Source organism: Durio zibethinus, chromosome 18 (genome assembly GCF_047325235.1).
Source record: "Durio zibethinus cultivar Kanyao isolate XHJ-2024 chromosome 18, ASM4732523v1, whole genome shotgun sequence".
Taxonomy (NCBI): domain Eukaryota; kingdom Viridiplantae; phylum Streptophyta; class Magnoliopsida; order Malvales; family Malvaceae; genus Durio; species Durio zibethinus.
The window spans coordinates 589,934-647,230 of NC_143179.1; the positions used below are offsets into that span (position 1 = coordinate 589,934).

A 57,297-nucleotide genomic window follows, 5' to 3' on the forward strand; every position below is an offset into this window, starting at 1 on the left:
GATCGAGTCGAGTTCAAGCATTTTTATATTCAGTTCGAGTAGCTCACGAATTTAATCGAGTTTTTATATTTTAATATATTTTAATTGATAAAATATCTCAAATTTGAGTGTGAGCTCAAGTATAAATAATCAAATTTTTATCGAATATAAAAATCAACATTATTTTTATATGTTAATCGAGTGTAATCGAGAAAGCTCGAATAACTTGATTTTTATTTCGAGTCGAGTTTGAGTTAAAAAAATAAAACTCGATCGAGTTCGAATCTAATTTCAAATTTCGAATTTAGAGTTGAGCTCAAGTTTGAGCTTAATATTATATCGGTTTCAAATCGATCGATTATATTATTAATTATGATGTTGTAATAAAAAAATTATAATTAAAATGCTTTCTAAAATTTTTCAGTAATTTATGAAATATTATCTTAAATTTACTTAAAAGTTATTTTCAAATGTAGTTCCTTGTTTTTAAAGAAAGTTTGCGCATGTTTTGTCACACAATTTTTAAAAATAATTTCCGTTGTTTTAAAACAAGAAACTAGTTAATGAGGTAATTTAATTTTTAATTTTTTAATTTTATTATTTATCTAATTAAAAAACATATTATATGCATAAATTTTTTCCATCGTACAACTTTCATATGCCACTTTCAACAACAAACCAACTAATTAAAAAATCAGTTGACGAAAATTCATTACGTTGGTTAAACGCACTAGAGTTGAGTTTGTACAAGTGGAGTAGCTTACAAATTCCCTCCCAACAAAACAAAAACAAAGCTTTCAATTACTTTCCACAAACTACAATTTGGCTTTGAAGAATCCTTATGTGGCAGTTACGTAATTTAAGGGTTTCTTGAAGGGCATTTGGGTTCAGGTCTCACCCACTATCTCCTCCAAACAAAGAAAAAGGATACTCCTCCAACTCCGAACGCTTTTTCAAAAAAGAAAAAAAAAGAAAGAAACCAACCTCATTCTTTCCTTCTTCCCTGTACCCTCGATCTGTATATTTATATGTACGTCTTTGTTTGCTCATATACTTTCTTTATTTGGTAACAACAAAAAATAAAAATAAAAAAGAAGATTCTGGAAAATATGGATACGCCGACGTCGGCGGGGGATTCATCGACGGCGCGGATCGTGGCGCGTTCCTCTATGATAGACTCGATAAAAGCTTGCGGGTTGTCGAGTTTAACCGGTTTTAGGATCGATAAGGAAGAGCTTAGACGGAGGCTTTTGATGCCTCAGTATCTACGCCTTGCGATGCAAGATTCCATTAGGAAAAAAGACGTCGACGGTGGTGACCAGCATTTCCTTCTGCATGGCTCCGTCGATATTCTCTGCCCTGAAAACCCTACAGTAGTTTTTATTAACTCCCGAAGCGGCGGCCGCCATGGCCCCGTCCTTAAAGAACGTCTCCAGCAATTAATCAGCGAAGAACAGGTAACACTTTTTTTTTTTTTTGGTTTCGGATGACTTAGTTTTATTTATATAAATATTTTGAAGAATTTTTAATTTTGGAAATGTAGGTATTTGACCTCCAAGATGTGAAACCTCATGAATTTGTACGGTATGGACTGACTTGCCTTGATAAGTGGGCTAACAACGGAGACCTTTGTGCCAAGGAGACACGGCACAACATTAGAGTTGTGGTATGTTTCTACCATCTTTTTTACAACTAGTATACTTGTCTTCCCCAATGCCTTTTTCTTTCAATAGAAAATGTTTTTAGTTTAGCTAGAGTTCGGTTATTATGTTTGTTACTTCGCTTTTTACTTCCGAAAGAGTAAAAAAAAAAGTAATTTTTTTTAGATTTACAAGCAAATAAATTTTTCCAAGAATAAAGTACATGATTTTACTTTTTATACAGAACCCCTAGTTTTAAAATTGGCGTTGCATTTTACTCACTGGTTTGATATTGATGAACAATCATTTAATTTTTACCAATTTTCTACAGAGTTAAAAAACAAATAGCAATTAACTAACAAACCCAACATTCCAAGCTGATGTTGCAAGACTCTGGATGAATGGGCAGGTTGCTGGAGGTGATGGTACAGTTGGTTGGGTACTTGGATGTCTTGGAGAGCTTCATCAAAAGGGTCGGGAGCCAGTTCCTCCTGTAGCTATCATTCCACTTGGTACAGGCAATGACTTGTCTAGAAGTTTTGGTTGGGTAAGATACTCCTTTATAAATTTTAAAATTTGATTTTGTCTACTGGTTTCTTCTCTTGCTTTGTTGCCTCATGCTCTGAATGTTTACTGCAGGGAGGTTCAATTCCTTTTGCCTGGAAATCAGCTATTAAAAGAACTCTGCACAGAGCTACTACTGGTCCAATTTGCCGTCTAGATAGGTAAGTAGACATTTATTACATAACAATTAGTACTATGTTTTGCTTCTGTGGCATACTGATGGTTTTTTGGTGGTTGTCTTTCGTTCTATGAGTTTGATAATCTGCTAGTGAGGACTCACTGTATGTTTCAGTTTCTTACAATTGAAAAATGAGTTTGCATAATTTGTCATTGTTATATAAACCCTACTTTGTGATTATATCAATAATTGTTTCTTTGATTATGCAGTTGGCATGTTGTGTTGCAAATGCCTGGCGTGGAAGTTGTTGATCCTCCCCATTCTTTGAAGGCTACAGAAGAGTGTGCTCTTGATCAGGCAGTGAATCTCTCTGCTTTAAATCCTCTGTTTTACTCAATCTACTCTTGTGTGGCTATTTTTTGATGTGTGAACATTGATGCTTTATTGAGTCCTTTGAGGTTGATAATGTTTTATCTTTTCTAGTTTATGCACTTTGGTCATTAGTTTATTTAATTTGGTATTATTGGAATTCTCCAATATAATCTTAGAATAACATTTAGCAACATAATTATGTGAAAATTCTTGTGACTATCTTTACTTGATAGGGACAAGTTTTTGACAAGAAAGAGTACTTTTGAGGCCATAGATCGAAATATGCTTTAATGATTTGATCCAATATAGCATATTATCAAATGAAATGTGGCATTGTATACCTAATTCTTTCAAAGTATTCAGCATGCTCTACCATCTGATTACTTAGACATCACACAATAGGGGTTTTTTTTTTTTTTTTAAATCCAATTTTCTTCTTATTGTGTTTTAGTGATCTTATGATGTGGAATTCCATATTCAAACTGGAAAACCTTGTATGTGGCTGCAGACTTTGGAGATTGAGGGGGACGTTCCAGACAAAGTGAACTGCTATGAAGGTGTATTCTATAATTACTTTAGCATAGGTATAGTATACCAGCATAACTTCTAGATCTTGGTTCTTTTTATTTCATGCATTTGGAAATTCACGTGGTGAACAGCTCTATTTTCATCTTAGAAGCTTGATAATCATATATTTGGTATGTTAGCTGTTATTAAGGCTAGCTGCTATTTTATTTCAAGAGAAACAGAATACAATAATAGCATTCTAACCAAATCCTCAATAGAGTCCATGGATGATCAAAATTTGTAACCCTTTTCTTTATTATAATAAGTTTAAATTTTAAATCACCCAAATCTTATTTTCTTTACTCTTGCAATTGAACAAGAATTCTAGAAAAGGTGGGGTGCCACACTTGTATGACTCATAGGGCTCAAGACAACTAATTGAAGCCTAGCATTGAAAATTGGGAGTCATGAAATGTTCAGAAATCATTTATGAAGTTGTCTTGCTACAAATGACGATACTTTACTTATTCTTGCTTATGGTTTTTTTTTTTTTTTGTTATTATTATTATTATGACCATTTTCAGTTCTTAAGAATCTTTATATTTTCATTTTACATTCAGGAATGGATGCACAAGTGGCTTATGGATTCCATCATTTACGTAATGAGAAACCTTACCTTGCACAAGGTCCTATTACAAATAAGGTATTTGGATTTCATTTTTACATTTGGCTGCAAGTTTAATAATGTTATGTTGTGAATCTCTAGGTTTTGTACTGTCAATGTTAAATGCAAATATTTTAGTTTGAAGTGCTCAATGGTAATATTGCCATCTACCAAACATATATGGATCATCTACGGATTACACAAATGTCCAGATGATATTAGTGATTATGCATGGCATAGTCAGAAGGGGGATAGGAAGTGATTGTCTTGCCTATATAAATAAAAGTTTTTATTAAATATATTCTTTTTATGACTAGATATTTTGCGCTTCAATCTTGATACCTTTATTTTAAAGATGTGCTGCTTCATAATTCTTTGACAAGGAATGGGGAGGATGCATGAAGGGCTAGAAGTAAAATGAATCTACATCATGAAACTAGTGGGAAAGGCTTTTTTTTCCCCTTCAATCTATATTTTTTGTGACTAAATATTTTGCACTGCAGCATTGATACCCATATTTTAAAGATTTGCTGCTCCATAATTTTTTGACACGGAATGGTGCGGATGAATGAAGGGCCAGAAGTAAAAAGAATCTACAACATAAAACTAGTAGGAAAGTCTTGTATGTTTTTTTTTTTATATAGGAGCATTTCATGTTGTCCCAGTCTTAACCTTGTGCTTTGCTAGCAAATAGAAGAGTTATGAAGTTCTTGTACAGATGTATCCAATATTAATGAATGTGCTTGGCTGTTTAAATTTATTTTTTCTCTTCCAGTTTATCTGATAAACAACTTGAGTGTAATTTTGATTTATGCAGGACCTTCTCTTTATTCTCTGATTATTTCCATTAGGATTTGCATAAATATAACACTAATCTCGCTAAAGTTAAATTGCCATGTGCTGCTTAACATTCAAAATTCAAATTATTAGTTTCTCTGCCCCAGTTAGTGATTTGCTTGCTCCATCTTTTGTGGCAGATTATCTACTCTGGTTACAGTTGCAGTCAGGGTTGGTTTCTCACACCTTGCATAAATGATCCAAGTTTAAGGTTAGATATTATGATAGTTATTTGGCTTGTATCTCATCCTGTAATGGACATATTCCATTTTCTAAGTAACAACAATATGTATATTTGTATGTATGTTGTGTGTGTGTGTGTGTGTGTGTGTGTGTATAACCAGAATTTAGTAAAGGTCTGATTGTTCCTTAGGCAATGTAGCCAAGGTCTTGGTGCTGAGGCACAAGACATAAAGTGCCTTAAATGTAACAATAACTTAGCTAAGGTTTGATTTTACCTTAGAAGGTTTAGCCAAGGCATTGTCCTGGGTGCTGAGAGCAAAGTTGAAAAGTGCTTCTCCCAAACATAAGCCTTTGATGCCTAGGTGCACTATTTTGAAAGGTGATGGGTGCCTAAAAGACATGCCTCCATTAAGTGTTCCTTGAAAATTTTTTTTTATTTTTTAAAACTATACTTTGAGTTGACAATATATGTATGTTTACACAAAAATGAAAGGGGTTTCATTTATATTTGTATTGTATCAGCACCTTGCTTTTCTCAAGCAGATGTCTTTTTTGCACTTGTGCCAGTACCTTGGCAATGTCTTCTGCCTTTAACGACATTGTTTTTGTGTCTTAATGTTTCTTAGATTAATAGAACATCATCGCTATTATAATGCATGTGGTTTTCTAATGCTTGTTCAGTTACTCCAACAAGTTTTGTTGATATATCTTTTATTTAGCTGAGAAGAAATAATCCATGAATCCTATGGAGAAAGTATCTCTTTCTTGTTAATGGTGTTTTGCAGTGAAAAACCATGAACCATTCCTTTTGAAGTACATATATTTTAAAAATGTTTCTAAATGCAGGGGGCTCAAGAACATTTTAAGGATCCATATTAAAAGGGTCAATTGCTCGGAATGGGAGCAGATTCCAGTCCCTAAAAGGTACATTTAAAGTATTTAATTTTTCCTAGTGATGTGTAAGCATCTTAATTGTTCTAGGCATCATTTTTGACAGTCATTGTTATTATTTATCAACTGTTAGTCTTCATAGTTCTTATGTAACCTTATAATGGACATTGGATATCTTTACATCCATAAATAATTTTTTTATCGAACCTTCTGTGTAACAAGCTACATTGGAAATTGTTGCTGGGTAGAACTTTTCTGCCCCCAGTATGGCTTATGATTTAATCACCCTCTAATATTATGCTATTTTTATTAGTGTGAGGGCAATTGTGGCTTTAAATCTTCATAATTATGGAAGTGGGCGAAATCCATGGGGTAATCTCAAACCAGAGTATTTGGAAAAGGTGTGGTACATTCCTTCAGGTTACTTAATAGTACTCTTTGTATGGTGTTCGCAGTACAATTAATCTCTCTCTCTCTCTTTTTGGATAAACTTTGAATTTCTTGCTTATGTTTGATGGTTGGATTTGGATTTAAAAAGCTGAACAATAAAATGTGTTCTGGCTCCATAATGGAAATAAAAATGTGTTCTGCTTTATTTAGCAATTCAAAACAGTGTCAGCTTGGTTTTTTTCCAAGGTTGGAGCTTCTGAACCTACTTTAAAGTTCAATTATTTTTTTGCCAATGATCTTTTGCAAGATTTTAGTGAATCAGATGGATGCTATGTAGTTTTACACTTTTAAGACATGCATAGTTGAAGTTGCACGTGTCAGCCATTATGTCTTAACATGATCCAGGTACCAGTAATGAATTCTATCCACGGTCAATCTTTGAGAGTGGGGCAATTTTGAGTTCATTTAATCCATAAATCTTGGAAATTTTATCCTGATCCTGATCCTGATGATTTTAGCAGCTTTGTTTTACTCAAGATGCATGATTTAGATGGTCACCAGATATTATTTTGACTCTTTAAGTTTCTTTTGTTGATAAATATTGTATCTTGTAATGGCCATTCTAGTATTTATATGAACAGAAATAAATAGAGGTGAATAGCACAACAGAAGTTTGTCCTTAATAGGTGTTATTATTTGACTCTTTAAGTTTCTTTCATTGCATCAATGTTTATTTAAGGTAAAATCTAAATCACTAGGAATTGCACGGTGAACAGCCAAATAATGAGAGGAAAAAAATGAAAGAAGAGAGTATTTTGTAATGCGTCTTTCATAAATTCCATTCCAACTACTAAATTGAAGTAACATAAGTCAATAATAAGAATTCCAAGGGGAAGTGAAACGCAGCCAGCATTTCACTTTTGATTAGATGCATTAACATGAATTTAAGCTGATTTCAGTTGTAGTTTTGTTTGATTTCCAAATAAAGGTGATACTTGGGTGGAAGAAACCTATATTATTTCAATAAAATGTAATTTATAAGAAAATCAAGAAAGTTGAACTGTTGTCAGTTTAATTGACAGATGATGAATAGATATTTCTCTGATGTAAATCATAGTTCCACAATACATTTGGAAAGATGCTATTACTAAGTTTTTCAACCAATACTGTGAATCTTTCCTTGATTTTTGTGATCTTAATTGTTTCAACTTCACGGTCTATGCTTATGGTGTAAGATCAATGTCTGAGTTAAGCTTATAGAGAGGTTTGATTGAATTCCAAATTTAAAATGATTGCCTTCAATTTTCATTGTTTGTTTTTCAGAGAGGCTTTGTTGAGGCCCATGCTGATGATGGTCTTCTAGAAATTTTTGGCTTAAAGCAAGGATGGCATGCATCATTTGTAATGGTTGATCTCATATCTGCAAAACACATTGCACAGGTACTGTAACCTGCGTATTTTTCATCATAACAAGTCGAAGGGGTATAAACATAAGATTGTAGAAGTACAAGTTTAGACTGGACTGAATTTTTGTTCTTGGTTGGTGGCCTAAAATAAAAAGGAAATATGTCGTGGGCATTTCAAAAGTTGTTTCCATTGGTAAGAAACCCTACTAATTACTAAAAGTTGCTTGGCAAGATGCTTTATAATTACTAGAAGTTACTCTTAGACACTTGTACCATTCACAGAATGTTACATTCCTCTACTGTACCTTGTTTCTTGTAAGGTTTGATGTTAAGAATGGCCTCTGAACTATACGGATAATGTTAAGAATGGCCTCTGAACTATAGTAAAATGTTCAATGTGATATCAGAACTTTTAAAATCTCTAATGTGGTGCCTAAATTATGAATATGTTAATGGATGTGGTATTTGGAGGGTTGTTTATTCGTCATGTGTTATTATTTGAAACTAACCACATTAAGAGTGAGTACCACATTAATTAATAGATTTATAGTAAAGTATTATACTAGAGATTTTGAAAGTTTAGGTAGGAACTTAAATATATCATTAGAGTTTAGGGTCTATATTTGTAACGTTAACCTTTCTTGTAAAGATAGTTCCTAGTGTTTTGAAGTGTCCTGGGGGAAGAAGAAGCAAGTATTTTGGGCTTGGTGTTGTGAAAATTTTGATGAGTATTTATGGATGTTTTTCCAGGCTGCTTCGATTAGAATGGAGCTAAGGGGTGGAGAGTGGAAAGATGCATATATGCAGATGGATGGGGAACCATGGAAACAGCCCATGAGCGAGTATTCAACTTTTGTGGAAATTAAGCGGGTGCCTTTTCAGTCACTAGTGATCAGTGGAGAGTGACATTGGCGAATCCTCAAGCATGGTTGTCACCCAAGGGTTTGTAAATTATATTTGTTTCCCCCCAGTGACAAAAATACATAGGAATAGGGTATCTGTTGTATCAAATACATTTGCAGTCAATTACATATATATATATATATATATATATATATATGTGCCATTCCATATAATATATATCTTTTCAAGTGGTGCATCCTTGACATTTTTTATATGTGCCATTTTGGCATTGCAGCAACACCACAATGCTTCATCAAACTCGGTGTCTCTGCATTAGGAAGTAACTGCTCTGACTCAGTTGCTTCTCTTTTTCGTCACTACCCTTTACTGATTACTAACTCAGCCTCCACAGGCTCTCTCAATACATACTGCTTAACAAGTGTTTTCGTTTATTTTTTTTTGGCTTGAATTTAAGGAGATATGTGATAACGGAAGGTTTAGATAGAGTGATGGAATAAAGAAGCTCTTGCATTTAGTGGTATAGAGGGACTTATTAGCAGTTCATAAAGAGGTAAATTCCTAGAAAGAAAATTACAAATGTTAAAAGCAAAGAAGTAGCTTTTGTTGCCATTTCCATGTGGAACAAGCAACATTCTTTCGTGTCTTCCTATGTTTCAAAGCAACTCTCGTAATGATTTTCAGCGACCAGTTTTATCAAAAGATGGGGTGCCGTCGATACTTTTAAGTTCTCTTGCTAGATTTTATTTTATTTTATTTTTCATGTACATTGCTACTCTGATTGGACAGCGTTCTCCGCACTAAACATTCCTCGATTCCTCGGAAATTGACAAATAAGTGGTTTGTTTCCCTTGTCAAGGGTTGCTTAATTGACTGCTAGATTGCCTCTGTCTCTCTCTCTCTATCTCTCTCTCTCTCTAACATGATGATGAGAAGTAGAGACGTGATAAAATTATCTCATTTGCAAGAAAAATATCTCTTTAACATGATGATAAGTAAAGACGTGGTAAAATTATCTCACTTATATGAAAAATTTAAGGATTGTGGGTATTTTTTAAAGGAGATAGAAGTTACATTTTGAATTTGAATGTTATTTTTAAAAATATTATATGAATTAATTGAATTGAATTTTGATTTTTTTTTTTTTTTGGCTAGCATACAAAATATATGGCATTGGAAATCTTCTTTATAGCTTCGTGTTTGCAGAAACCACAGCCTTGTTGGGTAGTGTTCTCGGCTTGGGTCTTTTTAAGGGAAAGATTGGGCCAAAATTATGAAGTTTGCTACTTTTCCAGGGCAAAGCACATGGAGAATTTCATGAGGATCACATCATAGTGTTTTTTTATTATTGTTATTTTCATGAAAGAATGGGGTCAGGTGGGAAAAGAGCGTTAGTTGGATGAAAGTTTTTGCGAAGACAAAATTCTATAAAATTGGACCATTTTGCTGAAAAAACTTGGCGATGATTACCATGTTGCTAGTAAAGTTTGAAAAGCGAGGGGCCTGGGGTATACGAAGCTCTTTGACCAGAAAATGAAATTGACATGGTTGGATACTTATTATTGAAAACACTGTTCATCGTCGACGGGTTATATTAGACGTGTATGCCATACGCTCCTTAAAGTTAATTGAAAACGATAATTTATAGACGTTATATTTTTTCTTTTTTGAGAATTTGCTATTTTTATTAACTTTTACTTTCTTAAAAAAGTTGTTATGAAAACAGAAACAAATGGTAAAAAGTTAACCAAAAAAAAAACAAAAAACAAAAAGCTCCATCCGAAGAATTGTAATTTTTTATCAATGGTTCGTTACTAAAATTTTAAAATTTAAATTTTAATAATTAAAATATAAATTTTAAAAACCTCAAATATTAAAAAAAAAATCTCAAAATGTAAAGATGAGAGGATTACCTTCTATTGTACAACACTTTAAGTATATAAAAAAGTAAAAAGCATAAGCAATTGAATTCAACAAAGATCAAATATACAATATCCATTCTAATAGAAGTTAAAAAAAGAAAAACTATATTTCTAAAAAAAAAAAAACTTTTCAAGTTTTAAAATTTTAAAAATTACATTACTTTACCAATAAATATCATCTGTTGGTATTTTTTTCTGGATATTAGTTAATGACTATCATGTAATTAGCACAGATAAAGAAGAAAGAAACACATCAACAACTTTTTTTTTCCCTTTTCTCAGAATTGCAGCGATGATAAGCTCTTTTAGCTAACAATTTTCCAGTGAAATTTGCTGCTATCAATGTCTTCACTTCCTTCACGGCAAATAGCTAGTGCAATAATCTAGCTTTAAAAGTGGACACCTCTAGTCAGTGGGTGTCTAATTAATGTCTATGGGTAAAGATCCTCTCCATTGAAAAAATATGTACACTACTTCATCCTAAATGATTAATGCACACAAAAGTAAAACTATGAAATTTTAGTGGTTTTAAATTGAGTAAAAAAAAAAAGATAAATATTAAATAAAAAATTTTATTATAATCTTATAATCATCCAATCACAACTCAAAATTATGTAAAATTTTATTATTTATAAGTGTGAATTTCACATAATATTTTAATAAATCTTACATAATTTAAAATTAAAATTAATTAATTGTATTACAATAATAATAGCAGCGGAAAGAATTTTTTCCCAAATTCATATGAATTGGTTAAAGTTAATTAAGATACTTTTTAAAATTTTTTTAATGAATATTTATATTTGAATTTAATAAAAATAATGCATATTAATTACAAAATGCAAAATTTTTTTGCAAAAAGATAAAAAAATCTCTTAAATAAAAATGTAATAATCATTTAAATTTTTGATATTTTATTATAATTAATCAAATCTTGAATTTTTTATTTCAAATCGGTCAAACCTTTAAAAAAATATTTTTACCTCAATTGAATTTTCCACATATGAAAATAGATTTTAAAGATTAATCAGTTTTCATCTAATAAAAACTCAATTGATAAAAAAATAAATATTTAAAAATTTAATTAATTGTAATAAAATTATAAAAATTTTACTCTAAACCTTTTTTTACACTTTGACCAAATTCTTTCTAAGAAGTATCACCTTATTAATCGGTATGCACGGGCAATACATAAACAAGGGTTAAAAATTTTCGATTAAACATTCATAAATCATAAGAAAGGGATAGAGAGATAAAGCATTTGTCATGGCTCCATCCGCCACCGAACAACTTTAATGAGGTCTTTAGCTTGTTGGGTGCTTTCTTTCCTTTATATGAAAGTGGGCATTTTCAAATTTCAGTTTTTATTATATGTGGGCCTTCATCACCAGCCAACCACATCCTAAGTGAACCTGCTCACCTGGAATTTAAGTGTTCACTTACAATGACACCAATTCTTTAAGTACTTCTTGTGCAAACAATAATTGTACTCCTTTAAAGTGCTACTTTTCTCATAGTATACTACTTCAAGGGTTCTCAAGTGGCTCCCCAACTTTATATTCTATTTATATATGCCTTTAATTATCCATTCCCTTAATCAAGATTTTTCTCAATTTTCACTTTTTTTACACGTATGGTTGCATTTTAGAGATAGATTAATGGATTGCAGATGTTGAAGTTTTAATATCAAACTTGTTAAATATTATCTTTTAAAAATAACTATATGAACCAATAGAAGTAATATTCAAGTTCTTATTTTTGGATGCTTTATTATTTCTTAGTATCCATTTGTTTGCTTAGTATTTCTATATAATAGTACATGAATGTATCCCATGCATTTCATGTCCCTTGGGGTATCTCATTCTTCATTCTTTAATTCATGCACTTTGGGATTATGTTACATATCTATTTGAAAAATGGGTTAGAGCCGGATACCATAAACTCATTATATATATAAAATATTTCCATCCATCTAGGGAACATGTACCTCCCTACCCCTTTTCCTCTAAAATTTTTGTTGCTGTGACAATAGATTCCAACATTATCCCACTCAAATTTTATATAGATGCATCTTTTGTTTATATTGAAGCAAATAACGACTGCCCTAATGATTAATCTCTTACTAATTCCATTTAAAATTAAAAGGAGCATATCATCTAATAATAGTATTACAATTAATCAATCAAATTTTAGAATTATGAAAGGTTTATCAAAATATTATATGAAGTTCATTCTTATAAGTGATAAATCCTCACTTAATTATTTATTGTAATTGGATAATTATAGGATCGTAATAAAAAAATTGTAGTTGGAATGCTCTCAAAATTAAAGCTTATCCACTGTCTTCTACTATGTATTAATAAATGTTGTTTTTTGAATAATTTACTCCTATCATGGATTAATACTAAGATCCTATAAGAAAAGTTGCTTGAGAAATAAGATCAGCAGCCCCAAAGCAATCATGGTTTGTGGGAACCCTTCTAAGTAATCAATCACATAATTAGCAACAAAAAAATTTAATCAAAGGTAAGGTGGTGGCAATCCCACTTCAATAAAGTAATTACTTGATCAATACCAAGGTTCCATCTTAAAATAAAAGTGTATTTGCCATCTTTAATTTAAATTTATAACAATATCACTGGTTCCATTTCTCCATTACATCATCATCCCAATTAATACTTGATTTAAAACTAATGGTTCTTCTAATAAATTAGTGAGCTTATCTTCATGCTAACGTGAACGAATCAAAGTAGGTTCCATCTGATTAAAATCAAATGCTTTCTTATAGTTATGCTTAGGGATAGCAATTTTTAGTTTATAGGTAATATGTATTTCAGATTGGAGTTGCCTTAATATGCATTTGACTCCCAAACACCTGCAATTTTTTTTTTATTCTTATATTATAATTTTCTTTATAAAAAACGTATAATTAAATTTTTTGCCTAAATTTGGTGTGAGTTTTTTTAGTGATATATATATATATATATTACTTTTATAGACCCAAAATAAGGAAAAAGCGAGATGGATAGCTTAAAATTTTGATCAGAATTGATATATTTGACTTCAATTCCTATGTATTAACCAATACATTAACTTTTGTGGACAATTATAATGGTTTTGCAAATCAAGCACAATCTTACAGCTCTAGTGCATCAGAATATGGCAAAATTAGACAAAACAACAAACCATCGTAGGGGTTTATGGCGTGGCCATTAATTAAGATCCAAAAAGTGATATGTTCCAGCTTTAGGAGACTCGTTGTCAACCTAGATGCCAAATTTTCCATTACAATTAGACCCCATAAATAAATTTTAAAATTGAAAAGGAAACAGAAGCTTTTAACCGATTAATAGAAGAAAAGGAGACACGTTCACTTTACTTGATGATCCTCATTCATAAGTGGGATTTGGTTTGGGATTTATTCTTTATATGTCATCATTTATTTTTCTAATCTATCTTTAAAGTTGATAAAGATATAAGATAATCTTAGTGGAAACATCGAATAAAAAACAAATAAGTATATAATAAAAAAATGACTATTTAATTAAATCATTAAATCAAAATATAACATGTCGAAATCAATATTATTACATGAATTAATTATTATTTAATAATATATAATTGTTATTTTATATTAAATTAATATCATGAATAATTTTTAAATTATAATAAAATATTTAATTTGATGCTTAAACTTTAAAAAAATTTAGTGTATTATCTAAATTATAAATTTATTAATTAATATAATATATCTTAACACAATTAACTTCAAATAATAATATATAACAAATAAATAATTTTTTAAATATCATATTAATTAATAAATTTATAATTAAATATTATAATAAAAATTTTTAAAATTTATATATTACATTAAATATTTTCGAAAAAAATGATACGTGTCATTATTCTTTTTATATTAGTAGAGAATATAAGGCATACATATTCACAGGATAAATTTAATTTATCATGATTGATCAGAAATAGCGAAGGTGGACGTATCGTATGGGAAGGAATATGCAACTATCCTTGGCGTGTAGGACGAGTGGTGGAAGCTGACGATGTAAGTGGATCCCACACATTCATTTTATGAGAAATAAATTTGGTGGGACCCTTTTTCCTTCATTAAAGTGGTTAAAAACTTTATTATCCAAAACTTCCCTTTGGGAGGTATTTCACTTTATGTGTTCGTTTGCCACAAGAAAGGATTGATTGGTCCAATGGTCCTAGCCTTCTTCTGTATTGCATTGACTACTTGGACCAACGTGAGCAGCTAACTGAGCCTAGTCACTCTCCTTCATCTATTGTTCTCTTTTGTTTCTTTCATAGAAAACAATGACATTTATATTATAATAAAGTATTTAATATAATATATAAATTTAAAAAATCTTTAATATAATACTTAAATTATAAATTTTATTATTATTATATTACTTATTTTTAATATGATTAATTCAAATTAGTGGTATATAGTGAAAACAAAAGCTTTTTAACTAAATATTATATTGTTTAATAAATTTATAATTTAAATATTATATTAAAATTTTTTAAATTTTAAATATTATATTAAATATTTTATTATAATTTAACGATGATTTATAATATTATTTATTTTTTAAAAATTAATTCATTAATTATTTAGGTTTGAGTTAGAGTTTTTTAATTCTAATTTAATTATCCAACGGCGAAACAATAGAACCAATAAGCAAATGCTCATGTAGCCAGGAGGCATACTTGATATAGTTCCATAGGCAGCTTCCCATTGCAACAAAAACAACATAATTAGAACCGGACGGCTGTAAATTCCTCGGACCCCTGCCCACCAAATCATAAACATTTCCAAGCGTTTCACAGCCTCCTTTGTCAGTGTATCTGCCCTCCCATTCGTCTTTCGGAAAATATTGGCAAATTCAACATTCACCACCTCTGCAATCAATGTATTAATCTGAGATCGATGGGATGTTTCACAATATCCATGATCACATTTCCACATTCTTGCATGCACCAGCTAATCGCAACTTTTGAGTCACGTTTGACTGAAAAGCTAGTAAAGTTAAACTGAACTTTGACTAATTCTTCGATTAAAAAAATCGTTCTTTTTTCTTTTATTTTTTGCGTCAAATAAATTTAAATTTAATTATTATTTTTTAAATATTATATTAATTAAAATTTTAAGATAGTTTAAACATGTGCAATATAGATTTATTTATATATCAATTAAAGATAAATGAACTTTTAGATTAGTGAGATATAAATTATGAAAGATGTAAATATAAATAATAAAAAATAATCTAAAAGTTTGAGAAAGTAAATGAAAAAGTTTGTTTTTTATATAAATGAGTAATGTAAGAAACTTTAAGATTACAATTTAATATAATTCATTTTTTTGATCTTTTATATAACCAATTTAGATTTATAAGTTATAAAATTTTGTTTGTTGTTATTGTTGTATTTAACTAAGATTTTAAAAAATATGTTTTAAAAAATTTTAAACTTAAATTTTACAATTTTTAAAAAAAATTTGTTTAATTTTATGATTTTATTAAACATAATGATTAAAATTGAATTCTTTTTATCTAAAAGATCAATAAAAATAAACATATTTTTTGCCCTTATAATTTTTACATCATTCGAGGGATATAGTAAAACTGTAGGTACGTTCGCAAGACCAAAAGTTGCCGACATATCATTGGAAAAGTAAAATTCCAAAATAGTTTTTTTCTTTTCTGTTTTTTTTTTTTAATCTCATTTTCATCCCTCCAAAACCTTGTTTTTTTTTTTTTTTTTGACATCTTCTAGTAAAAAATGAAAATTGTTATAATTTCCAATGGAAATTAAATGATAAAAAAAATGAAAAATAGTCCGAACAAGACACAAATTAACTTTTATATGTAAAATTTACTACTAATTATCTTATTTTTATCTTTCATTTTCGAATTTCAAACCACTTAATTAACACAAAGCCAACTAATTGATGATGATGGTGTACATATCTAATTGCCGACCAGCTGCTCTCTATCTGGGCTGTTTTGATGTTAGAGACCAAACATTGGGGAGCACTATATATTCATTGGCAGTGCTAGATATCAATTACCAGATCCTATCTAGAATGTTGGTGCCAAATTGATCAACTACAGCTAGCAGTGATCTAGCATAAGCAAAGCAGTTCCAGTTAGGTCTCCATCTCCTTTCTCTTTCTTCTGTAATATTTCCCATTTCTCACTTTTTGTGTATATCATCTCTCCCTTTTGCATTAATTTTTCCTTAGTTCTGTTTTAAAAAATAAAACATATTATAAAATCATATTCATGCTAATTTTTTCCCGTAAAAATGAAACTAGGGCAAAACTATATATGAATTTGAACCTAGCTAGGCTATAATTTAAATAGTTCATTTACCTTTTTAAAGAAGTATTTCAATTATAATTTTTTTTACTATAATACTATAATTATCCAATTACAATAAAAAAAATTATGTGAGAATCTATCACTTATAAGATTAGACTCTACATAATATTTTGATAAACTCAACATAATTTTAAAATTTGATTGATTAATTATAATACAATTATTATAAGTGATATATATTTATATATTTTTTAAATAAATTCTCATAAAGTTGAGAGTTCCATCTCTAACACTTGTATATTACAATGTAAGAGGCAGGAAAGGATGTCACAAAGTAGCCCAAAATCTCACGCTACCACAAACAAATACGATTGCATGAAACATTTTTATGTTTATTGGGTAACTGTTTTAAGTGTTGGTTCTTTCTCCAATCAATTTGAAGCATCTTTTTTTGAAACCGTTTCTGACAGCCGATGCTTAGTTTTTTCTAACGTTTGTCTTTCCGCCCACGCTTGAGTTTAGATTACGTTAATTAATCACATGAAAATGATAAGAAATTTGATTATTGTTAATCCTTATGTACTAAAAATTAACCTCATTATTTGTTGTTGTTTTCTTTTTTCTTGGAGAGGAAATTTTCAGCTAGAAATTTGTCTTAATTTTAAAACGACAAACGCTGATGAATTAAGATGAATTCAAACATTGCTCAAAACATATAATCATGCAACAGAAAAGAATTCCGACAATTTTTTTGGTACCAACATTTTTATCATATGGCAAAACAAATGATGGAACCAAAGAAACTTTTTCTTTTGTCCCTTATATTCTTAGAGCTCATTATTCCTATACTCCATCCATTATCCAACCAATGTCTTGTACTGTGGATACTCTCTCTCAAATTATTACCAATCTTAACCGTTTTAATTGATGTATAATTCCCAACACCCATCATCAACATTGCTAGCTAGCTAGTTGCTTTGCAAATTGCAATACCGTAGTCGGGGCTGCTGCTATAATTAGCACTATTTATAAATTTTGCAACTTGTTTCATATTACATAGGATTCATGTAAGTACCTAAAACCTAATTGATAAAACATGGTTCACTATCAAAATTAGAACTTAAACCGACAGAATTTTACCGACAAAAAAACAAAAATTTTAGTTTATACTGATGAAATTTTATAAATAAAAATTTTTTATCAGTAATTATTGATGGATTATTGATGGAATATAAAAAAAATTAACTTTTATTAACAAATTATTAACAGAGTTTACTGACGAATTTAATTCTGTCGATAATTCATAAGTAAAACTTTGACGTCAATTGTCATGAATTTTATTGATGAAATTTTTTGTCGGTAAAAAATACCTATGAAATTACCGACAAAAGAATTTTATCATCCCTTTCCATCTTTACTTTTTCTAGTTTCTCTATTAAGAGTATTTCAGCTGTTGATGTCATTTTCTCCAACCTGTACTAGTAAATGAATCTAAACTTCCAATCTGTTGCAGACCACAATAGCAAACTTAATTGAGAGGTTCTATGATCCTCTAAAGGGAAAGATTTTGTTAAATGGGGTTCCTTTACTGGAAATATCATATGAATATCTTCACATAAAGGTAGTCCTCTTTTGTTCTGATATCTCTCAAGTGTCTGTATGGCCTTCATAAAAACTCTAGTCAAGTTCATAACAGAGAACAGACTACCGTAATGCCATTTCAAAATCTGCATTATCTTATATTTAATCAGTTCCAAAATTACAATTTTTCCAATATGTTAATTATAAACAACTTGATCTGCATTTTTATTAAGTAGCTAGATTATATATGTTTCTTTGTTTCAATCTGGAAGAAAGCTATCTTGTAGCAATTTTGTGTCGGAAACTTTACAAAGAAGTCAGGCAATATTGCAGCAACTCAGAGATCAAATATCTAAAGGACTGCCCACAGTCAGAGCTGGTGCAAGGACTGGAATATCGGCAAAATTTAAGGAGGCAGGTGGAGTTGATCTGATAATTTTGTATAATTCAGGACGCTTTGGTACGGCAGGAAGGGTTTCTTTGGCTGGGCTATTGTCCTTTGCTGATGCAAATGCAATAGTCCTTGAGATGGCAAATGAGTACTTCCAGTAAGTTTTAAAATGCTTACATGTGTCGTCAATTGCCATATACACTAGTTAAATCTTTTCCTTTTAAGTACTCTTTTAACATTTGTTTCAAATTTTATTTCTTCAATTGTAAAAGGTAAATGACTGTCAGCTTATTTCTGACTAATTTCAGTGTCACCATTTTTACAATTTCTTTCTGACACTTAGCTTCAAAGACTCATAGGTGGTGAAGGCGGTACCAGTTCTTGCTGGAGTGTGTGCAACTGATCCTTTTCGTTGAATGGATTACTTTCTAAAGGAATTGGAATCAATTGGGTTCTTTGGAGTACAAAATTTTCCAACTGTTGGATTAGTTGATGGTAACTTTAGACAGAATCTGGAAGAGACTGGAATGGGATATGGGTATGCGACTATACCTCAAATGTTTCATTTTGATCATTATGCGGTTACACTTTAGTTGCCTGTATTTTTTGTATTTTATTTAATAGAATTAATAAATAATTTTGTAAAATATTTTACATTCTTTTATAAATAACATGAAGCATTTTTTTTATTTATGTATATTTAGTATTTATGTAATTATTTTAAAAATAAATTAAAAAATTAAAATAAAATAACAAAAATTATAAATATAATATATTAAATATAATTAAAAAATAAAAATTACCAATATATTACTGACAAAATACTGATAAAATTTAACATAAATTACTAATAGATTTTATCATCGATAAATTCTATCGTTAATAATTTTATCGGTAATTATCGACGAAATTTATTAATTAAAATTTTATCAATAATTACCCTCAAGTTTTATTTATTATTAATAAAGTATCATTATCAACTTGTCTAACACCGTCGATAAAATATGTTGATAATACTATTATTGATGAAAAATTAATTTTTATTTATTAAAAATTTTGTCAGTAAAAAGCATTTTTCTTATAGTGATTCCAAACTTGAAGTTTGATTACATGATTGTTACGTAATTATATGATATTTGCTTGGTCGTGACAATATTACTTCTTTTTCTAAACAAATATACAAAATGGCATTTGATCATTAATATTTTCATTAAAATTAGGGTCTTGGATTAATCATACTTGATTTGAAAAATATCATTTGACAAGTTGGAAGCCATACCCTACCCAAATCTAATATGATTTTAAAAGTATCAACACTCTAATATACCAACTTAATCTTAATACCAATAGACTCAAATGAAAATCGACTTAAAGAAATGACTCAAAGATATAAAATATTGTCGTTTATACTAGTTTTTATATTTAAATTTTACTTTAACTAAAAAATGATCATTAATATATATATATGGTATTTTAGAAATTAGATTTAACTTTACTTAATTTTAATTAAAATTTTGTTTAAAATATAAAAAAAGAATCAAAGTAATTTAAATTAAAAATGACCCAAACCACAAAGTAATGTATCCAAAACTACTTCAATCTCAAATTCTAGGACGTGGTCATTGCACAACTTGTCTCGTTGTTAACTCTTCTTTGAAAATATGTAATTTATGAATTTATATTCGATGTATCATATGCATTTTTTTATATTATCAATTAAAATATTATCATTTCCTTAATAAATAAATTTAAAATTTTAAAAGTTCTTAAAAATAAATATCTCTATATTTTAATTATTTAACTTAAGAAAATATTTCTTTTATTTTAAATATTTTATCTTTATTTGTTAACCATTAATTTGATTACCCACCATTATTAATCTTTTAATATTATAAAATTTATGCCCATGAAACCATGCCTGTAACAATCCTGAAACGCAGTGTCACTATAATTTTAACAGGTGCAATCCACGTATGAAAGAGAGGGAAGATCAGCTTTTATCTGTTTTCAGCCCAAAGATAAGTACATTTAAGATTCCTTTTTTGGACTAGTGAGTGCATGTTTTCTTTAGAAATTCACAAAGAACTCTGACTGCCTCACTTTGTGGCCCCTTCCCAATATTAGTACAAAATGACGCCATAAATCATACCATTCTTCCTACAAACACCTTCGCAACAACTCCCAAAAAACCATCTTAGATTTTTCTCTTTCTTTTCCCTGGTAACTTTTGCTTCAAACTTTGATCTGAAAGCAAACAAAAATGGAAGCAAGGGAGCCATTTAATGTCACGGGAAAGACAACTTCAGGAGTCGCTACTCCACACTCACCATGGCATTCACCAGTTCCGTACTTGTTCGGTGGCTTGGCTGCCATGCTTGGTCTCATAGCGTTTGCGCTTCTCATTCTCGCTTGTTCTTATTGGAAACTATCAGGCTACCTTGAGAACGGTGAGGAAGGGCAAGGGGAGAGAGACTTGGAAGCAGGAGAAGGTAAAGGAGAGGAGACCCAGAAAGGAGGCGGCGCACCTGTTATGGAACAAAAGATTCTAGTGATAATGGCCGGAGAAGCAAAGCCAACGTTTTTGGCCACCCCCATTTCTTCTACCAAGTCTTCTTCTTTTGCTGACAAGAGTGAAAAGGGCTGTTGCTGTGAAAAGGGTGAGAAATCGGAGGAGGAAGGAGAGAAGGAGGAGAGTACAGGTGACGATCAGGTGCAAAGTAGGAGCTCAGGGACCCAGCAATTCTCAAATCAGCGGGAGACACGGGAGCATTGATTTTTCTTTCTCCCCTTTATTTTGTAAGAATTCTTTTTTTTTTTTTTTATACTAGGAGATGTTGGGTTTCTCTAGGTGGGTTCCTCTTCTGAAAGAGAGCTTAAAATTCTGCCTTTTGAGTCTTTTTTTCAGGTGGGGGGATTGTCGGTCTGTGTATCAGCCTGCATGTTTGATTGATGTGAACTTACTTTTGTAGCAGCAAACTTTTTTGCCTTGTTTTACTACTTTTTTTGGTCTTTTCTCTTTTTTATAATTCAGGAAATGCAAATTTTTACAAAGATTGAACGGAAGGAAGGAAGAATTTACTGTTCTTCGTTATCAGGATCTCTTCAGAGTTTTTTCGTTAAGTTTTCTCACATTAAATTTTACTAAATCGAATCTAGAAAAACTTCTGGTAGCATATATATATATAGATTTTTGCCATGTTTCCTTTTGCAAAATCCAGAAACTTGCTGTTTGACAGACAAAATTTTGACAAACTGGGGCTCTCCTCAAAGAAAGTCACGTGTGAGGCTATGCTGCTAGGTTTCGTTCTGTGCACGTTCTCTGATGCGGCGTGCTGAAGCTGCACAGCGTTGTCTTGACCATTCTCTCTCTCAAAAATTTCGATTTGGTTCTCTTCAAGTCTGTACTTTGCTCTGCTACTAAAACAGTTCCAACATGTAACTGCAATTCATCAATATCTTCAAATTACAAAATCATCTTGGCTGAATTTATGTGCATTAATAATCCTTGCCTAGTTTGGTGGGTTGAGTCATTTAAAGCTGGCTTTTCCATTTTTTTTTTTAAATTTTATCCAAAGAATCGGATAAAGTTGAATTCATTTGGTTGTTTAATTATATTTTACTTTCACATTTAAAATTTAAATCTCAAACAATGCTTTTTGTGTAAAAAAAAAAAAAAAAACACTAGAGCACGAAATTTAATTTTAGGTTTTAGAGACCAGTGATACACTTTTAGTGGGCAATTTTTATTCCAAAGTGGTTCAAACTCATCAATAATCCACACTTAATAGAGGCTAACCACAATTTGTCGCTAAATTAGCGGTTTCTATTGAAAATGCAATTATATATGGGTGCAACGATCATTGGTACATAGTGATTTAAGAGGTAAGCCATCTAGAGATTATCCATCTACTGTGATACTCTATTCTTCATCGATCGAATATAAGTTCTACCAATGGTTAGTTTACAAATTTCAAACCACAAGTTATTAACAAATTAAATTCTAAATTCGAAGGATTTCTTGATTCAAAGTCCGAAAACTAATATATGCTGACAATTTACATAAGCTTTTGTATTTTACTATCAATTTTTTGGTAATTATTTTTGTAAGAAACGTAAACTGTAAATAAATAATTTAATAAAACAAATTATTCAACCATTAAATTGTATGAGTTTGATTGTATTCAAGTTGTAAATTTTTATGAATTTAATTTAATTTAAAATTTAATTTGATAAATTGGAGGTTTTATTTTATTTATAATATTTGATTTTTTTATTTATATCTTTATTTATCATACCTATATTTATTATAATTTAAATTTTAGATTGTATATTTAACAACTTTGATAAAATTTTACAAATGTGGTCAGTAGTTACATTAATGTGACTAAACTTTAAGAGCCTATTAAGGTAAATCATGATTTCTTTTGTTTATTTTTCTTTGAATAATTAGTCGTAAGTTATTGCACTGCATTTTGCATGGTAATTTCCAAAAAGGTTAAAACAGGTACGATCATAGGAAAAAAAAAATTGCCCAAAACTCAAAAATCTTGTACGAACTTTGAAACAGAAACGAAGAGCCCATAGTTTTCTTCCCTCTCCTTGGTTCATTAACGAATGCCAACTGGCAAGTGTGAGTTGATTTTTGATTCTCTTGTTACTTTTTCAATCATTGATCGCTTTTCATAAAAATTTTCTCATAAGAGAAATTAAGTCATCAGGACGAGTAATGAGACGGAGCAGGGTGAGATTGGAAATAATGATCCAGATAAAATTGATTATATTAATATGAGATTAAAATGTTTGAACGATGATAATAAATATCATTAAATTAAAATTTTCATATAATAAATTAATTTAAATTTTGAATATAATAATTTTTATATTTAATATCCTTAATATCATTAGATTAAATTTATTTATTCACATTAAATTAATAATTAATAATATTTATCTATTTTATTATTTATGTAATTATATAGTTTAATTAATTCTTATATTATGAATATGTTTATTTATTTACTTATTAATTATTATAAAATTTATTTATTACATTAAATTAACATAATTATTTAAACATTTTTAAATAAAATATGAAAAATTAAAAAAATAAAAAATAAAAATTCTAGCGCACTATAAACTAAAAATTAAAAAAAAAAAGCATAAGTAATATAAAAAAATATAGCTACGGTAGAAAATAATTTTTTCACCAAATCTTAAAACTTCAATGTGTTAAAAATAACTTTACCATCGAAGCATTTGGATTTCATTGTGGCCTTTTGATGGCTTTTTAGTTGGTAATTGTATCTCACTGAAATTGCAATGCCATCCAAATCAAGTCTAAAATGAATAGATGTTAAATCATTTACGTGCTTCTTTCTTTTTCTTTCTCTTTTTATGCCATCCAAATCCTTCCCTTCTTCTTTGTCCGTAAATTTTTTCATGAGATGAGTTTTGAATAAGATTTTTAAAATTTAAATCTTATATATGTTCATATTTATAATTATTTTTATTTATTTTTTAGTTTTAAAATATAAAAAAACAATTATAAAAATATTTATTTTTATAATAAATTTAAATTAAACAAAATTAAAATGGACAAATTATCAATTAAACTTGGTTTGACTTAACCATGAACCCCACTATTTGCCAACATCGTCGAGTGCACTTCAGAGGCTCGATCCAACACAGCCCGCAAGAGCCACCCTCTTTTCTATCCAAAAACAAAATTTGAAACACCAAAAATCAACAGCAAGTTAACGACAACAATGCCCTAATTAGAGTTTCAAAAATTACTTAAACCCTTTGACCAAGCCACGAAATGTGCATAATATGCTTTAAAAATTTAGAAATTCTTTCGATGCCTTCTTTTGGACACGTCTTGCTTTTTATACATGCATCCATTTTTTTTATTAAAATATGGATATTTGAATCTTAATATTAAAATTAAAAGTTCAATATTCTATCATCAACTCAGTAACAACTTTTATTGTGATTTTTTTTTTAATTTTGATGCAAACGGGAAAATGTGGATCTTTTCATCAGGAAACTGCGGTAACTCACTGCTTAGCAAACCTGCATACGTCGGAATAGTTAGAAAAGCTCAATGCGCGTTACGGAAATGGCATTACACAGAAATATCCATCAGCGTCAGCATCAGAGAAATTCTTTGCTATAATTCATGCTCGATCATATACATCAACTGGATGGCCTACTGAAAATGATTAAAGACTGCATGTAAACCACATCAACTTCACTCACGACCCACAGTGGTCTAGAGATGACCTTGCACATTGCCAGCAGCCACCAAACTCTGCAAAATTTTGTCCATACTAAGAATCATAGATCAAAAAGATTGGGGGAAAAACACAAAGGAAGGGGGTTCAAACACCCATTTTTTTCGGCAAGCACCAAGCCCTCTCACAAGACTAAGCCAAGTCTCATTCGCCCATCTCCGGAGCCCCAGCATAGTCCCTCAATACCATCCCAGTCCCTGCACTCCACCTGCCAACCCCTTGCAAACACCTTGCCGCTCAGCCGAGCCCCAATACAGACCTTACCCAAGCCATGGGCCTAGCAGCATAGCCTACCTGCCTTCCCGTCACCCGCACCAAGCCCCTCCATTGCATCAACCCAGCCTCTCATCACCGCCTCTTGCACATCTCAGACCCTCACCAATAGAAGGCCACCACCAGCGCACGCACCAAGCCTCGGCCGACCATTCAAACAACCGACCCTGCATTTCAATTTCAAAAACCCAAGCCCCTTGGAACCAGACCCTCTACCCGTTCGCCAGCAAAAGCCCCAAACGGCCCCTTGTTTTCCATATAGCCAGAGTCTTTGAAATCCTCCCATGCTCAAACACCAGCCGCCTCTACCCAAAAAAAAAAAAAAAAACTAACACCAGATCACCAATCCACAACCACCAGAAAAATTACCATACTTCCACAGATCATCATCAAACCCAAGAAAAATACCCAAAAACCTGATACAACCCCATTCAGCCGACCACAGCAACAAACCAGAAAAAAAAAAAAAAACACAGTTCTCCCCGAGGGGAGGAACCACCAGAGCCAAAGCCATCATGCAAACAAAAAATAAAAAACAAGAAAAGAAATCAGTTTCATTTTCTTTAAAAACAAAAAAATCAAATCAGTTTCATTTTTAAAAAGTGAGGAGAAAGAGAGGACTGAGGAGGCCCGTCGAAGCCAGGATTGGCGGCTGAAGAGGCTTTTGGCTGGGGTCGCTGGAAAAGAAAGGAGGCGCAACCGAAAAAGAAGAAGAAGAAAAAAAAAGAGAAAAAGACGTATCGTCGCCGTGATCCGAGGCTGGAAACGAGAAGTGGCGATGGTGTAACAGCCGAAATCTGGGATTTTGAAGAACCTAGTTGTTGGGTTTTTGTTTCTTTTGCAGAAGAAGTTTTTTTTTGTGAAGGGGAAAGGAGTGAGTTAAAAAAAAAAGCACAAAGTTTTATACTTGAAAAAAAAAAAGGAAAGAATCTGCCGAGTCAAAACCAGCTCTCAACTCCGGCCTGTTTCTAATATGATCTATAAGCCCACCAAATTTGGGTCAGTTGGATTCAACCTGGGTTTAGGCTTTAAGGGCCATTGGATTAAAGACCAGCATCAGCTATTGACCCACAATCCATGACCAGCTCCTAAGATTTTATCCGCTGGACCATTTGTTGGAGGTAGCTGGGCTTCAATTTTGGGCTTCGTGGACACATGATTTTGGGTTTTAATGCAGAGGTTTTGTCTGGGTATAATTTTGTTATTTTTTTATTTTGGCTTTTATTACCATGTTTTAGATTATGTCAATAATATTTTTTAAAAAATATGTAATTAAAATAAATAATAATGCTTGTGAAAATAAATATTTTTTTAAAAAATTATTATCATTGGTATTTATTTATATTTTTGTGAAAACTTCTATTGTAGAATGTGATAAAAATTAAATGACTTTTTCAATGATAAGATTCCGAGAAATTTGAATAGTGATTTTTGAGAATTTCTTAAGTGAGAAAATTTTTTTAGAAATATTACCGAAAAATTAAAATATTTAAAATAATTCTCAATATGAAAAATTCTTATTTATTTTTCACTTCTAAAATTGAATTTTTATATAACGTAATAGCATTACAAATTAATCCATGTGCATCATATTAAAAATATATATAATAAATAAAATCTCTAAGAATGAGATCCTAAAGAAGTCTAAGTAGTAATTTTTTAAGAATCTCTAGGTAATAAAATTTATCTAAAATGTCACCAATATATTGGAGCATTTATAATAATTTTCGATAAAAATTTTTCATCCCTTTTTAATAAATAGAATAAGAAATAGAATTTTTTAATATTATCGATATTAAATTATAGTTATCATATCTTATTACATGTATAAATCTTAAAAATAAATATGAACAATCGATAATAAGATATTTAAAAAGTTTGAGTAATGATTTTCGAGAATTCTCTGAGTGAAAATTTTTTTTTCAATATTACCAACATATTAAGTCATTTTAAGATTTTTTTTCAATAATAAGATTTTAGTATTTTTCTCGAATAAAATATAATAATAAAAAAATTATTAAAATTATTACAATAAAAAAATTAAAAAAATTAATTTTAAATACCAAAATTAAAATTATTTTAGTCAAATTAAAAAATAAAATATAATTAATTAATACCGTTTTAAACAGATACTTAGTGAATGTTAATCATTTCATATACATAATCGATTCTCGAACTTAAATTATTTTCACAAACCCAAAAAATTATCTTTTTAGTAAGTTTTCATTAATTTTAAAATTTTATTAAAATAATAAATTATAATAAGTGATCAATTACATAAAACTAAAAAAAATTTGTGAGGATTCTTGTTTATTATTTTTAAATTCATCTAGCGATTACTAAAAATCGTTTCAATGCCTTATTTTATCTGTGGTAGAAATAGTTTTTATCTCACTCTATGAATGTTTTCCTCACATTTGGCAATAAAAGTCAATCCTAAAAGGATTTAAGATAAAAGCGAAAGTGTAGGAGGTTTCCAATTCGGATTTTGGTCACATAAGAATAGCAAATTCTACACAATTACGAGTGAGTGATACCAATATAGCAAATTTTAACATTTATAGTTTTAGACTTAAGTTTCCCTAAAGCAAGCAAAAATAAGTTCAAAGAAGAATCAATTTCTCCATCTCCGCAGAATCATAGTACTAACAGCGAACATAATACTCTTTGAAAAAAAAAAAGCTTTGCAATGAAGTATCCTTAGGGAACAATATGAAAAGGGTTCGACATTCCAACAAAATTAGTTTACTGGAAGATTGGACTGACAAGCACTAGACAGCGTCCAGAACATTCGGCAACGCGAAATAGGGTTAAAAAACGTTCGATCACTTGAGGCTATCGTGCGATTGAAATATAATAATGCACGAGACACGGTTAAACAAAAAAGAATGCGCTTTTTTCTCACCATCTATGATCTAACGGTTCCAATAATCTTCGTGGGGCCTAATCGGATGGTTCAAGTTCAACAACAAGTCTTTTCTGAGTCTTGCTTTTTTGTTGTTGGAAGTCTTGATTCGTTTTAAGATTTTACTTAATTTGCAAGTTGTTGCTGATCAGAAGAGTAAAGGGTGGAGCTTAATTATAGGATTCTGAAGCAGGTAAGTGTTTGATTTTCCTTGTTCTTGTAAAATCAGCTTCTCAGGTAAGTGTTTGATTTTCCCTGTTCGTGTTAAATTAGCTTCTTTTATAGAAATGAACCAAAGTTGAATCAGTTTCTTCTCTTTTCTTTTTTTTTTTTTCTTTCATTCTATGGAGATTATCTATACCCATTCTCTGTTGATCTCATCTCTTTTTCTGCATTTCCCAGCTTTTATGGGTAGAGTTGACTATAAGTTGACCTTTAGTTGACTCACTTCCTGGTTGATCATCCATGATCTTTCTCTTTTTTATTCTGCAAACAGATTAAGGGGATTATTTATTATGATATTTTTTTGTAAAATCAATCAATTGTCTAAATTAAATATTTTAATTTAATTCTATAGCAATAACCAAAGTAATTGGAACAATTTGGCTCAGGGATGCATCAGCAAATAGCTCGATCTGAAGCTTCCAAACGACCACACCCAAGAGTTTTTCAAAGAGGAAAAAATAAGAGAAGGTACAGGCAAAAAAAGAAGGTAAAGAAATCTCTTTCTCTGTTTCTCTCTGCTGTTTTTTTTTTTTTTAGCGTATAATTATAACTATAAATCAATAAAATATCATAACATTTCCATTAATGTGATTTGATGCTTCCCTCTTCTGCTTTTAGTTTAGCTTTCTATTGTGCAAATATTATACTGAATGTTGAAAACAAATGCTTGTAGAATGAGTATGCAAGGTTAGCTGCGGAAAATAGATTCTTCAAAGGAATAATTGAGGGGATGATTTCCCAATACTCGAAAGTTCCTGGCAAAAATTTTCAGAAACATGAAAATTATGTTTCCCACTCAACCGGCCAGAGAAGCTTTTATACCCAAGTAACTAATCTTAGCTTATTGGTAGGGACTGATTAAAATTTTATTTCACTCTTTGATTCTCTTTTGTCTATAGCCTCAAATCAATAATCATTTAAAACTAATAACAAATGCACATCAAGATTTCTTGAATTTTTCCATGTTTCCCTAACTTTTTTTTTTTTTTTTTTTTTCTGGATTTTAGTTTAACGAGAATCATTTGAATTGGATCATTTAGATCCTAACTTTTCTAAATGGTTATATTTTGCTTTTTTGTCAAATTCTTCTGTTAAAACTAACCAAATGTCCATATTGTAGATAATGTGATATGTCATTGTCACGTGGACATTTTTTTGGCATTCCTTGCGTGCATGTTTTTCAATTGTTAACAAAATAATTTAATGAAATTATCAAAATAAAATCACTATGAAACATCATACAAATAGAATAGTTAACGAATTATTAATATTAAAATAGAACTAGAATATATAAAAAGTTAGGGATTATGAATGTATTTACTCCTTGAGTGAATAAATTTGATTTGATTTGTTATGTAAATTGTGAAGTTGTAAATCTATCAATTGGGCGAGTCAAGTTGGGTTTAGATTGCGTTAATTTAGTTGGGGTCATTTTGGGTCTTAAAAAATTTGGTTAATTTTGGATTGGGTCATTTCATTTTTTGGTTGTTTTGAGTTCGGGTCACTTTGAATTTAGGTCACTTTTGGTTCAAACCAATTCAATTTTGGATCATTTCAATTTAGGAATTTCATATTTGACACCTGAGTTATTTGGATTTAAATCACTCGAGCTCAAGTCATTTTGTATGCAATTTATTAATTTTTAAAATTAAATTAGATTAAATTTAAATAGATTATTTAATCAAGTTTGAATAAAATGTATCTCAAGCAAATAAGCATTAAACACAATATCAACAAACATAAGGAATATATTAAAATCATGCATTCAAAAGAAAAAAATAAATGCATACTTAATTCAAGCTCACATATGTCAAATAAAATTGGTATATTCAAGATATATTAATAAAACATATATCAATATCTATTAAACACTCAATGTTTAACAAGAATAGGCAACCGATTTCATGTTCACTTAAAATAAAAGTTTAGAAATTATCCATCTCCATTGTGTGTCTAAAGTATTCAATCTTCAATCTTATATTGTTGCTTCTTGCTCTAGCACACTTACAAAAGACATTCTTCATTTGATTTTTGGTACCTAAATTGTTTTGGGTCATTGAGAGTTAGTGATCAAGTCTCTTATTCTTTTTGAATCCATATTTGCCTAATTTTAAATGGAAATTTTCTTTTTATAAGACAAGTATGTGTGGTATGAACATAAAATTACAAAAATTACATTTAATCATTTTAATATTTGAATTATTGACACTCTTATGTTTTTAATTCATCAACTCATGAAATTTTATTCTCAATTCTAAATTCTCCTCTTCTAGCATTTCATTCTTCTTTTGGCAAGCTTTAAAATTCATTTTCAATTTATCATTTTATTTTTTCAAATCATTCTTCATATTCATTAAATATTCATTTTCAACTTTTAATTTTAAAATTATTTTTTTACGTTTCAAGTACATTTTTTCAAACTCAATTACTAACTCGTTATATTCATCATGTAACTTATGAAAATTATATTCATTTGAATCAATAGAATTAGAAGTTATCTTCGATTCTTCAATAGTCATGAGACATGATGCATGTTAGTTGAAAATTTGTTATTAGAGGTTGAACAATTTGAGATCAAGTTGAAGTTATGAGAGTCAAGAGCTTCATAGAGTAAACACTTGGCTTTAGTTTTATCTATCGCTTGCTTTAAATAGTTTGCATCATTTGAAGGAGTTCGAAGCCTTTTTTTTTTTATCATTAATCAAGCTTTAAAATTTTGTGACATGATGAACATTTTCATTCTCATTTTTTATTCACAAAATTTAAAATTTTCAATCATGAGAGCTTTGAGGACTTCTTACCATCTTGGATTCTAAATTAAACAATAAGATCTTTACTCAAAGTGGTTAAACCTACAAAAAGAGATCAATGTTTTAATATTAATTATTAGCTTTTTAGGTGAGATGATAATTCAAGAGGGAAGAATTAGATTTCTCCAAATACTTCCTAAATAACGATTTCAAAATAAATGAATGAAGAATTAAAACAATAAGCTCCTTAATGAAAAAAATGTTGCAAACAACAATAATTAATAATCCTAGAAACAAATATAAACAATAATAATCGTAAAAAGGGTAGGGATAGAAAGATTAAACACAAAGATTTATAGAGGTTTGAGCTTTTTCCTCAAGACATTTACGTCTTCTCTTTTAGTTGTCTTCACCGAGGCTTTAATCCACTAATTAAGGAAAGATTACAACTCTATCTTTTTTGTAAGGCTTAGATACCAACCTGTCACTCTAGTTTTTAGGCTAAGTAACATCTGAATCTCATAAATACAAGAAGATACCTTACCTATTGATTACAAAATTACTCAATTGAAATGTAAACTAAAATACCTTCCAAAGGCTAAGTGTTTGCCTAATGAAGCACAAGGAGATTGATGAATTAATACAACAAAGATGGCTTAGATACAATAAATATGGAATTTTGACTCTAAAACTCTTGATTTCTTTGAGAGAATGAAAATATGACTTATTAATGCTTGCTCTCTTATTTTTTCAACCTTCTTGATGTGTTGGAATGTCCAATTTATAGAGGAATTGAGGAATTAACGTTGGAGAAGCTTTGAAAATGAAAACATATGATTTTCTCCTCTGAAACTAGCCGTCAGAGCTTATTTGAAAGAAGGGATCAATTGGTTTTGATAGGAAATCGATTGGTTCTTGAATTTCACTCAATTTTTTACCATTACAGTTGAGGGGATCGATTGGTTTTGGTACCCGATCGATTGGGTAAGCCAGATATTGGATACTGAATTATTCTAGATGAATAGTGTCATTAGTTGTTTCTTGTTTTATACTTTACTCACGAATTTGATCATATCTTGAATTATACGACTCTAAATAAAAAATTGTTTGAAGATTTAAAACTAGAGTTAAAAGGGCTTTCTATTCATATAAAATTTATCATCTAATTCATTATATTCGAATTATAGTGAATTTTTAAAACTATCTCTTTTGCAGCTTTTAAACAATTACATAGTGTTTAGTAAAAATTTAAATTTTTTTTAAAAAAAATTTGGATTTTGATTTTGTTTGATCCATCGAAAAATAGATTAAAAGAGGTTTCCAACGATATAAAATTCAAATATTAAGACTTTGTGAATTAATACAGCAAAATAAAACAATTTCAATGTTGAAAAATTTTGTTTTTGTAAAACAACTTTCATAAGTTAATCTATTTTTCAAAACTAATATTATCAAAATTGTATTGAGTCCAAAATGAATAAATTTATTTTAAAAATAATAATTAAATTTTTATTTACGTTCAAATAAATAATGTTTAAAGAACTTTTTGATTTGAGAAATAAAAAAATATAAAGAAAGTTTGTTTACATTTTGAAAAACACATTATTTATTTAGTACAAAAAATAATAAAACTTAAGAACATGTACTAAATAAATTTTTTTCAAAATTTTAATAAGCTTATTTAGTTTAATTTTGTCATTTCAAAATAAAGATTAATTTAAAATTAACAAGTTCACATTATGAACCTTTACCATAAGCAGGAGCCATATATTTTAACATTTTTAGATAATTTTCATGATATTTATAGATCGTTTTTTGTTTCAGGAACTAAATTGCTCAACCATTATAGAACATAATAAACAGATTCATTGCCTTAAATAAAATATTAACTTTTTACCTGAATCGAATAGCACGTAAAATCTAGATGTCATGTCTATCCTTGATTGGTCTTCCCTATTATATAACCATCACAACCATGTCACATTTTGTGACAAACAATGGAAGCTAAAAAATAAGAAATAATTAAGCTAATCTTTCATCCTAAATATTTGCTTATTGTAGTAATTCCATGATATACTAAGCATAAAGTTTTATAGTACATTTTTGAGTAACATGTAAACAATTAAATAAATACATTAGAGAAGCAAGTGTAGTTCTAGCTTCCCATACGCAACATAGAATAATGACTATACAAAATTTAGGAAAAATAACTTAGTGGTTCCAACATTTAAATGTTTAAATATCATCTTCAGATGTTAAAGTCAAGTATTATTAGCATTTAAGATACAACAAAGGTATTCTTTCCTTTGCTTCAAATCATAATATCATTTTCAAAATATCATTTTTTGAAAACTATTAACTTTAACGACTAAGGCAACCTACCATTTCATTAATAATTTCAAAAATATTACTATTAATAAAAACAAACAAAATTAAATAGAAAAATAAATTAATCACTTGCATCATTATTCTTTTACAAATACAAAAAAGAAAACCTAAAGTAAAAACCTAAATATTTTTCATTAAAAATGATTAAAAACCCTAATCCAAAGGTTGGATCAATCGAAAATACCTCTAGTTGGTTAGATCTAATAAAAATAGCAACAAAAGTTTTAGGCTAAAAACCTCTTTCGAATCAAATTAACGAAAGCATAATTTAACAATCATTTAAACATATAAGAGATAATAATTTAACGTGGTTCAACCTAACCACATACATCCACAGATTAAAAACAAGATCCACTAGTTATAGAGAATTACAAACATACAAATCAAATCAAACACTCATAACTAATACTCATAGACCTTTTTAATCTCCTCTAGTCTCATTGAGTATTTTCAACTTAAACAAACACATATTCATGTGTACCTTTTTAACACAAATACATACCCATATGTACTTATTCATCATACTTATATGAATCTTTTCAATCTTCTCTAGTTTACTCTTAAGTACCATACCTATATGAACCCTCTCAGTCTTTTTTAGTCCATTCACAAACATTTAAACCCATAAGACGTAAATCTTCAATACTCATATGGAATGTGTATCTCATAAAATCTTATAACTCTCTTACATTTTTTCTTCATATCTAACCTTATAGAGATTTTACATATTTATAAACATATTAACTTGCTTATTAAGAATCTTTTTTCTCTTAAAATTTTTTTCTGTAAGTTTTTTTGTCTATCAAGCAATATCTGATTAATCTAAAACAAATCTTTTATGGGATTTGAGTCACTATTTTTAATAATCTCTACCTTAACTTAAAGACAATCAAATCATCAATTTTCATGCTAAACATGTTTAGCTCTACTTGCAATGGAAGTCTCACAATCTTCTCTTGTGTGTGTACACGTTTCATGCAAATCGATTTTCAAAACATGTACTCGAACTTCTTCCTTGAGTGGAGCTCCTCTGGACTTGCCTATTCTCATGGCTTGAACCATCAGTTTTTTTCACATCTCGAACCTTATCTCTAATACCATATATTAGAGATCACCATAGTTCTGATACCACTTGTTAGGTTAAAAATCTTCTTCCAATCAAACCAGTAGAAGTATAATCAAACAATCAATTAAACACACAAGAGATAATAATTTAATGTGATTTAACCCAATCGTCTTACATCCACGGGTGAGAAACAAGATTCACTAGTTATAAAAATTACAAACATACAAATCAAATTAAATAACTAATATCCATAAATCCTCTCAATCTTTTTTAGTCATATGAAGTATTTTTAATCTAAACAAATACATATTCATGTGCACATTTCAATACAAACATATATCCATATGTACCTATTTCTCATATTTACGTGGATCCTTTCAATCTCTTTTAGTTCATTCTCATGCACCATACCTATGTGGACCGTCTCAGTTTTTTTTAATCCATTCACAAACATTCAAACTTATAAGACATAAATCTCTAATACTCATATGGAGTGTCTATCTTATAAAATCTTACAATTTTCTTACATCTTTATCTCATATATAATTTTTATAGAGACTTCACCTACTTATAAACATACTAACTTGCCTATTAAAAATTTTTTTTCTCTTAAAATTTTTCTTCTACAAGTCTTTTTATCCATCAAGCAATATATAATTGAGCTCAAATAAATATGTTATGGGAGTTAAGTCATTATTCTTAGTAAAAAGTTTAAGAAACTAAATTGGATACTTTCTCTAATGGGTTATAATCGATCAACTCCTTATTGACTATTGCGAAGTGCTAAAACTCAAGCTAGTAGAAAAAATACTCTTTGGTGATTGATGATACCAAAAAGTGAGAAATTAGAATGGGAACCAAAAAAATAATAAAAAGGTTTAAATTTTTTTAGAAAGGAAAGAAAGAGAAATCAAAAGGTGGAGAGAAAGAAAATCTATCTTATTTTCATCATCCTTCTCTTTTTGGTCATCATCATTTGTTTTTTTTATCCAAATCTCTCTTCTTGATTTTTTTTTTATTCTATCAATTTTATTTTTTGTCTTATCATTAACTATTCTTTGTTTTAAGATAAAACTCTTTCACCAACTCTTTTTCTTTCTTCACGCAACTATAATGATTAAAAAAACAAAAAGGAAACGACAAATGGTGACATGCAACACAATGGGTAATGTACAAGTTGAGTTGAAATTAGTAAAATTAAAAGTATGGGTTTTATTAAAAGATAAAAAATATTAAAAAAATAAAATATAAATATAAATATAAATATAAATATAGTAATTTGTATGTTTTAAATTAATTTAATTTTTATATAATTTAAAAAATGTGATTTTATTATATTTTGACAAATTTAAAATTGATATAATGAAATGATATTAAAACAATAAGAGAAAAATGTATAGGTTTTAGAAATATATTTTCCATCTTTAATATGTCAACAATTGTAAGACACAAAAAATATATTTAATTAAACCGTGTTATGTGATTACACACGTATTTGTCACATTTGATACATTTAATAGTTTTTTATATTTATTTTAATTTAATATAAATATATAAAAATATTTTAAAATTCTAATTATAATACACAATTACATATTTAATATAATTATATAAAAATCATTTTAAATATTTATTTATAATGGACATTTAACATATAATTATTTTTTATTTTAATAATATAGTTACAATATAAATAATGACTTTAGTATAATTGTACGTCATTATTCAATAGCTTATTATTTTGAATTTTATTAATTGTAACTCAGTAGATAATTTTAAGTTACATGATTAAAAATTCATAATATAATTATAATATAAACATGGTATATATACAGAAATCAATGGTTTGTTTTATATATTTTAATTTATTCCAAATAATATATTGAAATGTATAGCTATGAAAATTAAAAATATATAATTTATTTTAAATCAAATTATAAATTATAAAAAATTTATAAATAACATAACATATATATAAATTATATTAGTTTGATATTAAAAAGATATATTAATATGATATTTTCAATAACTTTTATAAGTTATCATTTATATTATATTTATTTTTTATTAAATTAATGTTTTTAAATAAAATTATACTTAATTTAGTCTCTAATTATTTCGGATTAATTTGTGTCATTTTGGTTTGGATCATTACAGTTCAAGTTATTTCAGGTTCGGATTATTTTGATTCGGGTTAGAAAAAGTTCGGGCTGTTATTTTTTATAATCAAATTGAGTTAAGTTAAAATCAGGTGAGTTGAATGAATTTTTTAAGTTCAAAACAGAATTGATAAATCTATAGGAATGAATATACTCGTGTAAAAACTAACTAATATATATTTAATACATCTATGCATGTAAGAATTCACTATTTCTTTAATTATTTTATATTAATTATTTTACATTAAATATAAAATAATCACTTGACAAATTAATCCACGAATTTGAAAATTGGACGGTGAATAATATACTAGGAAACCAAAACTCACCGTATAAAGGGGATCAAATGTGAGTCAAGTTAATGACAATATTGGAACCTCCATTAAGCCCCAAAACTGTAATATGTAGAAAAAAAAAAAAAAGTAATCAGGATTTAACATGTTATCATATATATATATATCATATGATTTTATTTATGATAATTCCGTTTCTTAATTATAATTTGTAGGACCAACAAGGCATGGTCTTTCATACAGGGGGAAATGATGACGAGGTATGATAATTGCTTATAATTGTGTTGAATGGATTTGTCTGAAAACATTATTATTACTTTTGATAGTATCTTTTAGACATTTTTACTTAAATAGTATCTTTACATGTTTATTAATGTTATCACATGCATGTTTTTTTTTACTTAATTACAATATTTTTCTTATAACTCCAGACTTGTGAAATATATATCCCAAAATTATTTATTTCAGTTCCATGTTATGAACGGTTTGGAACTTGATGAATTATTGGATGATCTGTTGTCGAATGAAACGGAAAAGCCTAAGAATTCTCAGACTTTCAAGAAAAGCATCTTGACTGAATTTCTGAAGAAACTTGATGACGATGTTGCAAGCAGCATTGATTTCCCTGACTTCATGGTATGCTTTGATGGGGAACACAAAAAAATTGGAAGATATAATTTCCCATCGTCTTTAGTTTCTACCGTGGAAAGAATCACCGATGTCTATGGTGATGTTTCTGCTGCATGTTTAATGAACTCCATTGTTGCGGAGAAAATCTATCTATTTTTCTGTGCTACAATTAAAGAGATGGAGGATATGGAGCTTCATCAAGTTACAGAGGAAAAATTGTTAAAATGGAGGGATGCCATTAAGGATGCTCTTCGCATCGATTTCAAAGTCGATTTTGCTATGCATCATTTGAAAAGAATTGCTCGTGCTTATTTTGGCTGCATGGGAAACCGAGAGCTTCAGAGCATAGAGTACAAATTGGATGCCTTGAACAAGCAGCGTGCGGAGACATACAAGGATTTCAAAGACTGTCTGGCTGATGCAAAAGACTTCTATGGCAAGTCTGTCGGCACTGGTTTATTCCCTTGATCCTTCCAGTGCTCCAGCACCAAGAACTTTCTCCATTTCTAGCTATTTTAGGTGTGTTGCTTCTTTAATTTTGGGCCCTTTTTTTTTTTTCCCTCTTATCTGGTTTGTGAAGTTGTCCATGGGAGATGGACTAATTTCTCACAAGGTTCTGATGTTAAGGAGTTTTCTAGGTTACGGTCGTTACCAGAACAACAGTACGGTTTACTCACCTTGCCGTACTGTGTTTTATGTGCCGAGCGTAACATGTTTAACTCTTTTAACATTTGATTAGTTTGGATACGTGGTGTGAGAGACGACTCTCATCTGATTGTTGGTGTCGCTATAGGAGTTCATTCAAGATGGCACGTACAATAGACTCTCACCACGCATCCAACAAAGTGGCCTATTGTCAGAGGTTAAATTGAAACCTATTTTTGAACCCTAACTTAAAAACTAAAGTTTTTTAGGTTAAGGGATCAAGAATACGTTTTGATCTGATCTCCAACAGCTACATTCATCTTTGTGTAAAAGTACAATGGTTTGCTTGTATTGCATGTTTGGGTATTTGCTATTCCAACTTGACCTCTATCGTATGTAATAACAATGGCGTTTGAGTTTGCAGACAAAGTATGAATTTGATCTTCTTATTAATTATTAAATCCAAGATTTTCATGCATGATATGCCAATTACATTTTTATCCTTCGTTGGAGATAATCTTTTATCGTTCTGTACTATTGTGTCATTCATTTGCTGGATTGAGCTCTTTTTCTATTTTTTGGGTCAATTATTTTTTAATATTTTCATTATCACCATTTATATGTGTACGTTAGACTCAAATTGAAATTATGAAAGTCATACCAACGATGATTTAAGACATATTGAAAGGTAATGAACAAAATATAATGAAGTGATCGGAAGAGAGAGGATAATTGAAGGCAAAGTAGAATGAACGAAATGGAGCAAATAAATATGTAAAAACTTATTTTCTACAATGGTCTTGACGATTTTTTTATGTTTTGATGGAATAAAGCTTGCTTTACTTTTATCATGCAAAATTTTAGATTTCGAATTTAAACTAAAACTCATGACCAGCTCCTAAGGTTTTGTCTGCTTGGACTATTTGTTGGAGGTTGTTGGGCTTTAATTTTTGGCTTAGTGGACACGTGATTTTGGGTTTCAAGGTAAAGGTTTTGTTTAGATATAATTTTTTTACTTTTTTATTTTGGCTTTTATTAGCATGTTTTACATTATGTTAATAATATTTTAAAAAGATACCAATGTTTAATTCAATCGGTTAAGATTATTTTTTTCGATCAAAAGGTCCTAAGTTCAAATTTTGTCGATAATCATTTGTTGGGGTCATCTTGAATGTACGATCTGTAGCCACATATCTTAGGCTCATAGGTACAACACGTTTTGCCATAACCTGAAAGATTGAGCAACCTATTTACCCCTGAATTTTTCTTACAAAAAAAAATATTTTAAAAAAATGTAATTAAAATAAATAATAATGCTTATGAAAATAATTTTTTTTTTAAAATTTTTTATCATTGGTATTTGTTTTTATTTTTGTGAAAACTTTTATTATAGAATGTGAAAAAAATTAAATGACTTTTTGATGACGAGACTCCGAAAAATTTGGATAGTAATTTTTGAAAATTCTTTAAGTGAGAAATATTTTTAAAAAAAATTATCAAAAAATTATAATATTTAAAATAATTCTCAATACGAAAAATTCTTATTTATTTTTCACTTCTAAAAGTGAACTTTTATATAATGTAATAGTATCACAAATTAATCTATGTACATCACATTAAAAATATATATAATAAATAAATTTTTCAAAAATGAGATCATAAAGAAATTTAAATAGTGATTTTTAAATAATCTTTAGGTAATAAAATTTATCTAAAATGTCATCAATTTATTGAAGTATTTATAATAATTTTCAATAAATTTTTTTTTAATAAATAGAATAAAAAATAAAAATTTTTAATATTATTGTGATTAAATTATAGTTATCGTATCTTATTACATATATAAATCTTGAAGATAAATATGAACAATCGAAGATGAGATATTTAAAAAATTCAAATAATGATTTTCGAGAATTTTTTATGTGAGAAATTTTTTTTAAATGTTACTAATGTATTGGGTCATTTTAAGATTTTTTTTTTCAATAACAAGGTTTTAGTATTTTTCTCAAATAAACTAGAATAATAAAAAATTATTAAAATTATTACAATAAAAAAATTAAAAAAAATTAATTTTAAATACTAAAATTAAGATTTTTTTTCTCAAAATTAAAGAATAACACATAATTAATTAATATCGTTTTAAACTGACACTGCGAGAATGTTAATTATTTCATATGCATAACCGACTCTTGAACTTAAATTATTTTTATAAATAAAAAAAATTATTTTTTGATAAATTTTAATTAATTTTAAAATTTTAATAAAAAATTAATCATACCTAATTAAAAAAATTTATAAATTTTATTTATTATTTTTAAATTCATCTAACAATCTCAAAAAATTTTTACGATATCTTATTTTATCTGTTGTAAAAATAGTTTTTATCTCACTCTAGGAATGTTTTCCTTACATTTAGCAGTAAAAGTCAATCCTAAAAGGATTTAATATAAAAGTGAAAGTGTAGGAGTTTTCAAATTCAGATTTTGGTCACATAAGAATAGCAAATTTTACACAATTACGAGTGAGTGATACCAATATAGCGAATTTTAACATTTATAGTTTTAGACTTAATTTTCCCTAAAGCAAGCAAAAATAAGTTCAAAGAAGAATCAATTTCTCCATCTCCACAAAATCATAGTACTAACAACAAACATAACACTCTTTTTATAAAAAAAAAAAAAAAAATGCTTCGCAATGAAGTATCCTTAGGGAACAATATGAAAAAGGGTTAAAGATTCCAGCACATTCGGCAACGCGGAACGGAGGTTAAAAACGTTCGATCACTTGAGGCTATCGTGCGATTGAAATGTAATAATCACCACACACTGTTAAACAAAAAGGATTGCGCTTTTTTCTCGCCATCTATGATCTAACGGTTCCAATAATCTTCGTGGGGCCTAATCGGATGGTTCAAGTTCAACAGCAAGTCTTTTCTGAGTCTTGACTTTTTTGTCGTTGGAAGTCTTTTGATTCCTTTAAGATTTTACTTAATTTGCAAGTTGTTACTGATCAGAAGAGTAAAGGGTAGTGGAGGTTGATTTTAGGATTCTGAAGCAGGTAAGTGTTTGATTTTCCTTGTTCGTGTTAAATTAGCTTCTTTTATAGAAATGAACCAAAGTTGAATCAGTTTCTTCTCTTTTCCTTTTTTTTTTTCTTCTATTCTATGGAGATTATCTATACCCATTCTCTGTTGATTTCATCTCTTTTTCTGCATTTCCCTGCTTTTATGGGTAGAGTTGACTTAAAGTTGACCTTTAGTTGACTCACTTCTTGGTTAATCATCCATGATCTTTCTCTTTTTTATTCTGCAAACAGATTAAGGGGATTATTTATTATGGTTTTTTTTTTGTAAAATCAATCAATTGTCTAAATTAAATATTTTAATTTAATTCTATAGCAATAACCAAAGTAATTGGAACAATTTGGCTCAGGGATGCATCCACAAGTAGCTCAATCTGAAGCTTCAAACCAACAACACCGAGAATTTTTTCAAAGGAGAAAAAATAAGAGAAAAAATAATGCACTGAATAGGCAAAAAAAGAAGGTAAAGAAATATCTTTCTCTATTTCTCTATGCTGTTTTTTTTTTTTCTTTTAGCATATAATTATAACTATAAATCAATAAAATATGATATCATTTCCATTAATGTGATTTGATGCTTCCCTCTTCTGCTTTTAGTTTAGCTTTCTATTGTGCAAATATTATACTGAATGTTGAAAACAAATGCTTGTAGAAGGAGTATGCAAGGGTAGCTGCGGAAAATAGACACTTGACAGGCATAATTGAGGGGATGATTTCCCAGTACTTGAAAGTTCAAGGCAAAAATTTTCAGAAACATGAAAATTATGTTTCCCACTTAGCCGGCCAGAATGATCATCGAAGCTTTTATGCCCAGGTAATTAATCTTAGCTTATTGGTAGGGACTGATTAAAATCTTATGTCTCTCTTTGATTCTGTTTTGTCTATAGCCTCAAATCAATAATCATTTAAAACTAATAACAAATGCACATCAAGATTTCTTGAATTTTTCCATGTTTGAGAATACAAACTCGGGAGAGCGGTGAATTCCACTTATGATCCCTAACTTTTTTTTTTCTGGATTTTAGATTAATTGCAAAAAACCTTCCCAAACCTTTCTAAACAAATGAAAATGTTTCTAATCTAATCTCAAAGCTATTTGAATCAAACATGAAGTAGATGAAACCATTATTTTAAGAAAATAACCATTATAATATAATAATCTCAAGACATATTTGAAAAAGTATGATCATTCATGAGCAAAAAGTTATATAGCTTCCTTAAAAGCTCCAAAATTTTGTTGGATGCAACAAAGTCTGCAAAGTTGATGCATCCTATTTTATCCACAATACTATTTGCTCTTTGAATATAAATTACACACAACATCAATCACATACAAAACACAAACATAACAGTGTTTTATGAGAAAAAGAATGAAGCACTTTGATGTCCTTAAGCAAAATTCTATTATTGTCAAAATATTCAAGTTTCAATAACGTCTCAGCTGTCAAATAACATCAATTAGAAGATAATATTATGCAAAAAGGTTTCAGATTAGTTCTCCTAATGTGGAAATATTTCAGTAACATAAATCAAGAGCTACTTTATTCCAATGAAATATAAAAAATACAAAAGAAATCTTGTAGTTAAAAAAAGAAATAAAGAGAAGAGGAAATAAACGTAAAATAAATATTGAAGCACATATTTACTCATTGTATGTTATTGATAACATGTGTATAATAGTTGATATATTAATATTGAGGAAGAATCAACTTACATAGTATAAAACTAAAAATTTTATACTTTTTTTTAATTATTTATTTTAATGTATCTAAGGAATGAGATTAAACTAATTTTTTTTTTAATTTTTTACATATCTCTCTCATCTTTTTGATCTATTGAGATCAATTATTAAAAAAATGTGTAAAACCTTTTTAGTTTTACATTATATGAATTGATCCTTTTTATTAATATTATATTACTATATTATTATATTTTTTAAAATGTGTTATGATAAATTCAATATATCAAGAAAACCAATATAAAAGGCATTGATCTTTCCATCAAATCAAATAAAAAATAAAAGTTTGATCTAAACCATTGAATTATTAATCTTGTTGGGCTAAAAACCTTCAATTCAATCACACTAACGGAAGCGAAATTAAACAATAAATCAAACACACAAGAGACAACAATTTAACGTGGTTCGATCCAACTGACCTACATCCACTGATGAGAAATAAGATCTACTAGTTGTAGAGAATTATAAACATACATTAAATCATCAACCTTACTTAACAATCAATACTCATAAGACACTCTCAATCTCCTCTAGTCTTATTAAGTATTTTAAATTCAAATAAACACAAATCCAAACCCTTGTGCATCATTTCAATATAACCAAACACATACTCATATGCTCTCATACATCATACCTATGTGGATCCTCTCAGTCTCTTCTAGTCCACTCACAAACAAACACACACTCATAAGACGTAGAGTCCTAATACTCCTATGGGGTGTCTATCTTACAAAACTCTACAACTTTCTTACATTTTTTTCTCATATCTAACCTTGTAGAGACTTCACATATTTATAATCATACAAATTTGTCCATTAAGAATTCCTCTCTTCTTAGAATTTTTTTCCTATAAGTTAAACTTGCCTATTAAAAATTTTTTTCCTTTTAAAATTTTTCTCTTGCAAGTCAAATTTACCTATTAAGAATCTCTTTTCTCTTAGAATTCTTCTTTTACAAGTCTTCTTATCCATCAAGCAATATCTAACAAATCTCAAACAAATCTCAAACAAATCTCAAACAAATCTTTTATGGGATTTGAGTCAATATTTCAAACAATCTTCACCTTGACTCAAATTTCATCAATCATCTGTCTTCATGCTAGACATGCTTATCTTCACCTGTAATAGAAGTCTCACAATCATCTTCTCTTCTCTTGTGTCTTCACGCTTCATACAAACTAATCATCAATCTTCAAAACTTAAACTCCAACTCTTCTCTTGAATCGAGCTCTTCTGGACTTGTTTCTTCTCATGTCTCAAATCATGCACTTTTCAAACTTTTAGCTCTTCTCACATTTTGAACTTTTAGCTCTTTCATGTCTCGAACTTTCGACTATTTTCACATCTTGAATCTTCAATCTTCTTACATTTCGAATCTTCAGCTCTGATACCACTTGTTGGGGAATACCACAGCTCTGATATCATTTGTTAGGGAACACCACAGCTCTGATACCATTTGTTGGGTTAAAAGCTTTCAATCCAATCACACTAGCAGAAGCGAAATCAAAGACACAAGAGGTAACAATTTAATATGGTTCGATCCAATTGACATACATCCACGAATGAGAAACAAGATCCACTAGTTGTAGAGAATTACAAACATACATCAAATCATCAATCTCACTCAACAATCAATACTTATAAGACACTCTTAATCTCTTCTAGTCCTATGGAGTATTTTAAACTCAAACAAACACAAATTCAAACCGTTGTGTACCTTTTCAACATAATCAAACACATACTCATATGCTCTCATACATCATACCTATGTGGATCCTTTCAGTCTTTTCTAGTTCACTCACAAACATACACACTCATAAGACGTAAAGCTTCAATACTCATATGGGGTATCTATTTCACAAAGTCTTACAACTCTCTTACATTTTTTTTTCATACCTAATCCTGTAGAGACTTCACATATTTATAACCATGCAAACTTATCCATTAAGAATCCCTCTCCTCTTAGAATTCTTCTCTTGTAAGTTAAACTTGTCTATTAAGAATCTCTCTCCTTTTAGAATTCTTCTCTTGCAAGTCAAACTTACTTATTAAGAATCTCATTTCTCTTAAAATTTTTCTTTTGCAAGTCTTCTTGTCTATCAAGCAATATCTGACAAATCTCAAACAAATCTCTTATGGGATTTGAGTCATTATTCCTAACAAATCTATCACCTGCTAATAATTAATTAGGCAACCTTTCGATTCCTTTTATAATTTTTTTTTTCACTTATATTCTCCAAAAGTGTTTTTTTCAGGAATCCTTTAATAAAGACTTAGTAGATGATACATGCCAAGTTCAAAGTCTAATGAAAAATCTACAACTTAAAATTGACAAAGTACTACTTTTAAATAAGATAAAATAACAATTGATATAGCATCTAACATAAATCATGATGTAAGCAATGGTAGCACTTAAAAACATCCGGTCGATGACCACATTCAACATTTTGTGACATGATGAACTCTTTCATTCTCATTTTTCATTCATAATATTTAAAACTTTCAATCGTGAGAGCTTTGAGGACTGTCTTATCATCTTGGATCTTAAATTAAATCATATAATCTTTACTTAAAGTGGTTAAATCTATAAAAAGAGACCAAAGCTTTAACGCTAATTATTAACTTTTTAGGTGAGATGCTGATCCAAGATGGGAGAATTTGATTTCTCTAAATATTTTTTAAATAACGATTTCAAAATTATTGAATGAAAAATTAAAACAATAAGCTCATTAATGTAAATTATGTGGCAAACAACAACAATTAATAAGCCTAGAAACAAATATAAACAATAATAATCAGAAATAGGTTTGGGATAGAAAGATCAAACACAAAGATTTATAGAGGTTCAGGCTTTCTCCTCAAGGCACCTACATCTTTTCTCTTAGTTGTCCTCGTCAAGGCTTCACTATACTAATTGAAGAAAGATTATAACTCTATCTTTTTCCTAGGCTTAGATAGCAGCTTGACACTCTACTTTTTAGATTAAATAGCAACCTCTCAATCTCACAACTACAAGAAAATCCCTTAACTCTATTGGGCTTGAAGCAATAAAAATAATAATGCTGAAGAATATATCACAAGAAACCTATAACAATAGATAACAATCAATAATTAAAAACGCAAAAAAAAAAAAAAATAAAGCACACGAATATTTACATGAAAAATCCTCCAATGTAGAAAGAAAAATCACGGCCCACTAAAAAAATTTTTACTATCAAACAATGGATATACAAAGTTCTTCTCGAACTAAAACTAGAGTTAATCAACAACTACAGAGCAAATTGAAGAAATCTCACCAAATAGGTGACTCAACAAATATACATTGAATTTATTTCTAGAGAGCTTTAAACTCGATCTTCACCATTCAGAATGTAAAATTTTGAATCATAAACATGATGACAGTTTTAGTTCAATCGGATCACGAATTGACTTTCATTCAACTAACTTTTTCTTCTTTTTTTCTCTATTTTTTCTAGCTTTTTTTTTTTTTCTTCTTGGTTTTTGCAACTCCACCTCAAAATAGTCCCACCTCTTTTTATTAAGTAGCTAGGGCTCTGTGTAGAAAGAAAGATCAAGCCTTATGGCCTTTAATTGGTTCAAAATCAATTATATAGGGCTAGAGCCTATTTTTCTAACAATGTCTCTCTCTAGCATCATTAGGAGGAGATTCATCACTATAGCAGTTTCATTGAAAATTTACTTTGGCTAAAGAACTCATTCTGGTCAAGTTACTGCAAAGCTCAAGCTTTTTCTTGAAAAATATCTTAGTTAACATATCTGTTGTATTTTTATCTGTATGGATTTTCTTCAATAGTATATGTTGCTCCTCAATCATTGAATGTAACTAGTGATATCTAACATCAATGTGCTTTATCCTAGCATGGTATATGATATTTTTGCTCAAATCTAAAGCATTCTGACTATCATAAAATATCATATACTCTTTCTGATTCAACTCTAATTCAAGAAGAAAATATTTTATCCAAAGCATTTCTTTACCTACTTCGATTGCTACAATATATTCAGCCTTTGTAGTTGACAAAGCAACATACTTTTACAACTTAGAGTGTCAAGATATAGCTCCTATTGTAAAAGTGAACAAATACCCTAAAGTAGATTTCTTATCATCAATATCACTTGTCATGTCAGCATCGGTAAATCTTTCTAGAACTGATTGTGAAACTTCATAACTTAAACACATTTTTGAGGGGTCCTTCAAATATTTGAAAATCAATTTTACTGCTTTTCAGTGAATCTTTCCTAGATTAGAAAGAAATTTGCTTACTATACAAATTGCATGAGCAATATCAAACTGTGTACAAATCATAAGATACATTAAAGAATCAACTGCAGAAGAATAAGAAATACTAGACATAGCTAGTTACTCTTCCTTAGACATCAGATAAGATTTTTTACTTAAATGAAAATGATTGGCAAGTGGATTGCTAACTGATTTAACATGTTGCATGTTGAATCTATTAAGCACTCATTCAACATACTTTTCCTGTGACAATCACAGCTTTTCAGCTTTCCTATCTTGGATAATGTCAATACTGAAAATCTGTTTTGCTAGACCCAAATCCTTAATGTTAAAGGATTTAGATAATTGTTCTTTCAACTTGTAAACCATACTAGCATCTTGTTCCACAATTAACATATCATCAACCTATAATAAGAGAATAATAAAGTTACCATCAGAAAAGCTTTAACCTACACACAAAAATTCATTGCCATTCTTTTATAGCTGTGACTCACCATAAAAGAATCAAACTTCTTATATCATTGTAATGGAGTTTGTTTCAAGTCATACAAGTTTTTTTTTTTAATTTACAAACTGAGTGCTTTTTTTTTTTTTTTTACTTTAAAACCCTCAAGCTGATTCATATAAATATCTTCTTGTAAGTCACAATGTAAAAAGATAGTTTTAACATCAAGTTGCTCAAGTTTAAGATTCAAACTAGCTGCTAATCCTAGTACCACTCGAATGGAATTCATCTTCACAATTGGAGAGAAGATCTCATCAAAATAGATACCTAATTTTTGAGAAAAAGTTGTCACCACCAATCAAGCTCTGTATCTCATTAGCTTGTTACCATCTTTTTTCAACTTAAACACCTATTTATTTTTCAACGTTTTTTTTTCCTTTCGGAAGTTTAATAAAAGCATAAGTATCATTTTTTTACAATGATTTTATCTCTTTTTTCATTGCTTTTAACCAGTGCTCTCTATCCGGAATAGTGTGCACATCTTGATAGCTCTCTGGTTTTTCAGCTTTCTTTCACTGGTAACTAAAATAAATTTGAATTTGGATACTTGGTAGATGGCTTACGTTTTTTAGTAGATCTTCTAGGTTGAGACTCTACATCACTTGATGTTGAAGGTAGCTCCTCTTGCTCAACACTCTCGAGTAGAGATGATTGCTCTCCCTACTCAAAATTGATTATATTTGGCTCATCACTAACTGTGGTTGGTTTATTTATATCTTCAAGTTTTATTTCTTACTCATTTTCACCATTTGTGGCTATTTTCTGTGAAATTCTTATCGATGTTGAAGCATCACACTCAATAGTAACTTGTGTAGTCTTCTCATTTTTCACAAAGTCTTCTATAGTTTTTTTTTCATGAAATATCACATTTTTGCTTTTAACTATTTTTTTCTTCATTGGATCTCATACCCTATAGTTAAATTCCTTATCATCATATCTTACAAACACACACTGTGCGATTTTACTATCAAGCTTTGACCTCTGTTTTTTCGGCACATGCATAAATACTTTACACCTAAAAATTTTTCAAGTGAGAGTATGACGCATCTTTCGTGTCTACACTTTTTCTGGAATGTCAAAGCTCAAAAGAATTGATGGTGATTTGTTAAGCAAATAATAAGTTGTGTGGACTGTTTCACCTCAGAATGACATCGGTAATTTTGTCATCCTTAACATGCATATGATTTTTTTTATAATGGTGTAATTCATCCTTTTAGCTATATTATTATGCTATGGTGCTTTAGGGTTTGTCATCTCATGCTTTGAACAGTACTTTTCAAAATTTTTAGATGTGTATTTTTCACCATTATCAGTTCGAATATACTTTAAGAGTAACCTTGTCATCTTTTCTACCATGACATGAAATTTTTAAAAATACTGTAGTACTTGACTTTTGTATTTCAACATATACACCTAAATCTTACGTGAAGCATTATTAATAAAAGTAACAAAATACATGCTACCACCTAATAACTCAATCTCAATGGGATCACATATGTCAGAATAATTTACTTTTAATATATATTTTTTAGAACTCTTACAAAAAAAAAACTACGATACTTACCAAATAAACAATCACACGAATCGAAAGACATACTTTTGGTCAAGGGAATAAGAGACTGTCTTGTCAAAACTTATAATCCATTTTCACTCATGTGTGCCAACCTCTTGTGCCACAAGTTTGCTGAAACATTATCTTCAACGGCATTTACCTGGTTATCATTCAATTGCATCAATGTCTTATAGATTGTGCAACATAATTTTCCTTTTGCAATTATAATAAATCTTTTGAGAAGCTTTCATTGTTCATTCTTTTGTTGACTCTCATATCCCTCTTTATCAAGAACATTAATAGCAAGCAAGTTCATTCTCATATCTAAAATGTGTCTGACATCCCTCAAAGTCAAAATGCAGCCTGTATTAATTTATACAATAATATCATTAACCCCAACATCTGCAATATACTCTTGTTTCCTATCTTGGTGTAACTAAAGTCTCTTGCTTTGTAAGTTATAAATAACTCTTTTAGGAACACAATGATATATCGTTTCTGTGTCAACTATTCACTCAATGTCAGGATCAATAACATGATTACAATCACTATATATATAAATCAAAGTAATTGAATCACTATCTGAATTCACTACTGTAATATTACCATCATATGAACTCTTTTTTTTTTCATCTTTTTGTTTTTTCTTCAAGATTTTACAATGTGATTTTATATGACCTGTTTTATCAAAATGAAAATATTTCACTTTATCTTTAGATTTGGATCTACGTTTAGATTTACTACGACCTTTTGAGTTTTGACCTCTGTTGATGTTTCTACCCCTGCTCTCTATGACTAAAGCTTAATTCTCAAGGTTTACATCTTTTTATCTTGCTTCTTCATTAAGCATACTGTCTTTTACTATCTCCAATGTCACTTTATAATCAGAAGCTGAATTAAAAACAGTCACAATTAGAGTATTTCAGTTGTCTGACGATTTAACCAAGAAAAACAATGCTTTCATTTCATTATCCATCTTTGGCTCCATAATAGTCATTCAATTAAATGTCTTGAAAATCATTTTAAGTGCTCTGTAATCGATCGTTCATTCATGTATTGTAAAGTTGTAAGCTTTTTAACAAGCATAACTTTATTCATACTTATTTTTTTCTCATATAATGTTGTCAATTTTTCTCAAACAGTGTGAGCATCTATCTTTTACGCTACATGCTAGAACACACTGATATCAACTCATTTTCTGATAGTAGTCAACTTTTTTTTGCCTAATTTCTTTTAGTTTCATCTTTCATATTTGCTAGTTTAGCCGAATTACTCAATACCGGCTCATACAAATCTTTGCAGTATAAATGATCTTCCATCAAAGGCTTCTAAATTAAATAATTTGATGCTATCAATTTTATTATGGAATTTGTATCACTTTTCATGATCTCAAACAGAATTTACTTTTGTCTTGGGTTACTTCTGTATCGTTATCTCAAAATAACCTTCGTTTTAATACCACTTGTTAAGCTTGAAGCAATAAACACAACAATGCAGAAGTAATATATCACAATAAACTCACAGCAATAGGCTACAATCAACAATACAAAATATAAAAAAATAAAGCATATCAAGATTTACATGAAAAATCTTCTAATGTAGAGAAAAAAATCACAGACTATCAGAAAAATCTTTACTATCAAATAATAGATATACAAAGTTTTTCTTTAGCTAAAATTAGAACTAATCAACAACTAGAGAGATAATTGAAAAAATTTTACCAAATAAGTAACTCAACAAATACACACTGAACTTGTTCCTAGAGAGCTTCAAACTCAATCTTCACCGTTCAAAATGTAAAACTCGAAATCATAAACCTGCTGATAAAGCTTCAGCTCAATCAAACTACGGATCGACTTCTATTCATCCAACTTTTTTTTTTCTCTCTATTTTTTTTTGGCTTTTCTTCATTCTCTTCTTGGCTTTTGTGACTCCACCTTAAAATAGTCTCACCTTTTTTTATTAAGTAGCTAGAGCTTTGTGTAAAAAGAAAGATCAAAGCCCATGGCCTTTGATTGGTCCAAAACTAATTACATAGGGCTGAACCCCATTTTCATAACAACCTCTTGATTACAAAATCACTCAATTGAAATGTAAACTAGAAAACCTATCAAAGGCTAAGTGTTTGCCTAATGAAGCACAAGGATATTGATGAATTAATACAACAAAGATGGCTTGGATACAACAAATATGGACTTTTGACTCTAAAACTCTTGATTTTTTTTAAGAGAATGAAAATATGACTTGTTAATGCTTGCTTTCTTGTTTCTTTAACCTTCTTGGTATGTTGGAATTTTCAATTTATAGAGGAATTGAGAAACTAGCCGTTAGAGAAGCTTGGGAAATGAAAACACATGATTTTTTTCTTTTGAAACTAGCCGTCGGAGCTTGTTTGGGATGAAAGGATTGATTGGTTTTGATAGGGAATCGACTGGTTCTTGAATTTCACTAAGTTTTTTATCGTTACAGTTGAGGGATCGATTGGTTTTGGTACCCGATCGATTGGGTCAGCTAGATTTTGGATGCTGAATTATTCTAGATGAATAGTGCCACTAGTTGTCGCTTGTTTTGTAGTCTACTCACTAATTTGATCATATCTTAAGTTATACGAGTTTAAATCAAAAACTGATTGAACATTTAGAAACTAGACTTAAAGGACTTTTTATTCATATAAAGTTCATCATCTAATTCATTGTATTCAAATTATAGTGAATTTTTAAAACTATCTCTTGTACAGTTTTTAGACAATCATATAGTGTTTAGTAAAAATTCAAAATTTTTTCTTAAAAAATTTGGATTTTAATTTTGTTTGATCCATTAGAAAGTAGATTCAAAGAGCATTCCAATAGTATAAAATTTAAATATTAAAATTTTATGAATTAATACAAAAAAATAAAATAAGTTCAATATTAAAAAAATTTATTCTAGTAAAACAACTTTTATAAGTTAATCTATTTCTCAAAATCAATATTATTAAAATTGTATTGAGTTCAAAATGAATAAGGTTACTTTAAAAGTAATAATTGAACTTTTATTTAAGTTCAAATAAATAATGTTTAAAGAACATTTTGATTTGAGAAATAAAAAAAATATAAAGAAAAGTTTGTTTACACTTTGAAAAATATATTATTTATTTAGTACAAAAAATAATAAAACTTAAAAGCCTGTATTAAATAAATTTTTTTCAAAATCTTAATTAAGTTTATTTAATTTAATTTTTTGATTTTAAAATAAGGATCAATTTAAGTAAGTTCACATTATAAACCTCTACCGTAAGCAGGAGCTAGCCGTATATGTCTAACATTTTTAGATAATTTTCATGATTGTTATAGATCGTTTTTTTGTTTCAGGAACTAAATTGCTCAACCAGTATAGAACATAATAAACAGATTCATTACCTTAAATAAAATATTAACTTTTTACGTGATTCGAATAGCACGTAAAATATAGATGTCATGTCTATCCTTGATTGCTCCTCCCTGTCATATAACCATAACAGCCATGTTACTCTTCGTGTCAAACAATGGAAGCTAAAAAATAAGATAAAGTTAAGCTAATCTTTCGTCCTAAATATTTACTTATTGTAGTAATTCCATGATATACTAAGTATAAAGTTTTAAAGTACACTTTTGAGTAACATATAAACATTTAAATAAATACATTAGAGAAGCAGGTGTAGTTCTAGCTTCCCATACGCAACATAGAATAATGACTATACAAAATTTAGGAAATATAACTTATTGGTTCCAACGTTTAAATGTTTAAGTATCATCTTCAGAAGTTAAAGTCAGGTATTATTACCACTTAAGATACAACAGAGATATTCTTTCCTTTGCTTCAAATCATAATATCATTATGAAAATATCATTGTTTTTAAAACTATTACCTTTAACGGCTAAGGCAACCTGCCATTTCATCAATATTTTCAAAAATATTACTATTAATTAAAAAAAAAAAACCAAAATCAAATAGAAAACTAAAATTATCACTTAGATCATTTTTCTTTTACAAATACAAAAAAGAAAAGCTAAAGTAAGATCCTAAATATTTTTCATTAAAAATGAGTAAAAAACGAATCCAAAGGTTGGATCGATCGAAAATACCCAACAAAAGTTTGGGAAACTAAATTGGGTACCTTTCTTTAATGGGTTACAATCGATCAACTCCTTAATGACTGTTGCGAATTGCTAAAACTTAAGCCTGTAGAAAAAAATCCTTTTGGTGATCCATGATACCAAAAAGTGAGAAATTATCGTGGCAACCCAAAAAAATCAAAGAAGGGTTTAAATTTTTTTTTATTCTATCAAAATTTTTTTTGTCTTACCATTAACTACTCTTTCTTTTAAGATCAAACTCTTTAACCAACTCTGTCTTTCTTCACACAATTATAATGATTAAAAAAGCAGAGGAAAGGACAAATGGTGACACGCAACACAATGATTAATGGTCAAAGTTGAGATGAAATTATTAAAATTAAAAGTATGATTTTTATTAAAAGATAAAAAATTAAAAATAAATATAAATATAGTAATTTGTATCTTTTTAAATTAATTTAATTTTTATATAAATTAAAAAATATGATTTGATTATATTTTGACAAATTTAAATATGATACAATGAAATTATATTAAAACGATACGAAAAAAACGTATATGAGTTTTAGAAATATATTTTTTATATTTAGTATGTCAATAAGTGTAAGACACAAAAAATATATTTAATTAAACTGTGTTATATGATTACATATAATAAACATAGGAAACATATTTGTCACATTTGATACGGTTAATAGTTTTTTATATTTATTTTAATTTAATATAAATATATATAAATTATTTTAATGTTTTAATTATAATACACAATTACATATTTAATATAATTATGTAAAAATTATTTTAAATATTTATTTATAATGCACATTTAATATGCAATTATTTTTAATTTTAATAATATAGTTACAATATAAATAATGACTTTAGTATAATTGTACCTCATTATTCAATAACTTATTATTTTGAATTTTATTAATTGTAACTCAGTAGATAATTTACTTTAAGTTACATGATTAAAAATTCATAATATAATTATAATATAAACATGATATATATACAAAAATCAATGGCTTGTTTATATATTTTAATTTATTTTAATCCATATGATAGTTGATACTTATGTATAATTATAAAAGATTATATAATTTATTCTAAATGATATATTAATATGTATACCTATGAAAATTAAAAATATATAATTTATTTTAAATCATATTATAAATTATAAAAAAAATTATAAATAACATAACATATATAAAAATTATATTATTTTGATATTACAAATATATATTAATTTAATATTTTCAATAACTTTTATAAGTTATCATTTATATTATATTTATTATATTTATTTGTATTATTTTTATTAAATTAATGTTTTAAAATAAAATTATACTTAATTTAATGTCGAATTATTTTGAATTAATTTTTGTATCATTTTGGATTTGGATCATTTCAGTTCGAGTTATTTCAGCTTCAGATTATTTTGATTCAAATTAGACGGGTTCAGGTTATTATTTTTTATAGTCAAATTGAGTTGAGTCGAATTCAAGTGAGTTGAATGAATTTTTTGAGTTCAAATCAGAATTGACAAATCTATGAGAACAAATATACTCATGTAAAAATAACAAATTTATATTTAATACATCTATGCGTGTAAGAATTCACTATTTCTTTAATTATTTCACATTAAATATAAAATGCGCACTTGAGAAATTAAACCACAAATTTGAAAATTGGACTTTGAATGATATTCAGGAAACCAAAAATCACCATATAAAGGAGATCAAATGTGAGTCAAGTTAATGACAAAATTGAAACCTCCATCAAGCCCCAAAACTGTAGTATGTAGAAAAAATAAACAAGAAGAAATCAGGATTTAACATGCTATCATATATATATACATATATATATATCGTGTGATTTTATTGATGGTAATTCTGTTTCTTAATTATAATTTGAAGGATCAACAATGCGCGGGCTCTCATATAGGAGGAAATGATGACGAGGTATGATAATTGTATATAATTGTGTTGAATGCATTTGTTTTGAGAAATTTGAAAAGATTATCATTACTTTTGAGAGTATCTTTTAGATATTTCTACTTGAATATTATCTTTACATGTTTATTAATGTTATCACATACATGTTTTTTTTTACTTAATTATAATATTTTTCTTATAACTCCAGACTTATGAGATGTATATCCCAAAATTATTTATTTCAGCTGGATGTAATGAATGGTTTGGCACTTAATGAATTAGACAATCCGTTGTCTAACGAAGTGAAAAATCCAAAGAATTCTCAGACCATCCAGAAAAGCACCATGAGTGAATTTCTAAAGAAAATTGATGATGATGTTGCAAGCAGCAATGATTTCTCCGACTTTATGGTATGCTTTGATGGGGAGCACAAAAAAATTGGAAGATACAGTTTCCCACTGTCTTTAGTTTCTACTGTGGAAAGAATCACCAATGTCTATGGTGATGTTTCTGCTCCGTGTTTAAAGAACTCAAGTGTTACCGAGAAAATCTATCTATTTTTCTGTGCTACAATTAAAGAGATGGAGGATCTAAAGCTTCATCAAGTTACAGAGAAAAAACTGTTGAAATGGAGGGATGCTATTAAGGATGCTCTTCGCATCAATTTCAAAGTCGCTTTTGCTATGCACCATTTGAAGAGAATTGCTCGTGCTTATTTTGGCTGCATAGGAAGCCAAGAGCTTCAGAGCATAGGTGACAAATTGGATGCCTTGAACAAGGAGCGTGCGGAGACGTACCAGGATTTCAAAGACTATATTGCTTATGCAAAAGACTTCTATGGCAAGTCTGTCAGCGATGGTTTATTCGCGTGATCCTTCCAGTGCTCAAGCACCAAGAACTTTCTACATTTCTAGCTATTTTAGGTGTTGGTTCTTTAATTTTGGGCCCTTTTTTTTTTCCCCTCTTTATCTGGTTTATGAAGTTGTTCATGGACTAATTTCTCACAAGTTTCTGATGTTAAGGAGTTTTCTAGGTTACGGTCGTTACCTGAACAACAGTACGGTTTACTCACCTTGCCGTACTGTGTTTTATGTGCCGAGCGTAACATGTTTAACTCTTTTAACATTTGATTAGTTTGGATACGTGGTGTGAGAGACGACTCTCATCTGATTGTTGGTGTCGCTATAGGAGTTCATTCAAGATGGCACGTACAATAGACTCTCACCACGCATCCAACAAAGTGGCCTATTGTCAGAGGTTAAATTGAAACCTATTTTTGAACCCTAACTTAAAAACTAAAGTTTTTTAGGTTAAGGGATCAAGAATACGTTTTGATCTGATCTCCAACAGCTACATTCATCTTTGTGTAAAAGTACAATGGTTTGCTTGTATTGCATGTTTGGGTATTTGCTATTCCAACTTGACCTCTGTCGTATGTAATAACAATGGCCTTTGAGTTTGCAGACAAAGTATGAATTTGATCTTCTATATTAATTATTAAATCGAAGATTTTCATGCATGTTATGCCAATTACATTTTTATCCTTCGTTGGAGATAATCTTTTATCATTCTATACTATTCTGTCATCCATTTGCTGGATTGAGCTCCTTTTTTATTTTTTGGATCAATTATTTTTTAATATTTTCATTATCACCATTTATATGTGTACGTTAGACTCAAATTGAAATTATGAAAGTCATACCAACGATGATTTAAGATATATTGAAAGGTAATTAACAAAATATAATGAAGTCATCGGAAGGGAGAGGATAATTGAAGGCAAAATAGAATGAACGAAATGGAGCAAATAAATATGTAAAAACTTATTTTCTACCATGGTCTTGACG

General features: G+C 28.9%; 3 protein-coding genes and 1 pseudogene across 14 annotated transcripts; all 4 read left to right on the forward strand.

The window, feature by feature from the left end:
• The first annotated feature begins 934 nt into the window (after positions 1 to 934).
• LOC111298864 (diacylglycerol kinase 7-like) lies at positions 935 to 9,281 on the forward strand. 5 transcript variants are annotated; one of them, XR_016329551.1, is made up of 14 exons: positions 935 to 1,436; positions 1,523 to 1,645; positions 2,029 to 2,166; positions 2,259 to 2,344; positions 2,571 to 2,658; positions 3,182 to 3,257; positions 3,801 to 3,883; positions 4,822 to 4,892; positions 5,711 to 5,788; positions 6,069 to 6,156; positions 7,469 to 7,585; positions 8,302 to 8,493; positions 8,690 to 8,734; positions 8,870 to 9,281. XR_016329551.1 is itself a non-coding variant. In XM_089746895.1 (13 exons), exons 1-12 carry the CDS (start codon positions 1,089 to 1,091, stop codon positions 8,455 to 8,457), a joined length of 1,452 nt encoding a protein of 483 aa, XP_089603021.1. In that variant the 5' UTR covers positions 935 to 1,088; the 3' UTR covers positions 8,458 to 8,493; positions 8,690 to 9,281. The 5 variants fall into 5 exon arrangements, 3 of the variants coding, with proteins under 3 accessions (XP_089603021.1, XP_022749313.2, XP_089603022.1); XR_016329552.1 differs by having other exon boundaries at positions 8,873 to 9,281; XM_089746895.1 differs by having other exon boundaries at positions 8,690 to 9,281.
• An 11,474-nt stretch (positions 9,282 to 20,755) lies between these two features.
• LOC111300215 (protein GLUTAMINE DUMPER 2 pseudogene) lies at positions 20,756 to 22,138 on the forward strand (annotated as a pseudogene). 2 transcript variants are annotated; one of them, XR_016329554.1, is made up of 2 exons: positions 20,756 to 21,449; positions 21,890 to 22,138. The product of XR_016329554.1 is annotated as a protein GLUTAMINE DUMPER 2 pseudogene, transcript variant X2 (transcript). The 2 variants fall into 2 exon arrangements; XR_016329553.1 differs by lacking the exon at positions 21,890 to 22,138 and adding an exon at positions 21,685 to 21,748 and having other exon boundaries at positions 20,757 to 21,449.
• Positions 22,139 to 28,068: 5,930 nt separating this feature from the next.
• Positions 28,069 to 38,709, forward strand: LOC111298865 (uncharacterized). 5 transcript variants are annotated; one of them, XM_022893580.2, is made up of 5 exons: positions 28,107 to 28,317; positions 28,736 to 28,836; positions 29,023 to 29,196; positions 37,221 to 37,265; positions 37,474 to 38,709. In XM_022893580.2, exons 2-5 carry the CDS (start codon positions 28,738 to 28,740, stop codon positions 38,101 to 38,103), a joined length of 948 nt encoding a protein of 315 aa, XP_022749315.2. In that variant the 5' UTR covers positions 28,107 to 28,317; positions 28,736 to 28,737; the 3' UTR covers positions 38,104 to 38,709. The 5 variants fall into 5 exon arrangements, with proteins under 5 accessions (XP_089603024.1, XP_022749315.2, XP_022749314.2 ...); XM_022893579.2 differs by having other exon boundaries at positions 28,315 to 28,361; XM_089746897.1 differs by having other exon boundaries at positions 28,315 to 28,361; positions 29,023 to 29,175.
• A 2,272-nt stretch (positions 38,710 to 40,981) lies between these two features.
• LOC111298873 (uncharacterized) lies at positions 40,982 to 56,969 on the forward strand. 2 transcript variants are annotated; one of them, XM_022893593.2, is made up of 5 exons: positions 40,982 to 41,337; positions 41,712 to 41,824; positions 42,014 to 42,175; positions 55,433 to 55,477; positions 55,696 to 56,969. In XM_022893593.2, exons 2-5 carry the CDS (start codon positions 41,714 to 41,716, stop codon positions 56,320 to 56,322), a joined length of 945 nt encoding a protein of 314 aa, XP_022749328.2. In that variant the 5' UTR covers positions 40,982 to 41,337; positions 41,712 to 41,713; the 3' UTR covers positions 56,323 to 56,969. The 2 variants fall into 2 exon arrangements, with proteins under 2 accessions (XP_022749328.2, XP_089603026.1); XM_089746900.1 differs by having other exon boundaries at positions 41,203 to 41,337; positions 42,017 to 42,175; positions 55,696 to 56,465.
• Positions 56,970 to 57,297: the final 328 nt, after the last annotated feature.

Coding starts and splice junctions, on each gene's coding strand:
- LOC111298864 (XM_089746895.1), top strand. CDS start 1,089: ATGGATACGCCGACGTCGGCGGGGGATTCATCGACGGCGCGGATCGTG. Junction 2,659..3,181: donor AAGAGTGTGCTCTTGATCAG/GCAGTGAATCTC, acceptor ATGTGGCTGCAG/ACTTTGGAGATTGAGGGGGA. Junction 4,893..5,710: donor ATAAATGATCCAAGTTTAAG/GTTAGATATTAT, acceptor TTCTAAATGCAG/GGGGCTCAAGAACATTTTAA.
- LOC111298865 (XM_022893580.2), top strand. CDS start 28,738: ATGCATCAGCAAATAGCTCGATCTGAAGCTTCCAAACGACCACACCCA. Junction 28,837..29,022: donor GGTACAGGCAAAAAAAGAAG/GTAAAGAAATCT, acceptor AAATGCTTGTAG/AATGAGTATGCAAGGTTAGC. Junction 37,266..37,473: donor CAGGGGGAAATGATGACGAG/GTATGATAATTG, acceptor TATTTATTTCAG/TTCCATGTTATGAACGGTTT.
- LOC111298873 (XM_022893593.2), top strand. CDS start 41,714: ATGCATCCACAAGTAGCTCAATCTGAAGCTTCAAACCAACAACACCGA. Junction 41,825..42,013: donor TGAATAGGCAAAAAAAGAAG/GTAAAGAAATAT, acceptor AAATGCTTGTAG/AAGGAGTATGCAAGGGTAGC. Junction 55,478..55,695: donor TAGGAGGAAATGATGACGAG/GTATGATAATTG, acceptor TATTTATTTCAG/CTGGATGTAATGAATGGTTT.